Source organism: Tauraco erythrolophus, chromosome 20 (genome assembly GCF_009769465.1).
Source record: "Tauraco erythrolophus isolate bTauEry1 chromosome 20, bTauEry1.pri, whole genome shotgun sequence".
NCBI lineage: Eukaryota > Metazoa > Chordata > Aves > Musophagiformes > Musophagidae > Tauraco > Tauraco erythrolophus.
Genome location: NC_141484.1, coordinates 1,367,924 through 1,434,379, shown reverse-complemented (window position 1 = coordinate 1,434,379; position 66,456 = coordinate 1,367,924). Strand labels below are relative to the sequence as shown.

The 66,456-nt window shown below is 64.0% G+C and overlaps 6 protein-coding genes across 7 annotated transcripts; 5 read left to right on the top strand and 1 right to left on the bottom strand.

Annotated features, from left to right (window-relative positions):
- Positions 1-25,935: 25,935 nt before the first annotated feature.
- RPL38 (ribosomal protein L38) lies at positions 25,936-28,729 on the top strand. Its single transcript, XM_086623928.1, has 4 exons — positions 25,936-26,024; positions 26,777-26,837; positions 28,130-28,252; positions 28,647-28,729. The coding sequence occupies exons 1-4, from the start codon at positions 26,022-26,024 to the stop codon at positions 28,670-28,672; spliced, it is 213 nt and encodes a 70-aa protein (XP_086480054.1). The 5' UTR covers positions 25,936-26,021; the 3' UTR covers positions 28,673-28,729.
- A 1,393-nt stretch (positions 28,730-30,122) lies between these two features.
- On the top strand, positions 30,123-36,981 carry TTYH2 (tweety family member 2). Of its 2 annotated transcripts, XM_086623921.1 has the most exons (15): positions 30,123-30,251; positions 30,890-31,062; positions 32,499-32,610; positions 33,021-33,241; positions 33,339-33,434; positions 33,521-33,593; positions 33,712-33,781; positions 33,942-33,997; positions 34,088-34,180; positions 34,268-34,360; positions 34,451-34,593; positions 34,727-34,912; positions 35,054-35,132; positions 35,631-35,648; positions 36,901-36,981. In XM_086623921.1, exons 1-15 carry the CDS (start codon positions 30,123-30,125, stop codon positions 36,979-36,981), a joined length of 1,623 nt encoding a protein of 540 aa, XP_086480047.1. The 2 variants fall into 2 exon arrangements, with proteins under 2 accessions (XP_086480047.1, XP_086480046.1); XM_086623920.1 differs by lacking the exon at positions 35,631-35,648.
- A 3,043-nt stretch (positions 36,982-40,024) lies between these two features.
- DNAI2 (dynein axonemal intermediate chain 2) lies at positions 40,025-46,456 on the top strand. The gene is given in 14 exon segments (XM_086624315.1): positions 40,025-40,207; positions 40,300-40,461; positions 40,589-40,710; positions 41,279-41,421; positions 42,066-42,179; positions 43,666-43,805; positions 44,051-44,173; positions 44,570-44,714; positions 44,717-44,792; positions 45,050-45,185; positions 45,509-45,655; positions 45,822-46,046; positions 46,204-46,290; positions 46,448-46,456. Coding segments are annotated over 14 exon segments (1,812 nt in total).
- A 1,963-nt stretch (positions 46,457-48,419) lies between these two features.
- BTBD17 (BTB domain containing 17) lies at positions 48,420-51,675 on the bottom strand. The gene is made up of 3 exons (XM_086623923.1): positions 51,564-51,675; positions 50,047-50,323; positions 48,420-49,500 (listed from the first exon to the last, which is right to left on the bottom strand). The coding sequence occupies exons 1-3, from the start codon at positions 51,655-51,657 to the stop codon at positions 48,420-48,422; spliced, it is 1,452 nt and encodes a 483-aa protein (XP_086480049.1). The 5' UTR covers positions 51,658-51,675.
- A 3,013-nt stretch (positions 51,676-54,688) lies between these two features.
- Positions 54,689-57,726, top strand: GPR142 (G protein-coupled receptor 142). Its single transcript, XM_086623924.1, has 3 exons — positions 54,689-54,755; positions 56,208-56,357; positions 56,858-57,726. Exons 2-3 carry the CDS (start codon positions 56,228-56,230, stop codon positions 57,724-57,726), a joined length of 999 nt encoding a protein of 332 aa, XP_086480050.1. The 5' UTR covers positions 54,689-54,755; positions 56,208-56,227.
- Positions 57,727-61,433: 3,707 nt separating this feature from the next.
- Positions 61,434-65,465, top strand: GPRC5C (G protein-coupled receptor class C group 5 member C). The gene is made up of 5 exons (XM_086623919.1): positions 61,434-61,571; positions 63,067-64,126; positions 64,694-64,788; positions 65,014-65,160; positions 65,433-65,465. The coding sequence occupies exons 1-5, from the start codon at positions 61,434-61,436 to the stop codon at positions 65,463-65,465; spliced, it is 1,473 nt and encodes a 490-aa protein (XP_086480045.1).
- The last annotated feature ends 991 nt before the right edge of the window (positions 65,466-66,456 follow it).

The window sequence follows — 66,456 nt, the reverse complement described above, 5'->3', positions numbered from 1 at the left end:
CATCGATTTGGGATTTTGGCCAATGGTCAAGTGAGATCGAGTTGTTTAGGAGCCGGGGAGCACAAAAAGATGGCTCAGCAGGAGGGTTCTTGCCATGCGAGCTCCGTACAGGAGCATCGATTCATGGCGTTTGGAGGTGATGTCCGATTAGACCCACCCGTGCCATTCACCGGTGCCCCCCCAACCTGGCACCCTCAGGTAAAGGTTGGCTTTGCCAAGCTGCACCGAGCCACGGCGAGGTACCGGCTGAGCTCACAACCGCAGGGACCCACCAGCCCCATCCTGGGGAGCCGGCTGGTGGCAGGACTGCAAGTCTGTAAATACATTATTTATTATTTCTATTACCCTGCTCCATTATTCATCGTTTAATCCGCCGCTGTTCTATTATTAACTCTCCCCAGTGCTTTGGCGATGCTCTGACGTGGAAGAGGCACCGTGAAATTTCGCTTACGTACCGGGCGCTGGGCTGGTGGCCCCTGGCTCGGCTCCAGCCGTGCCCCGTCGGTGGCCAGGGTCCCTCTCCCCATGTGCCACAAGCAAACTGGACCCAAGTGTCCCCTAAAGCTGTGGTGGGGCAGCAGCTTTTCCGCCGAATTAAAGCGCAGCTCTGTGTGATGACGATGCCGCTGCCACCTTCCATCCCGGGGATTCGCATCCAGCCGCCTCCCTTGGGGGGTCCTGGGGGTTTTGCCCCCGTTGGGGCTGGTCACAGCCAGCTCTTTCCTCTCCTCTCTCCAGCAAGAGCCAAAACACTGCGGCACGGCTGCTAGTGCAGACTTGGGGAGATGTGTAAAAAGAGCCAAGAATCTTGTTTTCCTTTCAAAAGTTGCAATTTGCCAGAGAAACGTCCTGAGCTGGGCTGCGTGGGGTTCCTTTCAACCCATGGGCAGTGCCAGGGCAGGGGTGGTTGTGCCCACCGCCCCGGCAAGCTCCACGCTCCCGGCATTTACCTCTGCGCGGGCAGCACTGGGGCTGCCGGAGGGAGCTGTGGGTTCCACATCCTCGGTCCTGCAAATCCCCCGCTCCGTGGTCAGACCTCAGCGAAGGGTCTGAGCCTCCGTGGGACCCCCCACAGCACAGCGGCCCCTCTCATTCTTCGCATCGGCGACGCTTTTGCTGATGAGTTTTTCCACGGCCGAACGCCGCCAGCTCCCTCCGCCCCGATCCTGCTGCTGGCAAAGATCTGATCGGGAGGGGAAGGAGCGTGCCGGGCGCCTCGGCACAACGGCCGTGGTGGAAGGGATGGGGCACCCGCCGAAACAAACACTTACACATGGCTCTGGCATTCCCTAAATGTCACACCCGGCTGCTCGGCAAAGAGACGGGTCCCCGCTTCGCCGAGCTGGCGGAGGAGCCATGGCATTTTGGGGTGGTGGGAAGTGCTGCCCAGACCCCCGGAGCTGCGGGGACTCCTCGCCCACCCCAGCAGCCCTGATTCCAGCAGCTCCTTCCCATCCGATGGGTGTCAGCTGGCACAACCAGCCTGCCCTGGCACACGGGCACTGTGGTGCCCATTGGCACAGGCTCTCTGGCTCCGGTGGCTCCCTGCTCAGCTCGCTCTGGGATTAGCTTTTTGGGTGATTTTCATTGAGGGCAATGGGGGTGAGGTATGGTGGAAGCAGTGGGACCCCGAGCCCTGCCCGCTGCCTGCCCATCAGGATGCGCTCATACCGATGCCGCGGAAAGGAGATGCTCATTAATCTGCTGGTGTAGTGAGGGCAGGTGTAGAGGCAGGATCCGGCACTGGGAACCTCTCCAGGTCTCTGCGGAGGCGATGGGGAAGGGGAACAGCAGCCCCCAGCCCTCCCTGGGGACCAAGACCCGGTGCTCCAGGGATGCAGCCCCTCGCTGGCACCGCGCCGCAGCTCTGCTCCTCTGTCACACCTCCCGGTGTCACACGCTGCCACCAAACCTGTCCCCAGCCCCACGCCTTCCTCTTGCACCGGAGAACCGGGATGGAGAGGCGACACTTTAATCTCAATCAATTAGAAATAAAGCAATTCTAACAGCAGGGCAATAAAGGAACACTTTAATTTTGGAGCTAATTAAATATCAACAATTGGAATGCAGTAACAGACAGTTAACCTGGAGTAACCCAGTATTTATAAGGAATATAATGCATTGACTGGGGGGATGAAGTGAGTTGTAGTCATTTTAATATCAGCTGTCACAGTCTAACTGTTCTCTTTTGTCTCACTCCAGCACAATCATCTCGCCGGCTTCCTCCGGGACCATTACCACTTCTCTGCTCGACAGAAGATTAATTAAGCCCAGGTCCCAGCAGAGGACGGGCACGCGTGCTCCCGTCCCCGCTCGGTGAACCGGGCGACACTGGGGCGCAGCTCGGGCTTCGGGGCGCCGCCGGCGCAGCCGAGCGGGGCGACGTCTCCAGCCCGAGGGTTCCACCATCATTGCATCCCGCCGACTGCCTGATAACTCATTAGAAGTTGTAAATAATTAATGGGGAGCGCTCACGGCTCTGCTGGGTACCCCACGGGCTGCGGTGGCTTTGGAGATGGACAAAGCCACGGTCCCGGTGGGGGCCAGGCTGAAACGGCTCCCTTGGGGGGCAACACACCGGCACCCCAAAACCCACCACAAAGCCCTCTGCTCCCCGCACGGCCACAAGTCCACATTCCCCCCGTGCCAGGGAGCGAGGCACCAGGAGCTGGGGGAGTCCCAACCCTGCCAGTCCCAGCACAGCCCTCGGGGGTCTCGTGGGGTGCCCGTGCAGCGGGCAGGGCTCTGCACCCCGAGCCCAGCCGGTGCCAGGCAGGAGTGGGTGCTCAGCCCCAAAACGGTGGCTCAGCATCCTCCCCGCGGCCCCGAAAGCTCCGTCACTGCAGCCCAGGCACATTCATCGCTGCAGCCCAGGCACATTCATCAACGGGGCTTCGGCAGCCTCCCGGCCCGCTGCGGGGAAGCACATTTAATATGTGCAAAACCACTGTTTAATTTAGTGCTTTTGGGGGATTTTTAATAGCTCCAGTGGCAGAGGAGCAGCAGGGACCGGAGAGCGTGCCCAGCCATCACGGGCGGCAGCTGCTGGTGCCTGGGCTGCCAGGGCACCCCAGCCAGGCCCAAGGGAACACGGGGCCGACGTGGCATCACGAATCCCATGCACTGTCCTTCTGCCAGCCCAGTGCTTTGCAGTGGAACAAACCCCCTTGGCAGAAGCTGTGCCTCCGCAGCAGCAGCCATGGGTAAAAAGAAAAACTCCCGCGTTCCCAAAATTTTGCATTTTCCTCTGTAAAAGTTCCCTGAAACTTGTTTCAGTCTCATCAGGGCACGGTCCCAGAGCTTGCACTGAGCCGTTGCCTCCGTGCCACCCCTGTGCCACTGTCATGCCACCCTCGTGCCACTCATCCCAGCCCCTCCGACATGTCCTGGTGCTGGGGGCTGCCTCGCTGGCCCATGCCCACACCTATATATAAAATATATGTATGCCCACATCTATATATATATATATATATAAAAAATATCCCAAGCATATATTCTCTCTCCATGTATAATATCCCAAGTTGGAAAGGACTCCTAAGAAGCATCAAGTCCAAGTTCAACTGTTGGGGATCTGCCCCAACAGCGCCGAGCCCAGCGTGCCTGTGCCAGGCAGCGTGGCCAGCATCGTCCCATGACCACGAGCCACGAGGTCCACAAGCCATGGGGAGAAGGGAGGAGAAGGGGGTTTTGGGGGACACAGCAGCAGGAGCGAGGAGCGTCTCGGCACAAACCCAAGACGCTTCGCTCAGCGCAGAGAAAATGTTTTGACTCCGGGTCGCCGGGCTTGTGTTAGAGGTTTGATATATTGGTTTGAAAAGAAAAATGCCACCGTGTGACAAAAAGTCAGGAAATTTTCTTTGGGAAATGTCAAAATGAAACATTTCCAGAGTGAAATGTCTCACCAGCAATAGGCTGGTGGCAAATCCCCCCTGCCAAAGCTGGCACTGGCACCACAGCCCCGGGCATCATTGCTGCCGGCAGCGATTTGGCACCGAGCTGTTGGGGTCGCCAGTGGGAGCATCTGTGGGGGCCAGGGGAGGGCAGGGGGAGGGCAGGGGGAGGGCAAACCCCCCGGCCACCCCCTCATCTGCAGCGTTTCCATGGGAGCTCGTCACGGCCCTAATTACCGGAAAAAATCGCAGCCCTTTTCCACCGGCTGAAGCAGGAGAGGGGCTGCTCGGAGTGGGAAGTTACGTGGGATTTCATTAGGATTATTATTGTTATTATTTAATTCTCAAGGTCGTAGGATTTACGGTCTGAGCTTACTTATTATCAGACCCAGCCAAATAAAAATGATAGATTCCCACACCTGCTTTGCAGCAGCTCTGGGTGGCTAATACAGTTGCTAAAAAGGTTTTCTGTTCCCAAAAAAAAAAAAAGAAAAAGGAGAGGAAAGAAAGAAAGGGGAGAAGAAAAAGGAAAAATGCAATAGGAGCCAGGGAAATGATGGATTGCAGGAGATAATCCATCTTGTCAGCCCGGGACTACATAACCTTGATGTCAGCGGGTATTTTTCTCTGCCTGAGCTCTCTGGCTCGCCAGCACCGGGACGGAGCCGCGGTGTGCCGGAGCAGGCAGGTATGGCACGGGCATGGCTCCCACCACACCTCTGCAAAACTGCTGGGATTTGGGGGTTCCTCCCCATTCCTGTGTCCCAGGTGGGGAGGGGGGGATGCGAATTCCCAGCGCTTTCCTCCCCTCCATCTCTCGCTGTCGTCTGCCGCTCCCCCGCTCCCCCGCCGCCGCGCTCCCTTCCCGCCTCTCTGCCGTTTTTATCTGACGCTGGCCGTGAAAATTGGTGTGAAATAAAAAAAGGCATCTCTGCCCACAGATGAAATCAATTGCTTTGGCAGGTCGCCCGTGGACACCTCCGAGCAGCGCTTCCAATTCGCAGGATGGACACCGGCTCCAGGCAGCTCCTTCCCTTTCTTCTCCTCCGTCTCCCCCAGCCCCACTTCTCCGCCCCGAATTTTTCTTCTCTCTTTCCAATTTCCCTTTGATGTTCCTGTTATTTCTGCTTCCATTTAATGGAAACCAGCCCTGGGTGGGGGTGTTTAGGGAGTCTCTGCGCACACGTTCCTGTCTCCTTTCATCGGAGGTGGCTCAGGGACACAGCTGGTCCAGTGGGACAGGGACAGGGATGATTTTGGGGACCCCGTGGGGCTGGGAAGGAGCTGTAGCACCGTGGTGCCATGGGTCTCCAGTCTCCCACCTCCCATCCTGCCTGTGCCTGGTCTGGCTCCGTAGGTGGTCTCAGGGCTGGGGACAGTCCCCTGGGCTCGGAGCAGCCCCACACGTGGCAGGACACAAAGAGGACCGGGAGAGGCTGTACATGATGCTGGTCCTGCCATGGGCTCTGCTCCATCCCTCCTCCATCTCCATTCCCCCTCCATCCCCATGCCTCCTCCATCCCCATCCCTCCTCTGTCACCATCCTCCCTCCTTCTCAATCCTCCCTCAATCTCCATCCCCTCTCCTCTCCATCCCTCTGTCTCCATCCCGTCCCCCACAGGGACACACTGGAGAACGTCCTGGTGGGACACATCTGGGTGGCTTCGAGTGAGCAGAGCTGGGAGGGAAACACTTCTCTGAGCCAGCAGAGCCTGGGGACTAGGAAAGAGGCAGCCTGGGTCTGCCGTCCGTCCGTCCGTCTGTCTGTCGTCCCTGCAAAGGAGCTGCCTGGCAGGGAGGAAGTCACCTTTCTGGTGTTTTTATCAAGGAGTTCATTAAATATGAGTCTCCCTGGCTGCTGGCACCACCAGGCTGATGTGCCAGTGACCAGGGCAGCACCATCGGCTCCCACCCAGCTCCTCTGCTGCCATCCTGCCCACGTGGCAGGAGCTTGGCAGGGCTCACCACGGGAGCGGCTGCTCCGTCCCGGCTGCCACGAGCCCGGCTATTCCCCAGAAGTCAAATATTGCACAACTCCCCTTGATTAGAGCTTCAAGGCAAATGTGACGTTAATCGCCCAAATCTTGATTTCTGCAGGAGACTTCAGCCCTGCGAGGGAAAAAAAAAAAAAAACCACCACGCTTTCTTTCTACTGCTTTCATTTTACTTTGAGGTTAATAGAAGGCTAATTTGAAAGCACTCCGTTAATGAGAAAGCTAAAAATACTCCTCCCGTGCAGACCCTTCCTCCGCAGCGCCCGTCTCGGTGGCACCAGCTGCAGACCATGCTTCTTGCAACCTCGTGCCCCTCACCTGCACCCGGTCCCCACCCTCTCTCTGGGGGCAGGACATGGCAGCTTGGTGGTGTCCCCAGCAGGGACATGTCCCAGCTACAGCTGGGGTCATGCCATGGCCCCGGGTGGTGCGGGCAGGGATGGGGGGGGCAGGGGGCACCTGTGGAGGGGCTGCGGCTCCGAGGACCTTGGGCTGACCACATGTGGGACAGGGGATGGGCACAGCTGGGGCACCCCCACACCATCACCCCCCAAAAAGGGGCTGGGGGGACCAGGGCACCCAGGAAATGTCAGCCTGCATCGCGCCGGCCCCTCGCTGCCTTCCCATCGTCTGGAACGCGCCGCTGCCGAGGGAACACGTTGTTTTCCGGTACATCACTCTGCGATGGGAAGTTAATGTTGTGCGGCCGGTTCCGGCACGGCCCTGGCACCTTGGCAGGGACAAACTGTGATCTGCCCTGAAAACACCCTGGGGAACCCCGAGCTGCCATGGGGGGCTCATCACCCCCCGACACCCCCCTCCTCTGCTGCCTTTTGAACCCGCTGCAGCTCCCGAGGGACACCAGTGGGCACGGAGCCCCCACCGTGGGGACACAGCCCAGCAGAGCCCCCCACCCTCCGCTCCCCCCATGCCATGGGGCAGGGGGACACCAGCTCAGCTGCCCCGTGCATGGAAAGGGTCCATAAAGCTCCTCCGGGTGCATGCGTGGGCTCATCCATCTTTCTGCACATCCTGGTTTAATTTCCACAGCGGCTCCGTGTTGCCATCCCGGAGCAGCCAATGATGCTCCCAGCAGTGATGGGCGAGCGGAGGGGATTTTCCAGCTCCAGGAGGGCTCGGGGTCGGCTCGGCTCCATCCAGCCGCCTGCCTGCTCCTTGCTTGGGCACAGCTGCCGCATCCCAGTTTTCCAACACGGAGCCTGGCCCGGCTCCAGGCTTGGCGGGGGGCAGCGGGGGGCTGGCAGGGAGCCCCTGCCACTTCCCACCCCCCGGAGCCGGCGCCTTCGCCGGCACTCGCCGCTCTCTCGTAGCCGCTTGGGATGCGGTTTAATTAGGAAACGATCTGCATGGAAAATCGCGCGTTCCAGCGACTGAATCTCACGCTCGTGGCTCGGCTCCAAAATCACCCAAGTTTGAGGACAATTCCTGGAGACTTTCTGGAGCCGCCGGTTGGGATCAGCAGCCGGCGACCGCGTGGTGCCGCACGCACGTGGCACAGGGCCGAGGATGGCACCGACCACTCGGAGAGCTGCCGATGCCTGGGGAGGCCACCAGCCATCCGAAAAAATCCACCTCCCCTGCCCCCTGGATCTAAACTGCTTCAGGTCTGGAGGAGCCCTGGGGCCCTTCCCAGCATTGCTGGGCTGCGGGGAGTCACCTGGGCACCCCGGACATGATGGGGCATGCCAGGAGATGCTGAGAGATGCTGGGAGATACTGAGAGATGCTGGGAGATGCTGGGACAAGAGGGACATGCCAGGAGATGCCCAGGGCTAAATCTCTCCCCGGAATAAATGGGAAGACTTTAATTCCCTTTCTGCAGAGACACAGTAAAGGATTTCGTGTTCTCCTTGCTGGAGAAAGGCTGTCCCTCATCCCTCATCCGCGTCCCTCATCCCTCGTTCCTCTCCTGTCTCCCTTCTCTGCTTCTCCCAAGACCAACTCCCTCTTCTTTCCCACTGAGACGGGCTGGGTGTGTTTAATCTCCACTTCCCCGGACAATTAAGAAGCTTTACTGGGGGACGTGGCGAGCTGCAGGGGGAAGGCACTGGGGCACGCACCCTGGCACGCCGACGGCTCTGCCACTGCCACCATCGCTCCCTCCGGCTCCCTGCCTCCTATTGATGGTTTAATTTTCCTTGGGGTTGGGGGGAGAAGAAAAGCACCAGATAATTGTAGCGGAATGGGCTGATAAGTAATGTTTGGTATCCTTTTTACAACCATTCCCCTGGGGCCCATTATGGTAATTTTTCTTCTATAACTGGCAAATTGTATAACAAGTCAGATGATAAACTAGCAAGCCAGGCAGAAATTTGCATTTTAATACAACTGCCTGAATCATTTCTCCACGTAGGGCCGGACAGGGCACTTCTGCCCTTTCTGTTGCATGGGGCGTCCAGGGTGGGGTGAGGGTCGAGACCCCCCTCCTGGCCCTGGCAGGGGTCCACTGACCCACTGCACGCATGGCGAGGGCCACGCCACGGGCCACCAGCTGCCACGAGGCTGGTGGGAAGAGAAGCCCTTCACCTGCAACGGCACAGCTGGTTGCCAAAGTCTTTACTGGGATGTGAAGTCCCAGAGAGCCCTGTGCCACGATGACCCCAAGCCCTGTGCCATGGTGTGCCCAAGTCCTGCACCATCATATCCCAAGCCCTGTGCCATGATGTCCCTGAGACCTGCTCTGCGGTGTCCCCAAGCCCTGTGCCATGACATCCCCGAGACCTGCACTGTGATGTCCCCAAGCTCTGCACCACAACCTCCTAAAGCTCTGTGCTGTGACATCCCCAAACCCTGCACCGTGATGTCCCTGAGACCTGTGTCATGACATCCCTGAGACCTGCACCTCGATGTCCCCAAACCCTGTGCCGTATCGTCCCCAAGCCCTGCGCCAGCTCCACCTGCCTCCACCCACCCACTAGAAATCCGATAGTGAAACACAGGCTCCCCGACAGCTTTAGAAATAGCTGCGTTGGGTCCAATTGAAGTTTTGATTAAAAAGAAAAGAAGAAAAAAAAACAAGAAGAGGGAAAACTCCTTGGCTGGAGAAGCTGTCAGCCGTCCTCTGCGGCTGCAGCCCGACCCGTGTGACCACGGGGCTGCGAGGGCAGAGCCTCGTCCCCATCCCTGTCCCCGTTCCAAACGGGGAACCTAATTAAGATTTCGTAAACACCCGCCGCCGCAGAAAACTGCCACGGCGTGAGCAAGGGGAATGACACCCAAATTAAGTTATTGTATTGCCTCGTTTCAGGCCAGCCTTTAATTAGGTGGCTGCTGAGACGTGGCGTGGCCCCGTGTACTGTGTCACCGTGATTTATTAGGGCTCTTTGCTGGAGTCACCACCACCCTCCAACCTTTGCGTCTCCGTCGCAGAGTCCTACAGGAGGACAGCGGGGAGCCAGTGTGTCCCTGTCCCCGTCCCATCCCATTCCCATCCCATCCCATCCCCATCTCCATCCCATCCCATCCCATCCCATCCCATCCCATCCATCTCATCCCATCCCATCCCATCCCATCCCATCCCATCCCATCCCATCCCATCCCATCCCACCCATCCCACAGTGGTTTCAGGACCCCCTCCTGCTGCCTCCCTCCCCTTCCCGAGGAGGGGGAACCTGCGGGGCACTCATCACATCACCACAACCAGAGTTTTTTTCAAAAATAACACAAAAAACCCCGCACAGCTGAAAAGATCCCGCATCTAAACCAGGGGAAGTTTTGAACCCCACTGGCAGCACATCGCCACGGGGCGCAGGGGAAGGAGGGGGTCGCCCTGGCACGGGGTCGCAGCGATGCGCCAGGGCAGCAGCACCCGATTTTTGTGCGGGAAGGGGGAGGCAGGGCGTTAATGTCAAAGGACATTAAACCAGTCGCCACCGTCTTGCTGAATTAGCACAAGTGACACTCGCTTTGTACCCACGTGTTCCCGGCGCGGAGCAGATGGCGAGGCCGCGGACGCGATTCGGCACGCTCCACGGCGTTTCGCCGAGCCAGGCGCCGCGACAACAGAAGAGCATATTTTCCCTCGATCCGCCGGGATATTCGTTAGCTCGCAGCCGAGAGGCAGCGGGGCTCTGCCAGCTGCCAGCGCCCGGGCTCCGGGAAACCATCTGGCACGCTCCCGCGCTGCCCGCGCTTCAGCTGGAGTCGGCTCCGTTTGGGGGCTTAGGGGATGCGCAGGTAATTGCCAGCGACAACATTTGCTTTGCCAAATTGCCTCTAACGGAGGGAAAAACAAGCTGGTTGAAAGGAGGCATTTACCAAACGGCGAGGACGTTTCCTACGTGACGCGGCGGCTGGGTGACGGGCAGCAGGTGCCACCCTGGGTGACAGCCTGGCATTTTGGGAGAGGACGTGGCAACGCTGTTGGGATGCAGCACCAAAGCCCCTCTCAGGGCTGTCCGAGTTGGGGCTGGGATGCTCGGGCCCTTGAGAGGTTTTCGGGAGGTTTGCCCAGCACAGCACCGTACCAGCAGGATGCTGGGGCTGGATGCGTCCCCCCACTACAAGGCAGGTTTCCTCACCCCCCTCCTTGCAGCCCACCCGGCTCCTGCCAGCACCTGCCAACTCCATGCTGCCATGTGATTGATGAAATAATTCAAGCCCGAATGACCGGAGAGAGAAACACGAGCACGTTGTCCTTTTTCTTTTATGTACAGGGAAAAAAACCTCCAAGGGAGCTGTAAGGGCAGCGCCGGGGAGGGGAGCCGGGGCGAAGCGCCGGGGCGGGAGGGCGAGCTCTGCCTGCCGGCTCGGTGCCAGGTGCCAGGGTTCCACAGGTCGTCCCCTCGCCCCACCACTGTCTCTGCTGATGGAGCAAGATGGGCAATGCCGGGCAGAGGCACCCGGGATGTGCAGTCTGCAGTCCCAGCCCTCCAACACCCCCATCCTGCACCCTGCCCTCCTGCACCCCCCCAGTTTCACAGTGCTTTGAGGTCCCAGCTGATTCCGTGCCCATTGCAGGGCGGCGGCAGCGATCACGCCAGAGCGGTGAATTTGTTGCCCCATTGCCAACCCACAGCCTTCACTGTTGGTCACGCGGGCAGAGTCGGGCTGTGCCCTGCGGCCGGGCTGTGCCTGGGGGTCTCCTGAGCATCCTGCTCCAGGCAGGAGAGCACCGGAGGGACCGGGAGCCTTATCCTGGGCATGGCGGGGGGGCGGGAGCTATGAGTAATGGAAGAGGAACCTATAAGTAATTACATTCTAATTAATTAAGGATGATGGATAGAGGGAACTCGGTGACTCCACGGAGATCGCACAAACTGTAAAGAGCCTCACTCCTGCCACCATCAAAGTGATTTGCTGGTTCGGAGGAGGGGAGAAAAAAAAAGAAAAAGAAAGAAAAAGAGCTTCACAATTATAACATTTACAGCCCCGGAGGTACCACTGCACCGCGGCTCCCTGGCTGCCTGCCCAAGCCGGGCATCCAGGCTGGGCCAGCACCTGGGCTGGCGTGTCCCCGTGCCACGGCAGAGACGACGTGAGAGAGGTGCGTGGCACAGAGCTGGGCAGCCACGGAGCCGGGACAACTTCGGGGCAGAGGGATTTGGCTTTGCAAACCTCAGCCCCCGGCTCCATGTGCGAGCTCGCACACAAACTCCTAACGACCTGGCAGTGCCGCCGCGGCGTTCGGCGACAGCCGCGCTGGGCCGAGGGCTCTTCTGTCAGCCCGTGCTGCAATTAATTATGCCCTGTCTCATTAGCGCCTTTATCTACTCAGCCCTGCGCAACGCAAACGCGGCGCTGCTCCCCGGTCAATGACACCAATGCCAATCGCAAAGCGCCTGCACGGAGGTCCGTGTGCTGGTGGGGTCCCCCCCGCTGCGCCCCGTGCAAGCGCTGGAGCTGCCACCAACGCCGTGCCATTGCCGCAGCCGCGCCGTCACCGCAGCAGTGCCAGGCCAGAGCACCGGCGTCACCTCTCGGGGTCGGCAGCCTCGACCCTCCTCGTTTTGAGCTTTGCACATCGCTCTGCAGCTCTGCACACGCATGCACACGCATGCACACGCATGCACACGCACACACACCTGCTTTCGAGCAGCTCCGTCGCCGTGGCAGTGCTGGCAGCGCCGGCGCATCGTCCTCGGCAAGCGGCGGTTGCTGCATTCATTACCTTGGAGACTAATTAGGGTGCCGGTGAGAGCGGGACACGGTGACCGGGGAAGGTTAACGGGCTCGTGCCCGCCCGTGCGCGGCGGAGCTGGAGTCAGCTCCGTGACGGTAATTGCGGTATCGAGCGGCGGCGCGGGCGGCCCTGGAGCCGTTCCCCGCCGTTACGTTAACGGCGTGCCGTGTCCGTGTTCTTTCCGGAATCGGCAGCTTTCGCCAGGTCTCGCCCTCCGTTTGCTTTCACGGGGCGTTAGGATTGGGCGTGCACAACCGCTTCGCAAATCCCCGTTCCCACGTTAAGTGGGATCGTGCGGAAAAGCAGCCGGTAACGAGTGAGGGACAAGCGGAAGGAGCTGCGGTGCTGGCAGGGTTATTCTCCGGGAAGGGAAAAACTCACCGGCTGGACCACGGGGCTGCCGGGGGTCAGGGATGGACCCTTGGGTGGCCATGGGAGAGGGGCCCCCAAATCCCCGGCAGGCACGTGGAGCAACCGGAGAGGGGAGAGCAGCAGCTGCTCTGCTGCGGAGGAACCAGGCAGAGAGGTGAGGGGTGGGATGGGATGGGATAGATGGGATGGGATGGGAATGGGATGGGATGGGATGGGATGGGATGGGATGGGAATGGATGGGATGGGACGGGACAGGACGGGACGGGACGGGATGGGATGGGATGGATGGGACGGGACGGGATGAGATGGAAGAGGAGAGAATGGGAGAGGAGGGATGGGATGGAGGGATGGGATGGATGGGGTGAATGGGATGAGATGGATGGGATGGATGGGGTTGAATGGGATGAATGGGAAGAGATGGGATGGGATAGATGGGATGAGATGGAGAGAGATGGATGGGATGGATGGGATGATGGGATTGGGATAGATGGGATGGGATTAGGATGGGATGGGATGGGAGGGATGGGATGGGATGGGATATGGATGGGATGGATGGGATGGGATGGGATGGGATGGAGAAGTGCCAAGATTTTGGATGTCACCTGATCCACGCCTGGGAACTCACCTCTGTTGGGAGGTGATGGGCAGTTTGTCCCTGCCCAGCAGCGCCAGTGCGGCATGCCGTGCCCGCGAGCTGTGCTGGAGGGTGCTGGGCCAGGCTGCCCGGCGAGGAGGCTGCGCTGCTGGTTAGCATTCTCCCGAGGAGCCCAGCAGGTAATTACACACAGATTAAAAACGTAAGCAAAAGCAATTTTTCTTCCTCACAAGTCTAGGCAGAGACGTGCGACCTGGTGCTGACGGGGAGGAAGGAGCCGAGCTCGCTCCGCCGCAGCCGGTGCCCCGGCAGAAAAGCGTGGTGCTGCACCCCACAGCTGGCACCCCAGGGCCCACCGAGGGTCCCGGTGGGCCACACTCCTCCATCCTCCTCCTCCTCCTCTTCCTCCACACCTCAGAGCTGCTGGACCCTCCTTGAACCCGGGCTCTTCCCTCCACGGAGGCATCCGAGAGGCTTCAAGGAGCAGCTACGGGAGTGAGCTCCTGGTGCAGAGGGTGCGCTTCGATGCTCCGAGTTCATCTCCTTTCCATGATCACTGGCTTTTAGCAGCTCAGGGAAGGAAAAGTGCTTTTAAGAAAAAGCATATTTAAAAAAAAATTTGCCAGCATCCCTTTAATTAAGCGATAAAAATGAGTTAGAGCGTGAGGAGCTGCACGTTAATTCATCCTGAAGACTTTGGGCACCGGGCCAGGAGGATCCTCTTACTTGCCGCGATAAAATTTCATTTAAAATGTTTGATTTTAACTTTTCTTTTAAACACTTTGTTAATTTAACCGGAGGCTAAAAAGTTATGAGTGGGGAAAGTCGTCTTCTACCAACTTCCCACCACGTGAGCCTCGGTGCCGCTCGCTCCACACGCTCCCTCCAGCGTCCGGGAAACGCTTGAGCCACCGCTTCCCTTCCCATTCCTGTGTTTTAATCCAAAATTATTTTATGCCCACTAAAGAAAAAAACCGAAAGTGCCTAAGGAGTCATTTATTAACAGCTCTAAGTATCATTAGGCAGAGAGATGTGGTAAATATAGATTACACCAGGAAGAACCAAGTATCCAAGTGCCATTTTCCTGTTCAGCATGGTCATTACACATCCCGTCGTGGCATATCACAGCGATGATTAGTAGCATCAACGACTCCTGAAAATGATTATGTGCCATTAAAAACATTAGTCTGTCTGAAACCAGCAACAACAAATGGCCGTGCTGGGGATGATCATTAGCTCCGGGGCCAGGGGATGTGACAGGAATCCCGGAGACACGGTGGGTGCAACCGGTGGCTGCCGCGGTGGCACCTTGGGAATGGGGGTGCTGCAAACATTGGAAGGATGGAAGCTGACAGATGGAGTGCCGGGGTGTTTGGGTCCTGGGCTGGTGGCTGGAAGGACCCGTGGGCAGGGCGGTCGTAGGGTGGGTGAAGGAGGCACCTGCAAATAATTGCTGTCCTCGCAGGTCCCAGACGTGGGCATCCCCCTGCCCTGCTCTCAGCTGGCCCTGCTCTGTCTTGGCATTTCACCAGCTGCAACTCCAGAATGTGGCTCAGGCATCGCCTCGCCCCGGCACAGACCTGCCTGCATGTACCGTTGCACCTGCTCCGCCACCTCAACCCATCACCACAGCCCCATGCCCATCTCCATCACTCCAAGCCATTGCCCTGGCTCCATATAAACCATCACCTGGGCCCCCATCACTCCAACCCATTAACCCAAGTCATCACTCCAACTTGATTCCCTGGCCCCAGCCCATTACCATGACTCCATCATGCCAGCCTGTCATCCCAATCCATTGCCCTGGCTCCATCATCCCAGTGCAGCCAACCCATCGCTCTGGCCCCATCACTTCATCAACTTGATGCATCACCCCAACCCATTGCCCTGGTTCCATCACCCCAACTCATCAACCCAACCCATTACCCAGCTCCATCATCCCAACCCATTACCCAGCTCCATCTCCCAATCTATCACTCTGCTCCATCACCACAACTCATCACTTGGCTCCATCACCTCAACCCATCACCCCAACCCATCACTCGGCTCCATCACCACAACCCATCACCTCAACCCATCACTCAGCTCCATCACCACAGCCCATCGCCCGCCCTGCCCTCCCCACCCCACAGCCATGCCCACGCCGTGCCAGCCTGCTGCCAGCACTTTGCTGCCTGCTGTTTCCCGCTTTAAGAGGACATAAATCCAGTTAGTATGTCCAAAGGAGAAAAAATCAAAATGTCACATCTGTGGAGACGGTTCAATTGAAGGGGTATTGATTGTCACAGAGAATATTCTCACTTTATTCACCTACTTAGTCCCTTCCCCTCAGGCACACACGAACTCATCAAACATTGTCACACCACATAATAATACTTGTTCCCGGGTGTTGTGGCGGCAGCTCAGGCTTTGTCCTGCCTTCCTGGGCAAGCAGGAATTTAGGGAAGAAAGGCTTTGTGGCTTCGTGACGGTGGCCAGGGTACAAATTAACCCTCCTGCGGCCGAGGGACGATTCGACCCCCCCACCGCGACCACGCGCGGGACTGCTTGGGCTTTGTTTCCCGTTCCTTGGGATTTTGCGTGAGGGGTGGTGAAAATAAGTTGGGGAGAAAAGACATTTTCCCTTTGTTTGCAGCTTCCATTGTCGCATCTTCGCTGCCTCGCGTGGCCCCGGGAGCCCTTCGGAGCAGGAGCCGGCAGAGCGGGGACACGGCGGCTGCTTCCCTTCTCTGGAGGGGAGAAAATACAACGGGAAAGGAGAATTCGGATGAGAAGGGAATGCCACGGAGCTGGCAGCGATCACAGGAGGAAAGCGGGTGCCTCGTCCCAGCCAGCCCCGCTGCCGGGCTGGGGTCCCACGTCCTGGGGACACCCGGTGGAACAACACCGGGAGAGGCGGGGAGGGAGCATGGGGTGCACGGCTGTGCTCCACAAAGACCCTCACTGGGGCAGAGCCGGGGCCAGTGGCCGTGGCACGGAGCACCAGGGGCCAACGCTCAGGTGCTGCCACGTTACAATTCCCAATTAGGAAAGGCTGGATGAGGCGCTGTGGCTCAGGGACACCTCGAGGGCTGCGCGGGGGCATCCCGGCGACGGTGCCAGTGCTGCGGAGGGGTGAGCAGGATGCTCGCAGGGTGAGCCTGGCCTGAGCCCCAAATTAAGCGGCTGGGTCACACTGGCACGTCTCCCCGGGGACGGGGCAGGTCCCTGCAGGCTGGTGACCCACGGGGACACCCCGAGCGGTGCCGCTGTCCCAAACCATGGAGCTCCTCCACGTGTCCTCTGCTCTGCAGGGAGCTGAGCCGGGCGCTGCCACCGCGTCCTCGGGCCACGTGGGTGGTGGCAGCCACCAGCCCTCGTCCTCTGGCCGAAATAAATGGGAAGCAGGAGCTGGTGCCCCCGAGCCATGTTTATTATTTGTGGGTTGATCTGATTCTGTGTAACGATTTAATCTGTTAATGGCCCCGGATTCAACCTGCTCCTCTCCGCTTTAATCTCCCTTCGCCATTTGCAACTGATTTGCTGATTTATCTGACGGCCTTTTGGCAGCTCGGGGTCAGGTTCGCGGCTCCCGGCACACCGCCGCGGCGGGGCACCGACGGGCGATGGCAGCGCGCCGGCACGCCGCAGCTGCCATGAGTGAGGAGGAGGAGGAGGAGGAGGAGGAGGCAGCGCGCAGTGGGGTCCTCCCCAGGGAAAACCCTTGGGGCTGCCCGATCCTGGGGACCCAGAGCGGGGCTGGGGTGCAGGGAGCGCTGGGCAGGTCCCAGCTCCAGCCCCAGCCCTGGGCACTGCGGGACCCAGAGGTGCACCTGGGTGCTGGATGGGGCCATGCCGTGGGACAGAGGGCCTGGCACTGCAGCTCCCCACCCCTGGGCAGAGGCGGTTGCATCGTGTCTGATTTAAAATTCCCAACCAGGGTTCGGTGGGGCGCAGCTGGCAGCGGTGTTGTTCAATCCGAGGGAATATTTTTGGTGTTTTCAATTCCCCCGACATCTCGGGGAGGGGACAGACGCCTTCCCCCGTGCCAGCGGCGGAGGAGAGAGGGGCTGGGGACCCACTGCGATGTGGGCACCGGCAGCCAGTGCCATGTCCTTGGTGCACGGAAAGCCCTCTTGCCGCAGAGCCGAGACCCCCAGGGAAGGGGCAGCTCCTGCCCACTGGCATGCGGTGGCACGGTGATGCCCGTCCCGTGCCCGTCTGCTGCCTGCGCCCTGCTGTGACATTGCCATTCCTCACCACGCACTGCCAGACCTCCGGGGCTGATTTATGGCGGCGCGAGGAGGCAATCAAGGCCCCGGTCCCCGAGGCCACCGCGGCAGCTCCTGCGCTGCATTCCGACCAGGAGCACGCGGCGGGCGCAGCGGCTGCATGCCAATGGGAACCAGTGCCGACAGCGCTCGGCGACACGGCGAGTCGCCTCCCCAAGAAGACGGATCTTGGCACCGGTGCCCAGGGATGCTCACGGCGGGGCTGGAGGAGCAGGATGTTGTTCTGCTAATGGGAACGTGGTGTCAGGAGAACGTCAGGGGATGCACGGAGCCGCGCGTGACCGTGCCGGGGTGGTGACAAATGCCATCCCTCTGGGAAGGTGCCCCCCAAGGCAAAGCAAATGTCCTCCCAGCCAAAGACAACCGTGGCCATAAGAGGATTTGTCACCAGTTCCTGGGAGCGAGCCAGAGCCGAGGAGCCTTTGCCTTTGCCTCCCGGGGAGCCCCGGCCACCCTGTGCCCCCCTGCCTCATCCTGGCACCACCGAGCCCCGAATGGCCGTTCCCAGCATCGGGCAGTCTCTGTTCCGGCTCCTCTCGCCTGACGTGAGATGATTTTTGGAGGCAGTTGGGGGCGAGGGAGTACAGCTGCCGCTAAGTTATCCAAACGATTTATCTTAAGATTCATACAGAATTCATCGCGCGGGGAGCCTGGGCGACGTCGGCTTTAATATTCATGCGGCTTCGGAGGCAGCGTTAATCACAGGGTCTGACAATTTGCACTTCCCTTAATTGCCCGTGCAGCCGGCTCTGCCCGGCCACCACCCCACGTCCCGCCGCCCTTGGGGATGGGGGACGGGTCCCAGCACGTCCCTCATCGACTTTTTCTTCCCGGTGCAACGCTTGCCATGGCTTGGCTGGAGGTGGGCACGGGGCCAGCCGTGTGGGAGCATCCCCAGCATCCCGGGCTGAGCATCGCGGCGTCCCCCTTGCAGAGCACAGGGGCCTGGAGCATCCAGCCCCCGGGGGCTCTCCCCGTCCTCCCGTGGGGTGTCCCAGTGTGGGGACGCAGGTGGAGCTGTGCCCTCGCCACCGACCCGCCGGCTGCCATCGGCCCCGTGGCAGGCGTTACCTGTCACCGCTGTCACTCCGCTCCCATCCAGCCAGCTGCCGCGGCGCGGGGGACGGAATACCAATGAGGCTCCCAGAGCTGCAGGCTCACGGGTGGCCCCCTCCTCGCACGGTGCCATGGCGGGCACCTGCAGGGACGGGGGACAAGGTGTGCCAGGAGCAGGGGTGGCAGCTGTCCCCTGCACTGTGGCGGCAGGGTGCTGAGACCCCTCCAGCTCACTACAGCCAGCGCAGGGGGGGCAGCCCTGTCACTGGTGCACGCAGCCTCTGCGTCCCCCAGCTGAACCCCCAGTGACGTGCCCGTTGGGGACATACCCGAGGCCACTTCCACCCCCTCGGGGCTGGGCACCCCAAAACCAGTGTCCCCCTGGCACAAGCAGCACCACAAAGAACCCCTGGGCCAGCGTGGGGGGCTGGGACCCACCAACCCCATCCATCCCCCCTGCAGAGCCAAAAAAAAAAACCCAAACCCCCCAAAAGCCCCGGTCCCCCACTCTTGCCGGCGGCTCAGCCGAGGCGGCTGGCTGCGGCGCGGCTTTGGGTGGGTTTCAGCTGTCCTCGCGCGGTAATTGTCCTAATTAGATCTACATATTTTGATGAAGGTTTCAGAAGGAAAAAAAAAAAACCAGGCGGCAGGCAGGAGGAGATAATCGAATCGCAGATGACATTCCCATCACCCAGCCGCTCCGCACAGCCTCTGCTGCAGCCGAGTCGGAAAATTATGCGTAAGGGGGAGGAAAATTACCATAATCTTCCTCTGCAGGATGACACCAAATTCGGCTGGAGCTGCGCGGGGTGGTGGGGAGCCAGGCGGGCACCGCGGCTGCTCTGCCCTCGCCCTGACGGTGCCACTACCTAATGCCACTCCTCAGTGCCATTCACCTGCCCAGTCTGTGCCCCGTGGCCACCAGCACCCTTTGGGATCCCAGCTTGGGAGCTTTGGAGCTGCCCACCCATTGCTCACTCCATCCTTGCAGCACCCATGGGGGTGGTCCTGCCTGCACCCCTATCAGCCCCAGACGTGTCAGGTTGGTATTTGCACTGCTGGGCCACCAGCCGTGACTCCCCACCAAGGCAGGTGCAGGGGACGGGGAGGGACATGATGCAGCACCTCACACGCTGCCCTGTGCCCCTGCCCCGGGCAAACCCCCTTTGCAGGAGGAGGGGGGCAGGCAGCGGGGGGCATCAGGGCATCACTCTCAGCTCCCCCTGCTCAGGGACCGCACAGGATGAGGAACTGGGGTCCACGGCTGGGGCTCCCCGACTACCTGCTGTGGCCTGTCCTGCAGCCAGTGGGTCCCCGGGGAGCCAGGGGGTTGCCCACTGACAGGGAGGGGGGGCACAGGCTACAGGGCACAGCCCACCACCCCAAATCCTGCCCCATACCCTGCGCTGTGCCCAGTCCATCGCACCCTGGAGCGGATGCCCGTGGGAGCGGTGGGGCTGGGTGGGGGGACCCGGCTCCTTTTCATCTCTCCAGCCTCAGAGGGGGATCCCGGAGCCGGGCTGGGAGAGGGTGCCCAGGGGGGGCGAGTAGAGCGTGTTGTGGTGAAACGCAATTCAGACGGAGTTCTCCAACCTCCCTCTTCTCCACACATCTCCCGAGTGGCAGAAAAGCCCCTTTGGAGAAGCAGCAGAGAACCTGGTTCCACCTGTGCCAGTATCCCCAGCCACAACCTTGTGCCACGCCGTGCCATGGAGCACATTGGTGCCCCCTCTGCCCGGTAAATGGTACTTGGTGCTGTCTCATGGGGATCCGGCAGTGGGGACAACACCAGCACCACCAGCTTCTCCCAGTACTCGCGTGGGCACTGGGGAGTGAGGAGGAAGGAGGGGGGCAGACTCCAGCATCTCCGAAATGCCAAGCCCTTGGAGCCAACGTCTCCAAGGTCCCTCCCTCCGGGCATCGCCCACTCTCCCCCATCGTGCTGCCTTCCCGTGGGCTTGCACAGGGACCGCTCCCCGCGTCATCATCCCAGCCAAAGCTCACCGGGGTTGGAGACACCTCCTTGCCCCCAACCCCATCCCCATCCAGGGACCTCACCCCACAGCCCCCCCTCTGCCCCGCACAACCACTTGCTCCCACAGCCCCGCTGAGACCGGAGCAATCTGTGACACGGGTGGCCAGAGGCAGAGCGGGATGCGGATGGGGACCCCCAGCTCCTTCCACTCTGCAGCACTTGGCTTCTTTTTATCCCCTCGGTTTTCCTCCCCCCTACCCCGGTACACCCGGGGAGGGGTGCTGAGCGTGGCCGGTGACGAGGGACCCAGGTACGAAATGGCTTTTCTTTGGCAACACCACAACCCATTAACCCCCCCCGGCTCAGATACGGCTGACGGCGGCAAAGCAGGAGCTGGATGCTGATCCCGGCTGCCGTGTGGCTCCTCCACTGCGCAGGATCCGGCCCAGCCCAGCCCTAATTAAAAAAAAATATTTAAGAGCTTCAAACGGCTCCTGATGCCTGAGGGAAAACTTCCAGCCACGTTAATTCTCCTTTTCCCTGCTCCAGCCACACCACGATGCTGCTGCAGAATGTGATCCCCCCGCTCCGGCTTTTTCCCCAGCTCTGTGTCCCCCCTCGCTCCCCAAATTTGCTCCCCCCTTTTCAGGGCATTTCCATGAAAACAGACTCTTTTGTTCTCCAGATTTCATCTGCCTCCGCTGCCTGTTCCCCACCTCGAGCCCTGGCCTGCCTTTGTCCTCCGCAAATAAAGAACAAAAGGGGAAGAGACGGAGAAAATATGATCTCGCCTCCAAATGGGCTTTTTTTTTTCCCCCCCAGGTCGTCCATGAAGCCTGGGATGCTCTTTTAGAGCCCGGCTGATGGATGCGAGGGCACGGGAGCTGCCATCGGCAGGGAATTGATCGGCTCCCGGCAGCGCTGCCAGGGCCCTTCGCCTTAAAAGCCGAGACAGGAAGAAAGAACGAGAGCGAAGGGGGAAAAAAGGAAGAAAATGCCGAGTGATTGGAAAGAGTTTTCTGTCCTTGTTAATAATAAACGCATCCGGCACACGGCACTCGCGCTCCCGAGCAGGTAATCGCGACGCGAGGCCTTTCTTCTCTGCGCCGGGGGGGAGAAACTCGAGTAAACGGGGAAAAAATCAATTTCTGCTGCGGTTTGTTCCCTGAACAGGGGAATCTCCCGGCGAGCGTGTCCTTTCATGTCTCCTGTTAACTCCGCCAGCTCCCCGCCTCCGCCGCGCGGCGCCTTCCCGCACAGAGCCTTCGCGCGGTGAAGAAGGACCCAAGATTTGGGAGAACAAAACACGGGCTGGATCACGGACGTCTGCGCCAGCGCGGTGCCTCCATGCCAGGATGGGCACCGCGGAGCCAGGCTGTGCAGGGGCACTGGAGACCACGTGGCTCGGGGACACGCTGCTCGGCGTGCACGTCTGGAGCACACGTGGCGGGCACCGGTGGGCACAGCTCGGGCAGGCGTGTCTCAGGCGGGCAGCGCTCGAGCGGGCAGCACTCGAGCTGCGTGCGTGGCTCCGTCTCGCACGTTTCAGCCGTGCACGTCTCAAGCTTGCACACCTCCGCCACGCTCGTCTCACCCTTGCACATCCTGGGTGCCCACGTCTTGGCTGCCCTGGGGGGCAGCCGCGGGGTGCAGCGGCGAAGCAGGGCTCCCACTGGCAGCTCCCCGGGGTGCCCGAGGTGGGACCACACACCTCTGCGGACACATCCCCTGCACGGCTCCTGGCACGCAGCACAAGCGACGCCTCCCACGCTCTACCCACCCGTGGGACCCAGACACTGCTGGGTTTCCCAGTGTCCTCGCTGGGCAGGGGGCACGTCGGCAGCGCCGCTGCGTGAAGATGGGGGCAAAGGTCTGGGGGTGTCGCGTGGTGCCCACGAGCAGTCGCATCCCTGGGAAGAGCAAGAGGAGAAGGAAACCGCTGCGCAGTTCGATGTGCAAACACCGCTGTGCCAGAGCACCCTTCTGCACCCGGCCCTCCCAGCTGGCACGGCTGGTGGGCAAGCGGCCAAAGCCAGAGAGAGCCACCAGCCCAAGCCCCCGAGGTGGAGGCGAGTGGTGCTGAGCGCCGGAGCCCGCGGTCGACAATCTCCAGCGGCTGTTTAACGTTGAATCAGACCTTTGAGAGAGGAAAATCCTGTTGGCTTTTTCCTCTTTTTTCCCTTATTTCTCGCTGTGGCCCCCCCTCCCCGCAGCCCCCGGCGCTGCTGCCGCTGATAAGGTGATACCATCTAATCGCGGGGTGACAGCGGCAGCTCGCCGGCTGCCAACGCGCCGCCGAAAAACGCTGCGGCAAATAAAATCCTCGCTGGTTGCCACCCGCGCCGGCCGGGTCCCCTCTGTCCCCGAGGGCATGGGGGACATCGCCCTGCCAGGCTCGGCGAGGGGATTGTTTGGGGAGGGGGGCACGGGGTGTGTTGGATGTTGGCAAGGTGCTGGGGGCCAAATCCGGCATCCTGGGTTTCACCCATGTGGCTCCATCGACAGCCACCTTGCCGGAGTCTCCCGGAGCTGCCGGAGGAGGATGAGCAGGAGGAGGATAAGGAGGAGGAAGGCTCCTCGTCAAGCTGCTCACCAAACCCTGTACGGGGAGGGGTGCACGGTGCCCCCGAGCCGAGGGGTTAAACACAACCATGATCCCAGCACGGCACTTCCCAAGCAGAACCAGGAAGATTTTTTAATATGGAACTGGTAGCCAGCGGGCGAATTAGGGATGCTAATTGGATTTCATTAGGCAGAGGAGCCGGGCCGGTGGGAGGCAGGCAGGAAATGTATTTGATGTGTTTTAAAAGCTGCAGTTTCAGAATGCGGTGGGGTTTCCTTTTTTTTTTTTTTTTTTTCCTTTTTTAATTTAAAGCCGGTCGTAAAAAGATCCCGTCTTTGAGGAGCTAATGACTCTCATGAATTATTTTTGTTGATTTAGACACCCACTCGGCTTTTAAATCATATTAATAAAGTAAAAGTGAATCCGTTCCCAGGCAGGAGCGGGAGCGATGCTGCTGGGGGGGTGCAGGGGACGGGGAGGGGGGGGACGGCCACCACCTGACCCACGTGTCCCCCGACTCAGGCTCCGGCGGCGAAGCCACGCTGCACTTTGGGCCAAAATTTGGCGATTTGGGAGGCCACGGTGGCACGCCGGCGTTGGCAGCCCCTCGCCGGAGCCGGACGGTGCCACGCTCCCCTCAGCCCAGCATTAGCATTCAGCGTCAGTGCCATAACGGGCACTTTTCATGCCAGTTTGGTTTTATTATTATGCCAAGGAGCTTCCTTAATTCTCTGCTGTCTTTCTTCTGCGCTGCTGATTTACGCCGTTAGTGTTTTAATTATACAATTCAGCACTCCTTAAAACATGAAAAACTGCTCAACTTTTGAAGCAATTAAAAGGCAGCAGAGTAGATCAGCCGATCAGGGACGAGATCAGTAAATCAAACAATTAAAAAACTCGTTTGGTGGAGGGGGGGTGGGGTTGTCCCACCCAACAAGCCTCCCCTCGGTGGGAACCCCCCAGCTCCGGACCCGGCTGTGGGCTTTGTCCCAGCAACTTGTCTTAGTGTCATCCTGGGAGAAATTGGTGGGACTGGTGGGAGGGTGGTGGGATGCAGGGTGATGGGTGCAGGGTGATGGGCATGGGGTGATAGGCACAGGGTGGTGGGCACAGGATGGGCACATAGGAGCCGTGGTGGGGACACCGCCAGAGCCCAGGAACCTCTGCGAAATCCACTTCCCAGTGCAGTGAGACACCCCGAGCACCCCTTCAGTGGGAGCAGCAGGGCTGGAGAGGGGCGAGCCTGGGTGCAGGACATGGGGAGAGCTGTCCCTTCCCTGGTGGCACCTACCACTACCCTTCTTCCTCCTTCTTCTTCCTTATAACTTGATTCCATCGTTCAGGGGAGCTGCTGGCGCCAATGGACTCCCATCCCAGGGGTCTGGAGTCTTCAGGACGAGCTGGGATGTATCCACACTACCAACAAGAGACACGGCCCCACAACCTGCCAGTCCCCTCGAGGGCACACGAGCGCTGCCAACAGCATCCCCCCACCAGCAGCAATCAAAAGCAGGAGGTAATTAATTATCCATCTCCAAACCCACCATGGCTGCAAGATCAGGAAGCGGCAGGTAATTAATCTCCAGCAGCTTCGGCACCCGGCTCGGGCCACCCCAGAGTGGGTGCCCACGGGGGTTGGCCCCACACGGAGGGGGGACCCATCAGGGCACGGCCCTGGGGAAGGGTCTGCTTTGCGAGGCAGACGTGACGCACATGCCCAGCCACAGCCCCCCAACATCGCAGCCCCCGTGGCTGTGGGTGCCCCTAGTCCAACGGATGGGGCCATGGACGAGGGGTGGGAGCTCATCTTCCGGCTGCGGAGCGGAGGAGCCTCCATGGGGCCGTAACTCCTCACCTTCCGTTAAATATTGTGGTTTAATAGACCCCTGGCCATGTCGTGCCAGGGACCCCTCTGGACAGCCCTGGCCAGGGCAGGGACCCTCCTCCCTGGCATGGGAATGTGTGATTTACAGGCGTGAATTTCCCCCAATTCTCATTTCCATCCCCGCAGCTGCATCAAGCGTTCGCCTTCCCCGACAGTTTATTCCCTTTTAATTTGAACCATCCATCAGGCAGTGCCCGCGCCGGACCAGGGTGCCGGGTCAGGGTGCCGGGTCAAGGTGCCAGGTCGGGGTGCCACACAGGAGCCACTAGCTCCATCAATTCCCTCTCTCTGCCCCAGGACCACCGGACCCCAACAAACCACCCCGGTGCCCCCTCACCCCTCATCCAGGGGGTCCAGCCCTGCCGGGTGACTGCCCAGCTGGGGGACCCCTGTATGGAAAAGGGGTCCCTGGCACGGACCGAGGGGCTCCAGCACTCACAGCCAGCGCATGGCACACAGTGTCACATCCCAGGAGCTGGCACAGGGTGGGTGACCCCCCAAAAGCCCCTCCAGCACGAGACTTCGGGGCAGAGCTGGAAACTGTGGCCAAGGGGGGGGGGGGGGCATGCAGCCCCCTACCCCACCGCCCTCACTGCCCCCATCGCACCAGCTGACCCCACTGCCCCCCACTGAAACACCGCCAAAACTAGCCCAGCATCCCAACGATTCTTGCAGGGGGTTTGGGGTGGTTTGGGGGTTTTGAGCGTGGCTGAAGCTCTCTCTTGTGGCAAAGCTGCTCCATTACAGCCCTGCCCAGCCGCTGGGGCTCGGGAAGCTGCCGACAGCCGCGTTCTCAGCGTCTCTCCTCCGCGGCGGTACCCGGAGCGACCGGGGGTACCCGCTGCTCTCCGCGTACCCCGCGCAGCGGGGGCTGAGACCCCGCCAAACTCATCGCAACAGCCGCGCCCGCCACCGCGATCGCGATTTCGCTCTTTTTGTCCCTCCGCCCGAGCCGTAGCGGCGCTCGGAGGGGGCGGGGTTAAGGGCGCGGAAGTCAGAGTTTACTTCCGGTTTGAACGCTGTGGTGGTGAGTACGGGGTGATGGCGGGGGGGGGCTGTGCGGGATCCGCCGCCATCCGCGGCCGTACGGGGCCGAGCGGCGCCCGGGTGGGCTGAGGGGGCAGAGGAGACGCGGGGCGACTCGATGGCGGGCGGTGGGCACCGGGCGAGCGCGGGGAGGCCGACGATGGGCGGCCGTTGTTGGGCGGTGGGCCTGCGCTGACGCCATCTTGGGTTGTTTCTGCCGCAGGTTGGAGCGCTCCGAGCCCGGCCGGGAGCCATGGTGAGAGGGGGGCGCGGGCGGGGGGCGCGGTGGGGGTGCGGGCGGTGGCTTGTGGCCGGAGCGCGATCATGGAATCACAGAACGGTTTGGGTTGGATGGGATCTCCGGGATCATCCAGTTCCAACCCGCTGCCATGGGCAGGGACACCCTCCACTACACCAGGTTGCCCAAAGCCCCATCCAACCTGGCCTTGAACACTTCCAGGGATGGGGCAGCCACAGCTTCTCTGGGCAACCTGTGCCAGTGCCTCACTACCCTCAGAGGGAAGAATTTCTCCCGTAGATCCCGTCGAAATCTCCCCTGTTTCAGTTTAAAGCCATTGCCCCATGTCCTGTCACTACACACCCTTGTCCAAAGCCCCTCTCCAGCTTTCTTGTAGCCTCTTCAGGTACTGGAAGGCTGCTGGAAGATCTCCCCGGAGCCTTCTCTTCTCCAGGCTGAACAGCCCCAAGTTTCTCAGCCTATCTCCATAGCAGAGGTGCTCCAAGCCTCGGATCATCTCCGTGGTCTCCTCTGGACCTGCTCCAGCAGCTCCATGTCCTTCTTGGGTCCTGCCGTCAGAGGAGAGGCTCTGCCTGACCTGGGTGCAGGGAACAGATGCCATATGCCCTGGGGCAGCTGCTGCGGGGAGGTGGTCTGGCTGTGGGCGTGGGGGCTCCCAGTAATGCCAAGGCGCTCACAGGCGCCAGTGTGTGAGCTGGGCAGTGAGCTGGGCTGTTCTCTCTATGCTGAGTCTCTGCTTTGCTTTTCAGCCTCGCAAGATTGAGGAGATTAAAGATTTTCTGCTGACAGCCAGGAGGAAGGACGCCAAGTGTGAGTGATGAGGCTGCTGCTGCGACCTGGGGGACAAGGGGGGCAGGATGGTCTTGCAGGAGCTGCTCTTCCCTGCCGGAGCGGGGCTGTGGGGCTGCGTGTCTCAGAGGGGCTGAGGAGTCCCTCGGCTTGGGAGCACTGAGGGACACACAGCGCTGAGTCCTTGTCTGGGGCAGCGTCAGTGATACTTAGAGCAGCTTTTGCTGAGGGTTGGCTCGTGTCGCTGCCTCTGAGCAAAGCCCCGGTGGGCAGACGGACACTGGGATGGTCTCTGCAGACGGGGTCTGTTACTGGGGGCTCAGGTCCAGGGCTGGGGTACTCTGGGGGCTCAGGTCCGGGACTGGGGTTCACCGTGAAGTGTTCTGGCCAAGCCCTGGCTGCAGCTCACTGGAAGCTGTTCACAAGTATCACCCTCTTTGGAAAGCTGCAGGATGTCAGGCGCCGGGGAGCCCTGTCAGAATGACAAGTGAATCACACTCAAACTTGACTTTTCTTTTGTTGCAAATACAAATTCCATGATAATTGGAAACGCCTTGTTTGACTTTTTAACGACACCTGAAGGGTTTTCCCTCTCCTCTTGCTTGTTTGGATCTAGCTGTCATGCAGAAGACATGCTTTAAGCCTGGAAACATTCTGTGAGCTCACTGGTGTGGGCGAGGAGGGCCAGTTCAGCACTGGAATACTGCTGTGGCTGGTGACAGCCCCTGACAAAGCATCTCTGTGCCTTTCAAATCGCTCCCATTTCACCCAGCTCTCGTGGCGCTGAGCTCCAAGGGCTCTGCGGCAGGGAGGGAGAGGGACCGTCCGCGTTCCGAGTGAGCTCCACGGATAAAATGGCCTTAGAGGGTGTGGAGGAGGCTGGAAGTGTCGGCTGCGGAGTTGAGAGGCCACATTCCGAGCTCCAGTGCCACCGTTCAGCCGTGGCACGGGGGAATAACGAGCCCGGTGTGAGCTGTGACGCTTCCTTGGAAATTTGCAAGAAATTTTTCATGTTGCTTGTCGTGAACTGCTGCTGCGGAGCAAAACGGCCTCCAAAATGGAGCCATGTTGGCCAAAACAGAGGAGCTGTTGGCCCCTGTTGGCCGAAATGGAGCCGTTGGCCACGAGAAACGTGCGCAGCGTCTCTGCGTGATGGTGGGCTGAGTCCCTGCCCGGGGCAGGAGCTGTTGGTGACAACGGTGTAGGAAAAATATTCAGTTTGGATTTTCTTGCGTGCGGGTGGGCCAGGCAGGGCTGGGTGGAGGGCAGAGGTTGGCATGGGGTGGCCGCTGACCTGTTCCTCCGCCCCGCAGCGGTCAAGATCAAGAAGAACAAGGACAATGTGAAGTTCAAGGTGCGCTGCAGCCGGTACCTGTACACCCTGGTCATCACGGACAAGGAGAAGGCCGAGAAGCTGAAGCAGTCCCTGCCCCCAGGTATGCCCTGGCATCAGGAGGGAAACGTCCCGTGCTGGGGCACGGCTGGGCGGGGGCAGCGGGTGGACTGGGCTGAGGTGGGCAGCCAGAGCCCCCTCCCCGCCAAGGGGGCCCCTGTTTCGCTGTCCCTGTGCGTGGAACCAATGCCGCAGTCGGTTCCGTGCCCACATGAACACTGCTGTTGCCCCTCTGGTTCCCCAGCGTCGGAGTTCGTGGGGAGCTGGGGGGCTGTGCCCACCCCTTCCATGGCTGTGCCCCCCTGGCAGGCAGGGAGAGCTGCCCGGGCCCCTTGTAGGCCCGGCCTTGGCTGCCCATCTCTGGGAGGAGCCACTCTGGCGGGGTGGGCAGCAGCGGGCAGAGCCTTGCCAACCGTAAAGTCTCCTTCTCTCCCCAGGTCTGGCGGTGAAGGAGCTGAAATGAGCCGTTGGTGTGGGGGTTCCTCCATGTTTGTTACGATAAATAAAAACCCGAACCGTTCCCAGTGTCACGTTTGTCCTTTCCCGACAGCACCTGGCTAAAACCGTTGGTGTTCCACCTGGGAGGGTGGCTCCTGCTGGCACCAGCCCTGAGGGGTGTTCCACCCGGGAGGGTGGCTCCTGCTGGCACCAGCCCTAAGGGGCACCCCCTGGGCCCAGCTCCTGGCTCTGGGTGTCCCAGAAGCCACCAGTGGTCCTTTCCTCAGGGCTCAGCCCTGAGTGGTGGTCCTTGGTGGTGGTACCAGTGGGCTTGAGGGCATGACAGGATCTGCTCCTGAGTGGGCAGAGTTCCGTTGGGACTGGGGTGCACTGGGATGAGGCTCCCGGGGCACTGGGTGGAGGTGGGGCAGTGTCCCCGAGGGCAGGGTGAGGTGTTGCCCGCAGTTGGTGATCCTCAGCACCGGAGAACATCTCAGCTGTGTCCCTCAGGCCCACGGGGTGCTGCCAGAGCACCCACAGGCACCAGGAATGACAGCGAGAGGTGCCAGGGACACCCATGTGCACCTCGACTCAGAGCTGGGGTCTGTGCTGTGTCTGAACCAGCGCCCGGTTCTCTGTGCCAGGCGGAGGAGGAGGAGGAGGAGGATGAAGGGGTCTCAACTTCCTTTGGCTGAAAGATTTTTGCTGTGGAAACATGAGTCCTTGCCTAAAGTCACTGCCACCCCCAAGTTTGTGAGCAGGGTCCCGGCTCCTGGAGCAATGGGGGTGCCCACCACTGGAGCAGGGAGCTGCGAGGAGTCACTGCCTGGCAGGGGATGGTGCTTTGCCAGGGATTTATGGTGCCCGTACGAACCGGTGGGACGGTAGGTGTGTTCACCAGCGGAATGCCACGGGGCGATGTGTCAGTGTCCCGGGGTGCCGCGTGGTGGGGCCGAGTTTTAAAGCACCGTGCGGGCAGCGCCAGCTCCGGCTGCCAGGCCCTGGCTCCTCGCCTGTGGGCAGCCCTGGTGGGGTGATGCCAGGCGCTCGGGGACCCCGGCAGTGCCACACCTGATGGAGCTGGGTCTGGAACAGCCTTGTCCACCTTGCGTGGCCGCAAGTACGTCCCCTATAGCAGGTGGTGAAGGGGTGCAGTGGCCCTACAGCAGCGGACAGCATGGCATGGTGCCCTTGTAGGGGTGACAGCAGTGTGATCCCCTTATGGGGGTGCGGTGCCCCTATAGCAGGGGGGTGATGGGGTGCGGTGCCCATGTAGCAAGGGGGTGCCGGGGTGCGGTGCCCCTAGAGGGGCGCACTGAGCTGTGCCAGGGTGCGGGGCACCCCGGACACGGTGCCCGCTGCCGGGGGCGGGCCGGGGGGGCGGGCCCGGGGGCGGGGCGGGGCGGGCACAGCCCCGTGGCGGCGCGGCGCCCCCCGCCATCGCCGCCCTCAGCCCGGCCCGGCGCGGCCCCGCCATGCCGCCCGCCCGCGCCGACTACCTGGCACCCTGGTGGGCAGCCTGGCTGCACGGGCTGCCGCACCGCGGCCTGCGCCTGCAGCCCGTGCCCGCCGCCTTCCGACCGCGGGACCCCGACTACCAGCAGGTACCGACCCGGCACCGTGGCTCCGCGTCGCCCCCAGCCCCCCCCCCCACCCCGGGCGGGACCCCCGCAGCCCTCCCCGGGCGGGGGTCCCGTTTGCCGGCCGGGCTCCCCCCGCCTTGCCCGCGGCGCGATGGCTCCTTTCATCCGGCTTTGTCCGGTGCCAGCTCTGATCTCACCGCCGCACAAAGCGCCCTTCTTCCCCGGGCCCCCCCCACGCCGGGCCGGCCGGCACCGGCACCCCCGGGCTCCCGCTGCCGCGGGGCAGCGCCCACTCTGTCGGAGCCGCCCCCCTCCCGCCCCCTCGGGGGGTGCGAAGGGGGGTGCGGGGGTCACCTCTCGCCTCGGCGGTGCCAAGCACCTGGTTCCCGGCACCCACTGCAGCCCCCTGGCATCGCAGGGCACGGACCGCCGTGACGCCTAAACGAGGGAGGGGGCAGCGCGGGTGCCCCAGCACCCCTCGAAGGGGCTGCTGCACCCCGGCCTCTGCGACCCGCAGCCGGACGGCCCCGCACGGGGACAGGGGCGGGGACGGGGACGGGGATGCTTCCTCTTTCCCCGTGTGACCGTCCCGTGGGGCGCTGGATGCAGCCGCATCCTGCCAGCCACCGGGCACTGACTGTTCCCTCTCTCTGTCCCAGTCGCTGCTTTTCCTGGGCTTGGTGGCTGCCGTCTGCCTCGGCCTCAACCTCCTCTTCCTCACCGTCTACCTGATCTGCCTGTGCTGCTGCAAGAGGGACCAGGAACCTGAGACCAAGCGGCCCCACTCCTGCTGTGTCACCTGGATGGCCGTCACCGCCGGGCTCATCTGCTGGTGAGGATGGGGACGGGCACCCGGTGCCTCCCCTCATCGCCGAGGGGGCTCTGTGCTCCAGCCATGAGTCGCTTTAATTAGATCCATGCAATTAAATATGGTCCATCCCCGCTTTCCTCCCGAGCAGTGCCAGGCCAGCCACGGGGCAGCCCTGTGCCCACTGCGGCCATGCCGCTTTCCCAGCTAATCCTGGGTGGGAGCAGGGCCGGGTCGCTAATCCCAGCCCGGAGCAGATGACGGGTGGCAGCATAACCCAGCTGGCAGGTCCTGTGCGCATCCGGCCTTAATTATGACCGGAGCAATTAGGTGAGGGGAGGCTTCTTCACCCAGCAGCGCCCTGGTGGCTCTCCAAGCCCACCTCGGGTTTTGGCAACCCATGGCTGGGAGGACCCCTCACCAGTCGGCCCATGTGCCCCCCCCCAGGCCTGGCCCTGGGGGGACATGGGATGGGACACGGGGACCTTTCACTGCCCGTCCGCGACCCGCTCGCCAGACAAAGGGGCTGGTTTTGCCTGGGCGGAGCGAGATGGCTGCCTGGGAGCGTTGTACGGAGCAGGGAAACGGCACTAATGAGCTCACCGTGCTCCCCCCGGGATCCCCCCTGGGTCCTTCGGCTCCGCCAGCCTCAGGGCACCCCACAAAGTGCAGCAGGAGGGCTGGGGTGCCCGCTGGCAGATGGCAGAGGATCCTTCTGCGGCTCCCTGGGGGCTTTGAAGCCCCCCCCGGCAGCCACACCAAGCCTGTTTGCGGTTAAAGACCTCACCACGGCGAACGGGCTGGTGTCTGTTGGTTTTATTGGCATCTGCCGCGGGGAGGAAGGGAGCACCGCGTGCACCAGCTGCGTGCGGGCACGTGCATGGCCAGGGCAGGGGCACGTCCATCCTCAGAGCCAGCTCCGACCTCCAGCCCAGCTTCGCCTGACGGCACACCAGTGCCACAGAGCACCAAAGCAGCCGTGGTGAGCCCACCACGGGGCCTGGAGGGGCCACGGCACGGCCCGCAGCTGCCCGCCCACCTCCCCTCCTGGGGCTGAGCCGGAGTGGGTTTAATCAGGAGCGGCGTCACTTCCAGCGGATTCCCCTAATCTGCTTTGCCCGGCCCCTCCGCCCTCAATCTCTCGGGATTTGGCAGGAGGAGCTTCAAACCCGCCGTGTCCGTCCCGTGGAGCAGCTCCGGGCTCGGGTGTACCCGGGCACTGCGGGCACCGGCGGGGAACGCATCCCTGTCACAGCGCTGTCCCTGTCCCGTCTGCTTTGGCTCTGCCCTGCTGGGCGTGGGGGTCCCCCGAAACCAGGATGCTCCGGGGAGTGTCCCCTGTCCAGCGGTGTCCCCACATCCTCCCTGGCCCCGAAGCGAAGCGCCCATGTTGGGGTGAGCATTCCCCTCCCCTCTAATTGGGGGTCCCCTCTAATTGGGGGTCCCGTCTCTGCCCGCAGTGCGGCCATCGGCATCGGCTTCTACGGGAACAGCGAGACCAACGACGGGGTGTACCAGCTGCTCTACGCCCTGGACCACGCCAACCACACCCTGACTGGCATCGACTCGCTGGTAGGGCCGCGGGCGAGGTCTCCCCATCCGCCCCCCTCCATGTCCCCCAGGGTCACATCGATCCTCCCCGCTGGGTTTGGTTAAAGTGCTGGGGAGGGAGGCACCAGCCAGAGGGACCCCAGCATCCTGCGCTGCCAGCCGAGCCCCCGGGGCGGCCGTGCCACGCCGAGCGCAGGACAGTGGCGTCACGGCACAGAATGGGGCCTTTGTGGCCGGGAAGGGCTGGGGGGGCCGTGACAGGACTGTCCTGGAGAATGGATCCAGGTTGGGCGCGGGGGTTTGATGTGGGGCTGCCCTCCCGGAGGGAGATCATCCCATGGATGGGACCAACGGCTCCACGGGGTGCAGGGCTGACGGCGGGGAAGCCCCCGGTGCCGTCCCGGCAGAGTTGATGGTGCCGCTGTCCCCAGGTGGCGGGCACCACGCTGCAGATGCGGGTGGGCTTGGAGCAGCACCTGGCACGGCTGAACGAGCTCCTGGCCGCGCGGGGGGACTACCTGCAGACCCTCAAATTCATGCAGCAGTTGTCCGGCAGCATCGTCCTGCAGCTCTCGGCGCTGCCCGTCTGGCAGGACGCCAGTGCCAACCTCACCGCGCTGGCCAGCGACGTCGCCTACGTCGAGTATTACCGGTGAGCGGCAGGGGGGTCACGGCGCTGGGCTGCTGGAGCAGCTCCCGGCGGGGCTGGGGAGGTGGGCGTGCGTGACAGAGCCTTCCTCTGCACCCAGGTGGTTGGCTTATCTCCTCTTCTTCATCCTCGTCCTCACCGTTTGCCTCCTGGCCTGCCTGGGGCTGGCCAAGCGCTCCCGCTGCCTCCTCACCACGTGAGTACCCCACGGCTGGGCTCGGCAGTGGCGGTGCTGCCAAGGGGGGCAGAGCCGGACCCCCCTTCTCACCCCTCTCCCCGCAGGATGCTGTGCTGTGGGCTGCTCACCCTCATCCTCAGCTGGGCCTCCATGGCAGTGGACACAGCGGCGGCAGTGGTGAGTGGGGCCGGGAGGGGAGGGGTGGTACCAGCTGTGCCAGGGCAGAGCCGAGGGCTGAGGACACCCGTCCCGTCCTTCCCTGCCCGGACAATGTCCCTCCCGTCCGTCCCTGCAGGGCACCAGCGACTTCTGCGTGGCCCCGGACAAGTTCATCATGAACCAGACAGAGAGTGACATCAGTGCGGGTGAGAGCGGCCGCAGGGCGGAGGCATGCTCGGGGCAGGACCCCAGTGCTCCCCCAAAACCTGCCTGGGGGTCCGGTGCCCCCCATTGCCATTCTGCCACCCCCACGCTGCTCTGTGCCCCCTGAGACGCTCGTACCAACGTCTCCCCTTCGCTTTGCAGAGGTGGTTCACTATTACCTGTACTGCGACCAGAGCCTGAGCAACCCCTTCCAGCAGGTACGGGGGAGCTGGGCACCCCACTTCGGGGCGGGGGCTGTCCCCGGGTGCTGGGCTGCTCAGTGACCGCTCCCTGCTCCCCCCTCGCAGGCTCTCACCGTCTTCCAGCGCTCACTCACCACCATGCAGATCCAGATCCAGGGCCTGATCCAGTTTGCGCTGCCCCTCTTCCCCACGGCCGAGGTACGGGGTGGGGGGAGCCGGGGCCCCATGCCCACCCTCTGCTCCCCGTCCTGCCCAGTGCTGCTCTGACCCCCTCATCTCCTGCAGAAAGACCTGCTGGGGGTCCAGCAGCTCCTCAACTCCTCAGAGACCAGCCTGCACCAGCTCACGGCCATGCTGGACTGTCGGGGGCTGCACAAGGTGAGGGGGGGGCCAGGACAGGGGTGTGCAGCTCCTGGGGTCACCCCCCACCCCACCACCAGCCCTGCCCCATCCCATCTCCCGCTGCAGGACTACCTGGACGCCCTTATCGGCATCTGCTACGATGGGGTGGAGGGTTTGCTCTACCTGGTCCTCTTCTCCCTGCTGGTGGCCGCCTCCTTCTCCACCATCATCTGCGCCACGCCGCGTGCCTGGAAGCACTTGGCTGGCAGGTGGGACTGCCCGCGCGCCCACCCTGCCCTCACCAGCAGCACGGGGCTGTGTGCGTGGCACGAGCTGGGCACGGCGGGGGGGAAATGCCTTTGGGGCCGGGGTGGGGTGAGCACCTGCACCTTGTCCCCGCAGGGACCGGGACTATGATGACATGGATGAGGAAGACCCCTTCAACCCGCAGGCACGTCGCATCGCCACCCACAACCCGGCCCGGGGGCAGCTCCGCAGCTTCTGCAGCTACAGCAGCAGCCTGGGCAGCCAGAGCAGCCTGCACCCCCCGGCACAGACCATCTCCAACGCCCCCGTCTCCGAGTACATGTGAGACCCCCTTCCTCGGAGCACCGACCCTGGGGTCCCCCCTCCTCGGGGACAGAGAGTCACCCCACGCCAGGGGCATGGGAGAACAGTGGGGGTCTTGCTGTGTGTCCCCCCCCACTCTGACGAGCCCTCCCCCTCCAGGAACCAAGCCGTGCTCTTCGGTGGAAACCCTCGCTACGAGAACGTCCCCCTGATCGGCAGAGGCTCTCCTCCTCCCACGGTACGCTGGACGGCTGAGGCCAAATCCTTCTTGTGACACTCCACGGGCTGGGGTGGGGGGGGGGTGTTAGCCGGGTGGCAACGAGCCCCTCTGCTTCACTGGGAAGCCACTTGCCCGGGACGCCGGGGTGGGGATGGGGGTGGTGCACTTGGCCCCCTCCTCCTGCCCTTGCCAAGGACGTGCCCGATGTGCGAGCGCGTCCCTGCTGCCCGTCGTGCTGACCCAGTTCCCGGCCGGCCCGCGGAGGCTGCGGGGAGAGGTCAGTAGCCACGTGCTCGCGGGAGACCCAGGTAGCCTTCCCCTCGGCTGCTTTTCTCTGCTTTATTTCTTATTTATTCTGACTTTCAAGGGACGCTTGTCAGTCACCCGTGCACGTTCACGTTTCCCCACTGTTCATTTAAACCCACCCTGTCTGTTAATGCCTGCTTTATTTTTTTTTTATTTCTTCTTCTTTTTTTTTTTTCTTTTTTTTTTTTCTTTGCATCAATTATTTTGGAGCTAAGTTGCCCATCAAGAGTAAGTTCAGCCACTTCCTTCTCCCTCCTTGTCCTGGGGCAGCAGCTGGGTTCCCATCCTCCTTCCCCTCCTTGGTGCCTCCCTCCATCCCCTTTCCCGTGGAGCTGGTGTGATTTTGGGGAGGGACAGGGCTGTGGTTTGTCCCCAGCACAGGCACGAGAGGGGGTTGATTTGCAGCCCCCGTGTGTCGGGACAGCTGGAAATGGTCCCCACCTCCATCCCCTTCTCGGTGCAGTTTTTCCCCTTCCCTTTCTGACAGTATTTAATCTGCTCCAATGCCTCCATCGGAAGCAGTAACCCCCTCCTCGCCCCAGCTCGCTCCTCGCGGGCACCACGGTGGCACCGCGGTGGGGCCGGGGACACCACGCTCGCCTCTTCCAGGGAAGATTTTTGCCATCAAGTGAAAGCGTGGAGCCATGCCAGCGCGGGAGGCCGTAATCCGATTGCGCAGACCTGGCAGCTGGCAAGCCTCTTCCTGGGGGGGGGGATTAATTTGAGCACTTCTCCCCGCCCTGAATGGTCTAATTTAACCGGGATTCAGATCCCTGAGGAAGGACTTTCACGGTCCAAAATAACAGACTCGGAATAATCTTCCCTAATGCCCAGCCGGGGTGTCCCTCCCTCTCGCAAAACGCTGGAGAAATTTAATTCTGCCACTGTTGGTGGAGGCGGGGGGGGCTGGGGAGCCCTGGGGGGTTCAGGCTGCAGCAGTTGCCGGCGCAGGCACCCGGTGAGCCCTGGCACATGTAGGGCACTAAACTCCATCCTGCTCCACTGCTGTGCCAGCCCAGCCGGAGCCTGCAGTGCCACTGTCCCCGTGCTGGCACAGGGAGGAGAGCCCGAGCCCATGACTGGCATCCCAGTGCCAGCCCCCTGGGATCGGGCACATCCAGGCTCCGTGATCGGGGCTGAATCTGCTGCCAGGCTGGAGATGGGGAGGTGGAGGATGAACTTGGCCGACATCCCAGCAGTGTGGGAAGGGGCAAAGCAGAGCGTGAGGCCCTTAGAGTGTCTTGGCTGGGGGGTCTCTTGTCTTCCAGGCCTCGGAGGGGCCGTGACCAGGATCTGGTCCCCTTCCCCGTTTGGGGTTTGGTACCACTGGGAAGCACTCTTCCCTCTCCATCCTTGGGCTTTCTCTGGCGGCTCAGCGGCACGTGGCAGTGCAGGGTTGGGCTGGACGTGGCTGGTGGGGGCTCGGGGGGGCACGCCGTGGGTTGGGGGGTGCGCTGACCCCCGTGTGCTCTCCCCGCAGTACTCCCCGAGCATGCGAGCCACCTACCTGGCCGTCACCGATGAGCACGTCGGGCACCACAGCACCGAGTTCCCTGCCTAACGCGCTCGCCCCGAGCGGCTCGCGGGAGGAGAAAATGCCACCGGCGTTTCTGTAACGGGAAACCAAAGACACCTGGAAAAGACGCGGTGGGGAGCCCCGTGCCCCCGCGTGCTCTGCACACCCCCTCTCCCCCTTGGCAGCTTCTACTCGGGCTCGAGTCTTCCTGCCTTACGGCCGACAGCAGCTCCGGGGCCGAACACCAGCCGGCAGCGGCGCAGCCGGGCTCCTGGAGCGCTGGGAAGAGCGGGGATGCTTCACATCCCCGCGTTGGCTTCTCCTTTCCCTTCCTGTCTGCACCAGCTTGGGACGTTTTACACCACGGAGAGGAGCCTTCTCCAGCTCCCTCTGCCTGGAGCGCCAAGCCTGGCACCACGGGCTGCCCCCCAGCACCCCACCTCGGGGAGGGGTCCGGGGCAGCGGCTCCTTCGCTCCCATAGCAATGCAGTACCAACCACTAGTGATCCCAGCCCCTTCCCCATGCCCACAGGCGGCTTTGCCACCTCCCAACGGTGACACTGGCTGCTCCCCTCTGCCACGCTCCCGCTCCGCACGGGCAGAGCCGGCTCCCCGTGCCCCCGCTCAGCCAGAGCTGCCCCCACCCTGGGTTCAGAGGCTGTAGTATTAGGGGTGGTTTGCCCTTGCTGGTTTTCCTTTGCTTTGCTCCTGGGTTTTCCGAGTTCTCTGCAGGGCAGAAGCGCGGTTTGACTCGCTGCCTCTGTCCCAGCATGGTTCTACGGCAGTGCATGTTGGCAGCAGGATTTTAGCTGGTTTGTAAGCTCTTTTGGTGATTCGGCTCCCCGGGGCAGATAGGCTGGCAGCGTGGGCTAGGGCAGGCTCCCCTCCTTCTGCAGGACAGCCCTGGCATCCCCTGGGAGAGGGTTAGTGACTATTCAGGGATCCCCTGGGAGAGAGTTAGGGACTATTCAGGCATCCCTGGGGCACAGGATGTGGTCCCAGGAAGGGGAGGGCATGGCCAAGCCTGCCAGGGCTTCAGGCTCAGCAGGTCTGGGGACCAAGGAGCCAGGGGGAACCAGCAGGAGCTGAACCAGATCCTTTACGTCTGCCCGTTTTGGCACAGGCTGCCCTGGGAACCTCAGGAGGATGCAAGCAAAGGCCCCTTCCCTGCGGCAGCCCCTCGCTCACCGTGGGCAGGGAGAGCCCCTGCTCCATCCCACTGACTGAGGATGGACCCGCATCTCCCAGCCCAAAGGGTGCCGACGGGGTGATGATGTCTTCCTGCCCACTCACCCTTCTGGTCCGTCTCCCCTCACCCAGGGCGAGTTCAGCGCTCGTAACCACGTTTGGCACCGTGGCGATGGCTTAGCCGGGGCTGGCTTCTCTCCAAGGCTCTTCCTCACTGCGAAGGCTGTACCCATGCCATGGGAGGGCAAAGGCTTTCCCTGTCTGATTGCAATTAGCAGCTGCCCCCTGTGCTGCTGCTGGTGGTTATCCAGCCCTTCCTCCCTGCTTCGGCTAACAGTGCTGCAGCCAGGCAGACCCCTGGGGTGGCCAGGCTGTCCCCCTTGGATGAGCTGGGGGGGCCTTACTTGATAGCAGTGACTCACTGTGTCTTTTAAAGATAACTTGTACATACCCTTCGGTCCCCTAACACCGTCTGTCCGTGGTACATGTGACTAGCATCCCTTGCTGTTGGAAACTTCCAGGGGATTTTTTTATTTTATTTTATTTTTTCAGCTTTTAATGTTTTGATGTAACGGTACTGGTAGAAGAGCTGTTTTTAAACGCATGTGAACTAACCTCATTAGGACTCCCTCTAGAAGCTGGAGTCCGGCCTGATTTGTATGTGCCCTCTGGGGAAAAGACAATAAAGACTTGTACTAAACTTATCTCCTCCTGGCGGGTTTCTCCAGGTTGTCCTGCATCTGCCGCCCTGCTCAGGTCGTTCTGCCCGTCCCGGTGTGCCAGCTCTGCCAGGCCAGGACTCGTCATGGCCAGTGCAAACACCTCGCTGCAAGCACTGCTCCCAGCATTTCTTTGCAGTCGAAGCGGTTTTAAATTGGGTTCAAATCCCGTGGCTGCAGCTTGGACTGGTTTTGGCAGCAGTGGGGTCGGCTGGAACCATTTCAGGTGTGTTGGTGCTGGGGAGCTGGGGGCACGTGAGCTTTGGGGGTGCAGCGCGTGAGGACGTGCATCCTCGGTGCGAAGGGAGGGCTGGGGGCTGCTGGGAGGCGACCGCAGAGCCCATGGGGTGCGCTGCGCCCCGGGAAGGGTGTCGAGGGCTGCGTCTCACGCTCCTTTCCCAGCCCTTCTCATGCCGGAGCGAGCTCGAGCACGCGCTGGGAGTGAGCACGGGTGTGCGGGGAGCCGCGCTGTCCCTGGGTGCCAGTCCCTGGGCTGCTGGCGGTGCTGGGCGAGGCGCCGGACCCCACAGCACCCAGCCTGGAGCGATGGCCGAGCCGGACCCCGCATCCCCCCGCCCGGAGCGATGGCCGAGCCGGACCCTGCATCCCCCGGCCCGGGGCGATGGCCGAGCCGGACCCCGCAGCCCCCGGTCCAGAGCAATGGCTGAGCTGGACCCCGCATCCCCCGGCCCGGGGCGATGGCTGAGCTGGACCCCGCATCCCCCGGCCCGGAGCGATGGCCGAGCCGGACCCCGCAGCCCCCGGCCCGGAGCGATGGCCGAGCCGGACCCCGCATCCCCCGGCCCGGGGCGATGGCTGAGCCGGACCCCGCAGCCCCCGGCCCGGGGCGATGGCTGAGCCGGACCCCGCAGCCCCCGGCCCGGAGCGATGGCCGAGCCGGACCCCGCAGCCCCCGGCCCGGGGCGATGCCCGCAGCCCCCCCCCCCGCCCTCCCCAACACGGCGGTGACAGTCACGTGGTCTCCCTGCGGCGTTGCCAGGCAACGCCAGACGCGGCCCCGCCGGCGGCTCCCAGTACGGCCGCGCTGGGGGAGGCCGGGCCTGACCCGCACACCGGGGCCTCGGGAGGAGCGCGGGGGCGTCTCCGGTCGCGGGGGTCCCCCCTGAGGCCCCCGATCCCTTTGGGCCCCCCCGGGCCGGGGCCGAGGCGGCGGGGCCGCCATGGAGATCGTCTACGTGTACACGCGGAGGCGCAGCGAGTTCGGCCGCCCCTGCGCCTTCTCCGACCGGCCGGCCCGGGTCACCGTGGACATCCCCCCGGACCCCGCCGCGGCCGGCGGCTTCGTTCTCAGGAACCCCGTGGACAGCTGCGTCCAGCACAGCAGCGACATGTCGGAGCACGAGGTGCAGGGCAGCGCTGAGCCAAGGGAAGAAGGTGTGATTTGCACCCAGCTGGCTCAGCCTCTCGCTCCGCTTTCTCCTCGCCACCCCCCCAGGTCAACACCGAGCGGGTGGAGGTGGAATCCCGCGGCCTCAACCACGTGGAGGGCGGCTGGCCCAAAGAAGTCAACCCGCAGGAGGTGGAACAAACCATCCGCTTCCGGAAGAAAGTGGAGAAAGATGAAAACTACATCAACACCATCGTGCATCTCGGCGCCGTAAGGCCCTGCCCGTCCCCCACCCCTGACCACCCGTTCCCAGAGCCCCCCCTTGCCCACCCGCTGCCGGTTCCCGCGCCGAGGCAGCTCCCCAGAGGCATGGCCTCCTCCTGTGCTTTCCCTGCAGCTGATGGAGCACTGTGTCAAGCAGAACAATGCCATCAACATCTACGAGGAGTACTTTGGAGAGGAGGAGGAGGCAGAGATGGAAGATGAGCCCCCCTCGGCAAAAACCATCAATGTCTTCAGGTAGCGCAACTGGCTGGGCTCGCCAGGCTCTCCCCATGCGGGGCTGGTTACTGGGTATTGTTTGGAGACAATCCAGTGGTTTTAGGATAGTGCTGGATCAGTTTCTGGACGGAGAGACCTGCTGCAGCCCCCACTGCTCCATAACTCCATCTGTTCCTCCCCTCCCTGCCCTCCACCCTGCCCCGGCACTTTGGAGATAAGTACCATGGTCCAGGGACAGATGCAGCTCTGAGCATCTTCTAACAGTGCTTTAGACAGGATTTTTTTTTTTTTTTGGTGCATCAAAGATTATTTTCAAATGTCAGGGGCTGTTAGGTCATTTCTAGAAGTCAGATCCGGTAAGATAATTGGATTCTTAGAAACGTATAACTGGAAAGACTTTATTAAATCATCAACTCTTCTCCCCCCACCCAACCCCCAAGAGAATCATTTCCTGCACTCGATGCTCAAGGGCTGCAGCTCGTTTTAATTGCGATTCCCACAGTTTCCTTTGGGAGACAGTCATCCCAGGGGATGACAAAGCTGTTAGCAAACTAACGTCTTTCTTTGATGTCTTCTTATCAAAAAGGGATCCAAATGTAACCAAGAGGACGGCCACGCGTCTCTCCTGGCATCCCGACATGTGCAAGAAACTGGCAGTGGCTTATTCCAGCCTGGAGTTCCAGCAAAACATGAAAGACATGAGCTTTGACTCCTACATCTGGGATCTTGGTAAGGGAAGGGAGGACTCACCACTCAGTAATGCTGCTGCTGCGGAAGCACTTTGTGTCTTCAAAGAGCGTAATGAAGCCTCGCGGTGCTCCGGGGAGGGCTGGAGGGGGGCTCGGTGTCTGCTTTGCCCACAGATCAATGCGGAAGAGGGGAGAAATGGGGCCTGAAAGCTGGCTAACAGGTGGAAAATAACCACTAAAACCCTACTCCATGAGCCTGAGCACCTGTGACCGCAACGGGCAGCTGAGCCACACGCCTCCTGTGCGGTTCGTGTCTGTGTGTGGTTCACTTGTGCTCGATTCCGAAAGAGGCAGCACAAGCCCGGGCTGAGAATCGCCCTATTCCGTCAAAGACTCTCAGACCTGTTGTATTTTTGAGCAAAAAACACAAAGAAGAGGGGTCGAGGTACTGGGAGTCGGGGTGCCAGGGGTCTGTCCCCAGGCTGGCAGGTGAGGACAGGTCAGCTTTCTTGCCTGGCTAAGGTGAGGCATCCCGGTGACATGGCCAGCTGATCCGGCATGGCTGGGCGAGCTCCGGCGCAGCGGGGAGGAGCGGGGTGCGGTATTGGGAGGCTGGTTCAGAGCAGGGGTGCTCGCCCTCCAGCTGCTTTCGTGTTTCGCTCTTCACTCATCCCTTCTTGGCAGAAAACCCCAACAAGCCAGAGCTCGTTCTCAAGCCGTCATCCCCTCTCGTTTGCCTGGAGTACAACCCCAAAGACTCGCACGTCCTGGTGGGAGGATGCTACAATGGGCAGATGGGTAAGGAAGATCATAGAATCACGGAACGGTTTGGGTTGGAAGGGACCTCAGAGATCATCCAGTTCCACCCCCCCTGCCATGGGCAGGGACACCCTCCACTGCACCAGGTTGCCCAAAGCCCCATCCAACCTGGCCTTGAACACTTCCAGGGATGGGGCAGCCACAGCTTCTCTGGACAACCTGTTCCAAGATGGATTGGGCACGCGGCCGTACTAACGAGGCCTCATTTTAATTCAGCGGGAGCTGGTTCCAGCCCAGCTTCAGTCGCAAAGGACATCAGTGCCGTGGCTGGGAATATCCTGAGCATGGCCTGAAGCCCTGGGGCTTGGCGTGGGGAGGGCAGGCACATGCTCACCTGGGCAGGTACCCAGGGAGGGGAGGACGTGGTGCCAGGGAGCCCTTGGCAGGCTCTCGGGGCGGTGAGGAGGCTGCAGCCGCAGTCGGAGCCCGGTGGGGATTGCGGGATCAGACGGCGGAGCAGCGCGCGTGCCATGCGCCCGCCTCGCCTGTGCCACTGGAGCTTTGCGTGGCAAGAGCCCAGGAGAGCTGCTGTTGTTTCATGAACTGAATTGTTCTTGAGCTGTTGTTTCAGGTGCTTGGCAAAGGGCCTCGCTTTGCCAGCCTCGTTTATGGCTCTGCTATTTGCTCGGCCCCGCGAGCCCTGGGATGTAATTGCTCTCATTCCGATGTCTTCCTGGCCGCTTGCAGCAGCGATCGGATCTGACAGGGCACGCGTTACGGGGCTGCTACCGCGTGTCCCGCAGGTGACGAAGAGGAGGGCTGTCGCCCCGTCCTTCGCATCGCCCCCCGGGGCGCGTGGCGCGGGCCCAGCGGAGCACGCTCGCTCCGTCACATCCCATCGCCTCATCAGAAGTGAGCGAGAGGGAATGCGTGCGGCTCCCTCCGTGCCACGGCGGCCCCGCTGCCCGACCTCTGCGGAACCGCGGCCGGTCCGGCGCTGCCACCTGGCAGGGGCAGAGACAGGGAAGGATGGCAGCGGCTGCCTGCGGATACCTTGCCTTCGTTAGCCAGCGCCCTGCGGGCACGCAGGAGGGGAGCGCAGCAGGGTCAGGTCACACAGACTGGTTTTTAGTGGAGTCGAGTGTCTGGTCCTGCTGCAACCCCTCGTGCAGACCAAGGGGCAGCTGGGGGCATCTGTTGCCTCCAGGGATTGTCGTGCATCTGCCACAGATGGTCGTTGACGAAATGCTGCAGCTATTTTGTGTGTTCCCACCCTCCAGCTCCATGTTTGAGGAAGGTGCAAATCGCCAGGGTGGGCATCCCCGCGGACAACCGCACCAGCCAGCTCCCAGCCGTGGGGCGCTCGCGTGGTTCTCCTGGGGCTGGGAAGTGTGTGGGGGGGAGCACCCACTGAGGTTTGCTCCCCATTCCAGCTTGGGCAGCATCTCCTCGGGAAACGCGCGGCAAGGAAAGGAGCCGGGCAAGGGAGAGGGTGCAGATCTTGACAGCAACTTTACCTTCCCAGCTTACTGGGACACCAGGAAAGGGGGATTGCCCGTGGAGGTGTCCACCGTGGAGGTCAGCCACAGGGACCCCGTGTACGGAGCCGTCTGGCTGCAGTCCAAAACGGGCACCGAGTGCTTCTCGGCCTCCACTGATGGGCAGGTAAAGGGCAGGGGCAGGGAAGGGTGCTGGGCACTCACGGGGGGGCCACGCTGGCAGGCACCAACAGCCCAGAAGAGCTTCCCCTCGCCAGCCACATCAGCATGGGAACCAGGCTCCCGGGCTGGCAGCACGGGCTGGCACAAGGCAGCTGCCTGGCTCCGGGACACTCGGCTCCCCAGTGCCCACGGATGAGCCGGGAGCAGCCCCTGCCCTGCAGCCCCCTCCTGCTGCCCATCCCCTTGCAGGTCCTGTGGTGGGACATCCGCAAGCTGTCCGAGCCCACTGAGACGCTGGTCTTGGACATCACCAGGAAAGGGCTACTGGAGAACGCACTGGGTGCTGTCACACTGGAGTTCGAGCCCACCATGGTGAGCCTCCGTGTGCTCCCAAGCAGTACCCTGACCCGGGCAGGAGCGAGAGCCACACCAAACCGAGTGGGCAGTGCCCGGTCCCCACCGCGGGCAGGGCTCCAGGGCACAGCACAAGCATCTGATGCCCAGAGTGACCCAGAGCACCATGCTGCAGCTTGCAGCATGTTCTCACCCATCTTTAAGAACCAGGAGTTGTTGTGCTCCCAAAACACAGGGTCTTGCTGGCATTTCGGTCTCTAAATCCCCCGGACCGCAGTGGGTGCCAGGGCTCCGTTTTCCCCAGGGCTGCCTGCACCAGGCTGCCCCCTGCTCGGGCAGCAAAGCCCTTCACTGCCCCCTGCACCGCGGGGTCCCCAGCCTGCTGACGGCTGCTTCTGCTGCTCCCACCCTTAGCCCACCAAGTTCATGGTGGGCACAGAGCAGGGCATCGTCATCGCCTGCAACCGCAAGGCCAAGACACCCCCCGAAAAGATCACCAGCACCTACAGTGGCCACTATGGACCTGTCTACGCGCTGGCCAGGAACCCTTTCTACCCCAAATCTTCCTGACAGTCGGCGACTGGACTGCTCGGATCTGGTCGGAGGAGATCAAGGAATCATCAATTATGTGGACCAAGTAGGTGTCAGTGTGCGTGAAGTTCACCCTGGAAAAATTCTTCCTGTTGGTGGAAGAGCGTGTTCGGGGCAGGCAGCCAGCGGGGTCTGGTCTGCTCAGGTCAGGCAGATGGGACGGTCACGAAGGCAGAGCTGTGCCAGCTTGGCCGAGGGCTGGAACAGAGTGCCCAGGCCTGGGCTCTCGGCTGAAGGTGCTGTGCAGGCAGTGGCCATGGGGTCAGGGGGATGGAGGGCATGAGACCACCGGTCTGCCGGCAGGTACCACCTCTCCTACCTGACGGATGGGTGCTGGAGCACCGTGAGGCCGGCTGTCTTCTTCACCACCAGGTCGGACGGGACCCTGGATGTCTGGGACTTTCTCTTCAAGCAGAACGACCCGTCCCTCAGCCTGAAGGTTGGGTCCCCAGTGGCTCCGGGTCCCTCACCTTGGGTGGGGAGCAGGGGCTGCCTCTGGGCAGTGCCAGCAGCGGGACACCTGGCAGATCTGCTGCCTTTCCCTGCGAGGGGTACGGAGTGCCATCCTGCCTGCGCAGAGCTTGGGATGAGCCCCACCAAGCAGCCGCTCTCCCCTCAGCCCTGAGCTGTGCCACGTGCCCCAAACTTTGCACATGGGCTCCTGTTATTGGATTTGCCTCTGCCAGCTTGTCCTGCCTGGGCATCCCCATGGGGCATCACGTCGGGGCTAACCGCTGCTGCCCACCTGTCCTCCCTGCCCAGGTCTGCGACGAGCCCCTCTCCAGCCTGCGGCTGCAGGACAACGGCTGCGTCGTGGGCTGCGGCTCGAAGCTGGGCACCGTCACCCTGCTGGAGATCTCCTCGGGGCTCTGCACCCTCCAGAGGAACGAGAAGACCCTGGCCACCGCTGTACGTGCACTTTGAGCCACGAGCCACTGGGCCAGCTCACGGCGGAGCCCTGGGCACTGCTGGCACGTCGCTGGCATCGTCCGCCGCAGCTGCTGTCGCAGTGCAGAGCACACTGTCCCACGGGGTCCCTGCTCCACCCTGCACCCCTCACACCCCCCTGCTCTAGATGTTCGAGCGGGAGACGAAGCGGGAGAAGATCCTGGAGGCCCGGCACCGGGAGATGCGGCTGAAGGAGCGGGCCAGGTCGGCGGGCCAGGGCACAGAGGCGGAGGAGCGGCCGGCAGAGAGTCCGCAGGAGGTGTTTGAGCGTGCCCGCAGGGAGTTCTTCGAGGTCATCAAAGCAGAGCTGCAGAGGAGGGTGCAGGCAGAGACCCAGCACCTGCGTGCCCAGGTACCAGGGATGACAGGGACTGCATGCCAAGGTACCAGGGACGGCAGGGACTGCGTGCCAAGTACTGGGAGTGGCAGGAACTGCGTGCCAAGGTAGCGGGGACGGCAGGGACTGCATGCCACGGGGCATGGGACAGGGATCAGCCTCTGCCTTTCAGGTTAAAGATGGTGGGGAACAGGAGGTGGCTGCGCCAGGGGAAGCAAGCTGGCAGCCCGAGGACACAGAGGAGGAGGAGGATGCCAAGGTGAGCACGCTCCAGCTTCGTGTCACCTTCCCCCCTCACCAGCTTGCTGCTCCATGGCTCCTGTGGTGGCGAGGCTGCTCTCTGGGTCTGTGCCCTGGTGGGGGGGCAAGTGGGGGCCCTGCATGGCTCCCTGACCCTGTGCCCACTCCCTCTGCAGGAGCCGTAGACCGGTCCCACAGAAACCCTCGCCTTGGTCACAGATGCTGCCCGGCCCTTTGCCCTCCTGATTTGTTTTTTTTTTTTCCTCTGGGTGAATAAAGGCTTTCCGAGCTTTCCACAGCACGTTTCCTGGTTTGTCACAGCAGGGTCGAGCAGAGGGGGGGAAAGTCCCGTCCTCCCGCTCTCCATCTCCCCTCCTCGGGCCAGCCCACAGGTCGGAGCCAGCTGCCAACTGCACCAGAGTGCCCGTGGCAGCAGGGTGTCCCATGGCATGTCCCTAGCCCAGGAGCAGCTGGTGGTGGCAGCGGGGTCCCGGTGCAGCACCCTGTGCCCCTTCCTGGCTGGGAGGGTGGTGCTGAACAAAGCCCCTCACCCTCAACCTGCTCCTGTCTCTGCGGTGCCAGGGCTGGGGTTGTCGGCACCAGTAGGCACGGCCCAGCCGGTATCATCACACAGATGGCATCCCGAGTGCTGCAGTGGGGGGTGAGCCAGTGCCGCATCCCAGAGAACACCCGCACGCATGCCGTGCCAGTGGGGGTGAGGGCAGCCAGCACACAGAGACCCCTCAAAACCCTGCCTGGAGCAAAGTCCCTGCCCAGCCAGCTGCCAGGTGAGCACCCAGCCGGGGATGGGGCGCAGAGGCCATCTCTCCCCACTCATGTCCCATCCCAGCACTGGAGCTGCTGCTGAAGTGCCCCTTCCCCAGGTGCCAGGGTCCTGTCCCTGCCTCTCCCCGTGCAGCTCCCCACCACCCCTGGGAAGAGGCAGCGCCTGCGGCTCAGCTGCATCACCGGGAACGGTGCCACAGCCTCCGGCAAGGATGGATGGATTCACTGGTACTGAGCTGAGTGCCCCACCAGAGAGGGGCTGAACACTGTGCCAAGCCAGCGGGCAGAGCGCCCATCCTGCCAGCCCCAGCACTGTGCGGCACACCCTGTGCCAAGGGCTGCCCACGGCACCCCGTGCCCATGCAGCCCCCTGGTGCCAACCCTGCTGAGGGCATGGCTGGGGGCGAGGGGCAGGGAGCCGGGTGGGCGGTCAGCATGCCTGTGCCAAACCCACCCCGAGGCAAAGACCCAAGTCCCTGGGGAGTGACACAGTGACCCCCGCCAAAGCCGTGTGGCTGCGCTGGGAAGGGCCCTTGTGGTTGCTCAGCACCTGGGGACACTGTCACCACCCAGCACCACTGGGCACCGCTGGGGCCACTCGGGCACAGGGCATCCGGACGGGTGTTTGTCCTCCCCAGGGGTACATTAAAAGGAGACATGATGTGACTGCTGTGCCCCTGCCCGTGCCCGGGGAACCCCCCAAAGACGCCCCTGCATGCCCCACGCTCGTTTTCTGCTTTTATTTGGAAGCGGGGTGGTGGGTGCCCGGGCAGGGATGGGGCAGCTGCTGGCTGGGAGTGGGGACAGTGCCCCCCAAGCCTCCTCCACTGGGGAAGGCAGCCGGGCCACCCGTCCAGCCTGGGCACACACCCAGCTCACCACCAGCCAGGGGTGCTGCTGCCAGGGTACCCATGCCAGTAGCTGGACCCAGTGCCGCAGCCTGGCTGCCCGGCACAGAGGGACCCCGGTGCCACAGGGGTGGCAGCGCAGGAGGGTCGGGCTGTCCCTGTCCCCATCCTCTCACCGCTGGGGTGCGCGAGCCCGGGATGTGCCGTGGCCATGGGCTGCACGTTTCGCCTCCTGCACCACCCGCACGGGGCTGGGGGGGTCCCAGTGTCCCCGTCCCAGTGTTCCCCCGTCCCAGCGCCCACCATCCCAGTGCGCCGCAGGCACCCAGTGATGGCAATGGGGATGGGACGTGGCAGGGGAGCAATCGGAGAGGGGTGGGTGGCGGAGAACAGCCCCAAGACCCCCCGGCACAGAGACGTCCGTCTACCTATGAGCAGGAGGGTCAAGAGTGAGCCCCCCCAGCCCCACCACAGGGCTGGGACCAGTCTGGCTGCGGGACCCAGCTCCGCCTCGTTACTTCTTCGCCTTGATGAGGGAGTGGTAGACGGGCTTGATGATGATGTGGAGGTGCAGGGAGTTGTCGATGAGGTACTCGGAGGTTCGCCTCTGCAGGTCGGCGTGGGCGAGGAAGTCGGCCGCCTCGTCCGAGCTCTGGTGGAAGCTGTAGGCGTGTTTCACCAGCACGCGGCCCTGCTGCCGCACGCCCACCAGCACCGTCTTCTGGAAGCTGACACCAGCAAAGTCGGGGCTGCTCATGGCCGGGGTGATGACGAGCCGGGGGCGGCCGTCCTCGATGCGCACCGGCTGGACGGCGCCCGAGACCGAGTCCGAGTAGACGGGGCGCAGGCTGACGGGCAGCCAGCGCGGCGAGAAGAGGACGTTCCAGGTCACCCGCTTGCCGGCGTCGTGGCTGCTGGGACCCAGCTGGGTCTGGAAGCTGGTGCTGCGGTCGTCCCGCGCCGGGTTGTTGATGACCCACTGGGAGCCCCAGCTGGGCGCGAGGTAGTTGCGGGGCAGGAACATGCTGCAGTTGACGTCGAAATACTTGGCGAAATGGAGGGGGGAGGCGGCGTGGAACTGGAAAGCCTGGAAGAGCAGGTCCTGCACCGCGCCGTAGTGCCGCGCCAGCACCGCCGACTGCGCCTGCAGCCGGAACAGCTGGCTGGGTGCGATCATGGGGTAGCGGATGGCACGCAGCACCCGCTTGGCCACGGGACCCTCGGGCTGCCGGCGGCTCAGCCAGCCCTCCACGGCGGTGTAGAGCTCCAGCTCGCTGTGCAGCACCAGGTCGGAGCGCTCCAGCAGCAGCAGCAGCAGCTCCACGCTCACCGAGCCCCACTCGGCGCTGCCCAGAACAGCCGAGAGGTTCCAGGCCAGGAACTGGAGGCAGCTCTCCTGCAGCGCCGCGTCCCCGATGCGCACGGCGTAGTGGTACCAGCCCACCACGTGGCCCTGGCTCGACTCGCTGGCCAGGTGGGTCTTCATGTAGTCAGCCACGCCGCGCTGCAGCCCCCACACCCGGTACTTGCTGGCCAGCTGGTGCATGGGGATGGCTTGGTGCAGCAGGATGGAGATGCCCCCGCAGTACAGGTACCTGGGGCAGAGCACGGGGCGGTGATGCTGCTGTCCCCCCATCCCCTTCCCAGCTGCGGGCTCTGGCAGCACAGTCCCCAGGGGAGCATCCTCCCTCCTGGGCTGCATCCCTCTGGGTATCCCCATCCCATGGGTCCCCATGGTCCCCAGGGGAGCATCCTCCCTCCTGGGCTGCATCCCTCCGGGTATCCCCATCCCATGGGTCCCCATGGTCCCCAGGGAAGCATCCTCCCTCCTGGGCTGCATCCCTCCGGGTATCCCCATCCCGTGAGGTCTCCATGATCCCCAAGGAAGCATCTTCTTTCTTTGGCTGCATCCCTCCGGGTATCCCCATCCTGCGGAGTCCCCGTGGTCCACAGAGGATCATCTTCCCTCCTTGGCCACATCCCTCCCAACACACCCATCCCACGGGGTCCCTGTGGTCCCTAACGGAACATCTCCCGTCCTTGGCTGCATCCCTTTGGGCATCCCCATCCCATGAGGTTCCCGTGGTCCCAGGGGGGCTGCATCCCTCCCGATGTCCCCATCCCATGGGGTCCCCACATACCTGATAAACTTCTCGAAGAGCGCGGCGGTCTCGGGCGGCTCGTGCAGGGTGACCACGCTCTGGTTGCGCAGGAGGCTCTCAAAGACCTCGCTCTGGAGGCTGAGCAGCAGCTGGTGGGTGTGGAAGACCTTGGCCTCGTCGGAGGTGGCCGTGCGCACCCGCAGCACCGAGTCGCTGCCGTTGCCGTTCTGCAGCAGCTCCTGCAGCCGCTGCAGCAGCGTCAGCGAGTGGTTGATGGTGGCAGCCGTGGTATCGCCGCTAAGGTCGGCTTTCTGGGCTGTGGGGAGATGGGACCGTCCCGGTGCTGCACCCCAAGAACCAGGGACAAGGTGCTGGGGCACAGCAGAGTGGGGCCCAGCTGTGGGACCATGCGTGGCTAATGTGGGGCTGGAGGAGTTGGCTCTGTGCACAGCCTCACTCTGCTCCCCCCAGTGCCCAAGGGCTGGCTGGTGCCAAGGGGGTGTGGGGAGGACGAGGGGACATGGGGACGTTCATGTCCTTGGGAGCGAAAAAAATGCTTTTCTGCAGCACAAGGGGTGAGACCACCATGTCCCGGGCTGGGACGTGCTGGGAAATGGCCCTGTGCCGGGCAGTGCTGGCTTGCAGCCCGGTCTGCCAGCCCCGGTCCCATCCCCGCTGCGGGCAGAGCAAGCGCTGGCATTGCCCTGGTCCTGCACCGACACATGGGGCACACAAGAGCTGGTGGGTGTGGGGCCAGGCACGCTCTGCCCCCGCACCCAGGGATGAGGTCGGTGCTTGTCGGTGGGACCGGTGCTGCCATGCAGGCAGCTGCCATGCCGTGCCATGCCTGTACCAGTGCGATCCTCGCCTCCTCGCCAACACCACGAACCAGCACCTCCTGCCCGGCCAACTTTCACTCCCCTCAGGCTGTGCATGCCAGCAGCCCAGCCTGGCCCCGGCGTGGGCACCCACCAGGGCAACCGTCCCCCTGTGTCCGTGTCCCTGCAGTGCTGGGCTCCCAGAGGGGACCGGAGAGAGACCCAGGAACATGAGACAGAGGTCTCCATGCTCCTGCAGATGTAAGAAGCCTTCTTCCCTCTCCTCTCCCTCATGCCTGGCACAACTCCCACCCCATCCCCAGAGCATCCTTCCCCCAGGGTGAACTTGGCTCCGTCTCTCTCAAATCCCATCTTGCCGGTGATCCAGCGGATTACCCTTCCCAGCGGCAGCTTAAGCCCGGCTGAGCGGGGATGGGAAAGGGGATCAGGAGCCCCTCGCCCCATGGTGCCAGACATCGCTGCCCACAGCACCGAGCCTTCCCTGGGCACAGCCCTCCCGAGTGCCGTGAGGCACAACCGTGGGGCACGGCACACCCAGGAGCCGCATCCATCCCTCCCCAGGAGCCCCGACGGCTGCTGGAGAGCCGTGCTCAGCCTCCCGTGGGCATCACCAGACACCCGTGCCACGGCTGAGCCCCACCCCAGCACCCGGCGAGGGCAGCGGGACCCACGGCACATAGACCCCTCCATGCCTCCCCCCACCACAGCCACCCTTACCGGCTTGTGCGGTGAGGAGGAGGAGGAGGAAGGCAGCAGCGGCGCAGCCCCAGCGGCGGATGGCCACGGGCCGGGTGCCCGTCAGCCTGGTCATGGCTTCGCAAGCGCATCTGCCGGGTCTCGGCGCGGCACGGGCGCACGGTGCCCGCCTGGGGCTTATGTAGGCCACGAGCCCTCCCAGCCCACGCGCCCGCGCCGCCACATCGATTGGTGGAAACTGGGACCAGCCGTTACCAAGGGAACCACTTCCAGCCCCCGTCCATCCCACCCTGACCCCGGACCCCAGCCCTGCACCCCAGGGTGGCGTGACAGGGTGCCCCGGAGAGCCCTGGCATGGCATGAGGGCACATCCATTTGTTGCCTGGTCCTGCCAGGCAGTGCTGTGCCGTGCCACAGCCCTACACCGTGCTGGAGCCCCATGCATGGCCACAGTCCTTTGTGTCGCGGGGCCGCCAGGACGCAGCAGCGGGGTCTTTGCATTCAGGGCACAGCTCGGCGTGGCCTCCCTGCTCCCCCCGGCTCATGGGTATTCATGCCGGCAGCAGCCCATCACCATGGCATCCGGGCTGCCGGCAGGAACTGCCTGCCCTTTTCCCAGCCTTTGCAGCCAAGAGGCTGCCTGCACGGTGCGAGTGCCCTGTGCCGGCCTCCGCTGGCACCTCGCCCGCCCTGATGGCTCTTGGGGGGCTTCACAATGGGACCGGGGTGGTATTTGCCCCCCCAGTGCCACATGCTGGAGTCGGTGTGGCTCCGCCATGGGGCTGGGGGTGGCACTGGGTGACCAGTGACCCTACAGACAGCCACAGCCTGGCTCGCACAGGCACGGCAGCCCCTTACTCACCACCCGGGTGGTGGGGGGCTGCCATGCCGGGCAGGTGTCCCCTCTACCCCGCAGCTTGGTGCTCCCTGGGCAGGAGCTGCGCTCAGCCCCAGGACCGCTGCACAAGGTCACCTCGGGGTGCAGCAGGACCCCGCCTGCCGCAGGGGCAGCGCCTGAACCCCCCCTCCTGGGGACACCACCGGGGAGATGCTGTGACCTTCAGCGGGTGGCAGTGCCAGAGCCGTGCAGCGGGATATTAGCCGGTTCCCAGCTATCGAGTATCTGTCCGGGCTGATGGGATTAGTGCCAGTGCCCGCGGTATCACAGCTTTGTGTTCAGCTGCCGAGCGAGGTGACATCGCAGCACGGCTGGCACCCATTTCACACCCGGCTTCATCCCTGGGACTCGTGGAGGGATGCTGTGCCACGGCCGGCACTGCCAGCACCAGCACCCCGCAGCGGGAGGAACGCCCTGCCACAGCTGGCAAGACGGGGAGCACACGGCTCGTGGGGCGAAGGCAGCCGGCGGTGTGTGCGGTGGGGGTAGGATAGTGGTGGCTGGGGCTTCGTGCCAGGCAGGGGGGCTCCAGCTGAGCAGGGGGTGCTCAGCCCATCTGCCCCTTTGCGTCAGCTTGCCTGGGCCTGGCACGGTGCCAGTCGGTGCTGTCACCGTGGCCGGGGCTGCTTTTGTGTCGGTGAGGGCTTCTGAGGACAGGTTTGCCCGGGGCTCGCGTGGGAGCCGGAGCCAGAGTGCCTGCAGCCTCGAGGAGGGGAGACACGGCGCCGAGGAGCCCCATCCTGGGCTTGGGGGGGTGAGCAAGAGGCCCGGGCTTAGATGGGGTCTCCAGATGTTGAGCGTGGGCAGATGTTGCTGCAGCTCTTGAGGGAAGGATCACCCATCTGGCGCTGCCCTGTGGGCAGAGAGGCTGGGGACAAGCCACCTGCCCATCTCTGTGCCTGGGGCTCCCCAAACCCTCGTGGGGACAGGCAGGTGGGCAGGTCGGTGCCATGCCCGGCGTGGGGCCGGGGCTCGAGCTCAGTGGTCCCCATGGGTCATGGCAGCCCCAAGAGCGCAGTGCAAATGGAGTGCACAGCGTGGGCATGGCGGCGAGGCGCAGGCTGGCTGGGGGATGAGGGGCCCCCACCGTGGCACAGCCGGTTAATGGCTCACCGCATCCACCGATGCCTCATTTAACCACCTGTCTGCAAAACAACAGCTTGCCGGGAGCGTGCGCCCGGTGAGCCGCCGGCGTGGTGCCAGCCAGGCTGCACCCCGCAGCCCACGCACCCTCGTGTCCCCCATGAGGACATCGGCTGGCCACGGAGCAGGGTGGCACAGGGCAGTGGGCCGTGGGGAGTCATGCAGGACCATGGCACTGGTGCTGGGGGTCACCAGGGGACAGGGCATCCATCCCCCAGCCTCTGGTGAGACGGAGAGAGCAGCTGTGCTGGCCCCGGTAATTGTGGCTGAGGTGGCAGAGGGTTGGCTCACCATAGCGACCCATGCCAGGCAGCTCTTGTCGGCCCTGTGGGTGTGTGCAGGGCATCACCCCCACAGGCTGGGGGCACTGGGGGAGGTGGGAGTCAGGGGGCTAGGTGGCCCCCAGGGAAAGGCAGGGGATATCAGTCTTCTGACCCCTCCCTGTGCTGCTGGGGAAACTGAGGCATGGGCAGGCTTCCCCTCTGGCTTGGGCCATCAGGGGCTATGCCAGGGGGCACCCAGAGCAAAGCCCAGCAGGGACACGCAGGCGGGCACACAGAGATGCGCACGGGCACACTCACACATGCAGACCCACTCCCCCGAGTCCCTGGCAATGGCCGCAGACCCTGACTGCCCACTGGCAGAGAGCAGAGGCTGGGCAACCTCTGCCAGCCCCCACCACCTAACCAGCCTTGGGCAGCTCCACTCGCCTGCACCCACCTCTGCCCAGCCCTGGCCCCCACCCCAGCTCACCTCGGGGTGTGCAGCAAACCCAGAAGAATTTGGGGGCTCCAGCACCCAAAGCTGGGGGTCTGGGTGCCAAAACGATGCACCCCAGCTTGATGACACAGATCTTCGGGTACAACGGGGGGCCCGAGCTGTCCCCGAGCACCGGGACCACCACCCCTGTCGCTCTGTGGTGGGGACGAGCTTTGCCCCGGTCACTTGGGGCTGGCACAGCGTCCCTGGTGACCCCATCCCTGGCCCCGGTGGGAGCGGCGAGGCCCGGGGGCGTCCTCCTGCCCCGCTAGCCCAGCCCGCGGCTCTGCCCATGCCGCTCTCCCTCCGCCCCGCGCCCCTCCCGCTGCCGGTGCCGGCGGGGACACGAACACCGACGGGGACACGGCCACCGGCGGCTCTCCGGGCCCAGGGAAGGTGGCACCGCACGCCCGGCGAGTGACACGGGGGCCACCGAGGTGAGAGCCCACCTCCCGCAGGGCTTGGGGAGCAGGACCCCGGGCGGGGGCGGAGGGCAAGAGGGGACCAGACCGGACCCAGACATCCGCCCCTTCCCCCCCAGAGCAAACGGGATCAGGGCTGGGAAAGGGTTAACGCGTTCCCGCTGCGGCTGCAGCCGATCGGTGCCCCAGTTCCCTCGGGGAAGTGGAGGGCCCGGACTTGCCCCTGCTGATTAGCCGGATCGGATTTGCAGTTAATTGGCATCCCCCTGGGCATGTCCCCACCCCCCGCTCCCGCCCGGCCCGGGGCTCCGCTCAGGATCCCGCCTTCCGCAGCGGCCCAAGACCCCCTCGGGCTCCCAGGAGCCGGGAGGTGGCACCCCGCCGCCCCCCCCCCGCGGGCACTGCTGCTGGGAGCAGATCCATCGCTGGGGGACCCGACGGGTACCCCCCGCCGGCCCCGGAGCCGTCGGAGCGCTGCGGCGACTGGGACTGGGCCAGTTTGGGGTCCCCGTGGGGCCAGGGTCGGGCTGGGACCAGAACGGTGCCCTGTACCCCCCAGTCCGGGCTCAGGACCCCCCTCCCGCACCCCGCACCCTCCTCCGGCGCTAGGGCCCGGGGGGTCGCGGTCCTCCGCGGGAGATGCTGACCAATCAGAACGCAGCGCTCGGGTTTGGGGTCCCCGTTCCTGGAGAGCGCCTCTCTCATTGGGTGAAGCCTTGTCCCCTCTAGCCAATAGAAGCGCAAGGCTCGGGATAGGGGCGGTGCCACCCGCTTTTATGAATGGTCGGGCGCAGCGTGGGCTCGATCCGGGCGCGGGGCACGACCGGGACCGGGACCGGGACCGGGACCGGGACCGCGACCGGGACCGCGACCGGGACCGCGACCGGAACCGCGACCGGAACCGCGACCGCTGCCGCTGCCTCATGCCTCATGCGGTCCTGCCTGAGGAGCTGGCAAAGGAGCTGGCTGCCAGCATGGAGATGGCCAACCTCCCACCTTGGCACCGCTGGGACCCCCCTCCAGCACTTCTGGGTCCTCCTTGCCACTGCTGGATCCCAGTGGGTGACAACCAGCCCGGGCCGGGAGCCAGGGCCTCACCCCCCTGGAAGCCACCCAATAATATGGTGTTTGGATCTGGTTTTCTTCAAGGTGATAAATGGGGCCAAGGGGATAAACAAGGAGCATCTCCAGTAATGGGGCCACCCTCTGCTGCAGGGATGGGGACCATCACCCTGGTGTCCCCGAGGGGGCTGGATCCTGGGTCCCTTGTCCTGCAGCGGCTCCAGAACATGCCATCGCAGGCAGACACAGCAGCAGACCTGGGGCAACTGCACCTGAGGGAGCCAACTCACCCTGAGTCCCAGTGCCGTGTCCTGGCTGAGCCTTTCACCCGGATGCCACTGGGGCCCTTGGCACCCTGACGCTCCCTGTCTCCCCTTGCAGCCAGTCTGTGGCAGAAGGCGATGGTCCCAGTGCCCAACAGCACGGCGGTGGTGTGGGCCAGCGAGGCGGCGCTGCCGGAGCGGTCACCCTGCATGGTCGGTGTCTTCCCCATCGTGTATTACAGCATCCTGCTGGGGCTGGGGCTGCCAGGTGAGGGTTCTGGGGCAAGGGGGGTGCTGCCCAGGAGTGTGAGGGGTGGCACCCATCCTTCCTTATCTGAGCTGTGCACCGTTAGCTCAGCCTGTGCCCTCTGCTGCCCGAAGAGTCTCAGCTCCTGCCCCAGCCCCAGGGCTTTTGGGGATGGGGAGGAGAGTCCTCAGGGGTGGGGGAAACCAGCCTGCTCCCCACGGCCTCAGAGCCAGCCCCAGCTGCAGTGCCCGGCTGTAAAGCCCAGCCCCACGTGGCAGGTGCCGCAGCAGCACGGACAGATGGTATTTGCGTTGCTTGGGCTGACACATAGAAGAGATTAATCAGCTCAGCAAATCCCCACCATACCATGATATTTATAGCTCCCCACCCCAGCCGGGGCCTGGGGCCGCTCGCCCTGCAGCCCTGGGAGAGCCTGGGCACTCCTGGGGTCCTGGATGCTGCGGGGGGCAGGGCTGTGAGCCTCAGGGTCTCACCACCACGCATCGCTCCCCTCCCTCCAGTGAACATCCTGACCGCTGTGGCCCTGTCCCGCCTGGCCACGAGGACCAAGAAGTCATCGTACTGGTACCTGCTGGCCCTGACCACCTCCGACATCCTCACGCAGGTCTTCATCATCTTTGTGGGCTTCATCCTGCAGACGGCCATCCTGTCCCGGGCAGTGCCCAGCGCCTTCATCCACACTGTCAACGTGCTGGAGTTCACAGCCAACCATGCCTCCATCTGGGTCACCGTCCTGCTCACCGTGGACCGCTACGTGGCCCTCTGCCACCCACTGCGGTACCGCACCGTCTCCTACCCCCAGCGCACCCGCAAGATCATCGCAGCAGTCTTTGCCGTGGCTTTGGCCACGGGCATCCCCTTCTACTGGTGGCTGGACCTGTGGCATGATGCCGACCCCCCCACCGCCCTGGACATGGTGCTCAAGTGGGTGCACTGCATCACTGTCTACTTCTTGCCCTGCAGCATCTTCCTAGCCACCAACTCCATCATCATCTGCAAGCTGAAGCAGCGGAGGCGCTGGGCGAGTGGCCGGTCACGCCTGAGCAAGACCACGGCCCTCCTCCTGGCCGTCACCACCGTCTTCATCGTGCTCTGGGCTCCCCGGACCGTTGTCATGATCTGCCACCTCTACGTGGCCTCGGTCAAGAGGGACTGGCGCATGCACCTGGCCTTGGACATTGCCAACATGGTGGCCATGCTCAACACCACCCTGAACTTCTTCCTCTACTGCTTTGTCAGCCAAACCTTCCGGCGCACGGTGGCCGAGGTGCTCCGGACCCACCTCTGGCACAGCCCTCGGCCTGGCAGCACCCGCTTCCCATCCCCAGCCCTCAAACCACTGGAGCTGCTGGCTGGCTCGGCCCTCTGAGCTGGGGCTGCTGCCAGCCGGGGCGGCACTCAGCTGGGAGTCCTGGTGCTCACCCAGCCCCATGCATCACCCGGGGACCTGGCAAGACCCTGCCCTGGGGACGCTGCTGCCGCGGTGCTCAGCCCCTCAGGATGCACAGCGTTCAGCTCCCTGGGAAACTCAGCCATGGGGCAGCAAGGACATGCCCGAGCTGGGCAGCAGGACCCACTGCCTGCTCTGTGTGTGCCCCCCCAGGCTGGGCTCCTCTCCACCCCTGTGGCCATGGGGCTCGTGGGGCTTCCCTGGCTGGCCAGGGAGCGTGGCCGTGCTCTCAGCTGCTCTCCTGCATCAGCTCCAGCCCGTGCTGAACCGAAGCACCGAAGGTCCCAGGGAAGCCGGTGGGCACGGCTGCCCTGCGGTGAGGAGCTGGATGCAGGTGAGCTCCTGCTGCCCTGGCCAGGACACAGTGTCCTCCGGGTGCCGGTGGGACCGTCCTTCCTCCATAAACTGCTTTGCTGAGACCAAAACTCTGCCTGGATCCAGCTCCCTGTGAGAAGCTGGGACGGAGGCACCCTGCACCAGCATCCCCAGGCACGGGGTCCCTCTGCCCGGCCCCGGGCTCTCAGTCCTGCCCACCCCAGTACTCCTTCTCTAGTGCCTGGGCACCGTCCACAGAGCCCACCAGCTGCGGCGCCTGGGCACACGGTAAGACCCCAGCCCCGGGCTCTGCAGGAGCCGGCCCCCACCCGTTAGCCCCCCACGGACACCCAGGAGAGCTGTCCCGGGTGTACCCGGTGCAAGGGCGAAGCATTTCCCACGGGCGGCACGGGAGGGGGCCCGTGACGCCCCTCTGCATGGAGCGCACCCAGCACCAGCGCCGCCCTCCCAGTTAGACCGGGGCCATGCCGTGCCGAGCCGGGCTGGGCCAGCCCGCCTGTCCCCAGCTGCCACCAGAGGGCAGGGACGGGACGCCGGGTGGAGCTGGCACCCCCTCAGCCCCCCGCACCAGCCCTGCCCACCCCGCTCCCTGCCCTAATTCCCCCGTAAGGTCCTTAGCGTAATCCCCCCAAACGGACCAGCCTTTCCGCTCTAATTCCCGAGGGACCGGGCAGGACATCACCCCAGCACCCTGGGGGGCAGGGGCTCAGCTCGTGAGCCTCGGGGGATTTAGGGTGCCCATGGTGGGGCACGGAGACCCTCGTGCCCACTGGGCTTCCCCCCTGCCCACCCCACTGAGCCGTGCCCGGTGCCGGAGTGGGATGGGGTGATATGGGGTGCTGCGTTTGCCCCCGGTGGGACGAGCCCTGACCTCCCAGGACATGGGGCTCACTGGCACCGGCACCCACCTGCCCACGATGCACCAGATGAGGCCCTTGCACGGGCAGACCCCACCAGCTGTGCTGCTTTACACCGGGCAGGATATGGCTCTGCCCGTACTCCTGGTGACAGGGTTAAACCTGGACCTGGTGGCGCGGGTGGTACCTGGGAGGTGCTCGCTCCATTAATTCTGGCATGTGAGGAGAGCAGGACCGGGAAGAGATTAGATATTAACCCGGCCAGTGCCTCCCGCCCCGCGGGCACCCGTCCCTGGGGGTTTCCAGGGCCGGATCCCACCCTGGGGCCCTTCGCCAGGGCTGGAGGGGCCACGGGGCAGGGGGGCTCTGCCAGCGAGGGCAGCGTTTGGCAGGAGCTATGGCCTCGCTTGCGGCAGGCTGGGATCACCGCCGGCCCCCCCTCGCCAACCGGTGCTTATTTACTTGGAGAGGGAGGTGGAAATGTGCTGACCGCGTCCGCCGGCGGCGAGGGGCTCCGGTCTGGACAGAACCGGCTCGGGTGGAAAACAGCTCCCCAGCCCCGGCCCGAGCCGTGGCGGCGGTGGGGAGGCAGCTGGGAGGGCGAGCGGGGCTCCCCCGGCCCCAGGTACGGCTCTCGCCTTCCCGAGGTGAGCCGCCGCGGCTGGGCGAGCGGGAGCCGCCGCGGAGCCGAGGCCCAGTCCGTCGTGCCGCCGTGCCAGCCGTGCCAGCCACGCCAGCCGCCCGGTCCTGCGGCTCCGTAGGAAAGGTAAGCCTGGAAAAAATGCGCCCGGCGTGCCGATGTTTTCGGAGTGAGCCGGCGGGGAAGCCTGGCCCAGGTCCCGGTGCTGTGCTGAGATGCGTCCCAGCCCCTCACCGTGCCTGCCATGCTGGAGGGACCGGCTGTGCCCTGTCCTGCCATGGGAGCCGTGGTCCCTGGGCCACCTGGACAGCGGGACCTGGCTCTGCCCTCGCCAAAAGGGCTGTGCCAGGAGCCAACCGCCCCGGCACACGGCTGCAGGAGAAGACCAAGAGCAGCCCGTCCCTCGCAGCCCATGGTTGGTCCCTGCAAGGCAGCCGGCACATGGTGGCATCACACTCGACCTACCCCACAGCCACCTCCCTTGCAGGGTGTTTCTGTAGGACCTACAAAAACTCCAGGGGTGTGCAGCGAGGGCTGGAAAGCCGAGAGGGTCCCCGCAGGAAGCGGGGAGGAAATCACCCACCGTTGGGGGGGACACAAGGGCGAAAGCCGTGCGGCCATGGGGCATCCTTGGTGGGTTGGATGCCTGCCGGCGGCCCCACGGGGGGTGTGGGGGGCTCATGCTGAGTCAGCAGCTGGGAAACCCGCTGGCCCAGTGTGGCGGAAGGAAGCAGCCGGCAGGAAGCTGCATGCAGCGAGGCCTCTCCATGGCCCAGGCCCGGGTCGGCGCCGGCGCGGGGGCGGCTGGGCAGCCGGCCTGCACTCCTGGCACGGGTTATCCAAGGCTGAGCCTTTCGAAGAGAGCGAGAGCTGCCGCTGGGCCCTGCAAGGCTGCATTCTGACCCGCTGGGGAAACTGAGGCACAAGTGGCCACTGCAGAGCCCCTCCATCCGCACCGCCCTGCTCCAGCTCCCATGTGAGGGCACACACGCTTGCACGTGCCCAGCAGGGAGGGATGATCCTGCCCCAAACACCATCCTGAAGCCAGACGCTCCTTAGGAAGAAGAAGGGCAGGAGAATGGGCGGCCCCAGCACCGGAGGGATGGCGGCAGCGGGTGCAGCACCCAGCCCAGACACGCCATCTGCTCCCTGTGGGCTCTGAAGGGTGCCAGTCCTCGTGCCGAGGGTGCTGCCAGCTCCGGCTCTGCCTCCCTTTCTCCTGGGATTGTTCTCATCCCGGCCCGGGCTGGGGGAGGACCCGCCAGAGGCGTGTTGAACTTTCGGCTGCATCCTTCACCCTCTTGCTTCACCCTCCCAAAATAGCAGCGCCCGCCTGCAAACCTCCCCCCGGGGCTGGCAGGGCCCCGGGTCCCCCAGGGCACCCCGATTCTCCCGGGGCTTTTCCCCATCCCCAGGCCCCAGGGATGGGGTGACAGTGGGGTGCCCCTGCCTGGCCCCGGGCTGCATGACCACCCTCGCTGGCACAGGGACCACCGAGCCCTGTCCGCTGCCCCCAGCCTGGGGCTGCCCTGGCCCCCCGGCCCCTCGCAGAAAGGGCTTTTCTGGGGCCCAGCCACCCTGCCAAGGGCTCCGGCTTTAGCCGTCAGCTGACATTCCTCCGGGAGGCCCCTCCGGGCCTTCGCCTCGGGGCTTCCCGCGGGAACCGGTGTATCCTTGCACGGCGGGGGCGCCCGCGGGGCTCCGCTCCCGGCCTCCACCCGGGAGCCCACCCACCAGCTGGGTGCCACCGTCCCAGCACTAAAAGGAGGTCGGTGCGAGGCCCCGTGTGGGTGATGCTGCCCTGGCACAGCCCCCCCGCTCCATCCCTTGTCCCCGAGAGTTTCTCCCGGTGGCCCGAGCTCAGCAGGGCCAGGCTGATCCAGCTCCTCTGGGCTGAGACCCCCCAGACTCATTGCACTGATGGCCAGGGGGCTCCCGCGCCGATCCGTCCCCCGGTCCAACCCCCTCTCCCCCCCCCGCCCCCAGCCCGGGCTCTGCCCGGGCTCTGCCCTCGCTCCCGGCCACCCCGCGCCGCCAGCCCCCTCCGTGCCGCCGGGGCAGGTACCCCCGCCCGCTGCGGGACCCCGGCCCGGCTCGGTCCCCCCGCCCGCGGTGGCGGGGCAGGTCCCGGCCGGCCCCGAGCGCGCTCCCGGGGCTGAGCCGCACCTCGGGGAGGGGCCGGGCCGGGCAGGCGCGCACGGTGCCGCGGGACCGGGGCTCGCCCGCCGGCACGGCACGGCGCGGCGCGGCGGCGCGAGCGGAGCGGCAGGGCACCGGGCGCCGGAGCCGGTGAGCGGGACCGGGGGGGGCGAGAGGGAACCGTAACAGGAACGTGTCGGGAGCCGCGAGCCGTCCGCCCTCGCGGGCTCGCCTGACCGGAGAGTTGGAGGCGGCTTTGGCCAAGTTTGGGGGCTGGTACCGGTCGGGAGCACCGGGGAAGCGCGCCGGTGCTGGCCGGGAGGTGCGTGGGAACCGGGCCGGAGGTGCGGGGGACCGGGTCGGAGCCGCCAGGGAGGGGCGGGGTGACCGGCCGGGCCGGGTGCGGTGGAGCCGGTACGACCCGCGGGCGCGGGGGCTCGGTCCCTACCCCGGACCGGCAGCCCCGGGGGCGGGGCGGGGGCTGCCCGGGCTCCGGGTGCCGCTCGGGGGAGCGGAGGGGTCCCGGCCCCGGGCACTGCTCCCACTCCCGCCCGGGGTCACCTTGCCCGAGGTCTCCCGCCGGGTTCCCCCCACCCCCAAGCAGTGGGGCTGCAGCTTCCTCGCTGCCTCCTCTTCTCCGTGCCCAGCCCGGGGCCGCAGGGCTGGGGACAGGGACCCCCATGTCGTGCCCTGCCCGTGCCGTGCCATGCCGTGCCGTGCCGTGCCAGCCTGCGGCTGCCTGTGTGCCAGCGGCCAGCAGTGCCGGACACGGGACCTGCGCTGGGTTGGTGCCAGAGGAGGGAAGTGGGAAAGGAGAAGTGGAAAGGGGAACACGCTGGCACGCAGCGCCAAGCCAAGGGGACAGCCTTGTCCCCGAGCGTTACCTCCGCCGTCCAGCCCAGGCCTGTGTTCGGTGTTGCCAGGGAAGCCAGCGGGCACGGCGCTGCCTGCTCCCGGCACCGGAGAAAGGGATCAGCATGGCCCCAGTGCCAGCTGCGCTCTGGGAAATCCCGTCAGGAGGGAGCATGGGGGGCCCAGCGGAGGCTGAGCCCCACTCCGGCGAGGAGCTGATGGGGGACACGTGTCTGCCCGGTCAGTCTGGGGCTGCTTCGGGCCGCAGTGGGGTGGGCTGGGCTGTGCCAGCTCACCAGGACCCGATCGCTCGCCATGGCCTGGTAAGAGGGATGCCCAGCAGGGCCTGCGGGCAGGGATGCTCAGCACAGGCAGCACCAGGATGCTGAGCCGCAGCCCCAGTCCCCACTCCCTAATGCCCTCTGTGTCCCACAGGGTCCCTGGACGCCCCGCTCAGCGCCCGCACCGCCGTGCAGGATGGGCGCTGCGGCAGTGCTGCCGGCAGCCGCCTGCATGCTGCTGGCCCTGCTGCCCGCGGCCGGCGGGCAGACCAGCCCTCCCTCCGGCTGCGGCAAGGACCTCTCCTCCCTCTACTACAACCTCTGCGACCTCTCGGCGGCCTGGGGCATCGTGCTGGAGGCCGTGGCCAGCCTCGGCGTGGTGACCAGCTTCGTGCTCACCATCGTCCTGGTGGCCAGCCTGCCTTTCGTGCAAGACCCCCAGAAGAAGAGCCTGGTGGCCACGCAGGTCTTCTTTCTTCTGGGCACCTTTGGGCTCTTCTGCCTGACGTTCGACTTCATCGTGGGGTCGGATTTCTCCACCTGCACCTCCCGCCGCTTCCTCTTCGGAGTCCTCTTCGGCATCTGCTTCTCCTGCCTGCTGGCGCACGCCGTGGCCCTCAACTTCTTGGCACGGAGGAACCGGGGCCCGCGGGGCTGGGTGACGCTGGTGGTGGCCCTGCTCCTCGCCTTGGTGGAGGTCATCATCAACGCCGAGTGGCTCATCATCACGGTGGTTCGGCAGGAGGGCGGCTCCTCGAACCCTTGCCAGCTGGCAGACGCTGACTTCGTCATGGCGCTCATCTACGTCATGTTCCTGCTGGTGGCCGCCTTTGGCACCGCCTGGCCAGCCCTCTGTGGCCACTATGGCCGCTGGCGCAAGCACGGCGCCTTCATCCTGGCCACCACCGGCCTCTCCATGGCCATCTGGGTGGCGTGGACGGTCATGTACCTCTACGGGAACCAGCGCGCGGGCAAGAAGCCCGGCTGGGACGACCCCACTCTGGCCATCGCGCTGGTCTCCAACGCCTGCACCTTCCTCCTCCTCTACGTCATCCCCGAGGTGACGCACGTGACGCGGCAGGGCCCTGAGCCGCCCTTCGAGGACGACGTCTACCCCACACGTGGGGTGGGCTATGAGACCATCCTCAAGGAGCAGAAGTCGCAGAGCATGTTTGTGGAGAACAAAGCCTTCTCCATGGACGAGCCCTCCTTCGGTAGGCACCACGGCTGGCAGGGGGACCCTCGTGCCCCACGGCGGGCACCAGGGCTGGCAGCGGCAGGCAGGCGGCGAGACGTCTGGCCATGACCCACCTGGGATTGACGCTGCCGAAAACCCGCCGGGCTGGGTCTACCAGTTTGGGCTGAGCTCAGCGGCGGCAGGGGTGCTCCCTCCCTGGCGCGGGGTGCCCGTGGCTCCTGGCTCGCCGCCGCAGGCACCCGCTCTGCTTGCAAGACCCTACAATAACACGGGGCAAGCGCCAGCCCTGCCCCAGCAAAGGTGTCTGCAGCCCCCGGGGCAGGGTGGGTGCTCCCCAGCAGCACCCACGCCCCCCCGCCTCCCCAGCGACCCTACAATAACAAACCCCGGCCGGGCATGGGCTGTGCCGGGAGCGCGGTGATGCAAACCCTTGGGACATCCCTCCTGTCGCCCGGGAAAGGCGAAGAGCAGCCGGTGGCTGAGTCAGCTCATTAAACCTGCTAACGAGGAGCGGCTCCCCAGTGGGGTGGGGGTGGCTGTGTGGGCCCCCCCCTGCCCCTTCACTGTCCCCGTCTCTTTGCAGCCAAGAAGCCGGTGTCCCCGTACAGCGGCTACAATGGGCAGCTGCTGACCAGCGTCTACCAGCCCACCGAGATGGCTCTGATGCACAAGGGGCCGGTAAGTGTGGCACCACGCGGCACTGCCAGCCAGCCGGGCACTCCAGGAATGGCCGCATTGTGCCTGATGGACGGGCTTTCAACCGGAGCGGGCGGGATGGGGAGCAGGGTGTGGGGGGGGTCCCCTGGCCCCCATGCCCCAAAGGCTGCTGTAACCTCCCCTGGGACCCCGCGGGGCTGGGGGTGCTCCCGGTGCCGCTACAGCCCCCCTGCCTCTGCCCCTCAGACCGAAGGTCCCTACGACGTGATCCTGCCCCGCGCCTCCACCGCCAGCCCGGCAGCTGGCAGCGCCAGCTCCACGCTGCGAGCTGAGGATGCCTTCGCGGCACAGGCCCGGCACGCCAGCGCCCAGCGGGACGGCAGGAGCTGCCAGGTGAGTTAATGTGCAATGCGGCGGGTGGGGGAGCGGGCACGGAGGTCCAGCCTGTGGCTGAGGGCAAAGTCTGTCCCCAGCGCAGCATCTCCCATGGGTGGGCAGGGATGGGGCAGCGATGGCTCTGCCCGGCACCCTGGAGCCCTAGGAGGAGCCAGTGCAGGGGCAAGCGTGGCTGCACCTCCATGCCAGTGCCAGAGCCAGGTCTGCCAGCCCATGCCATGGTCCCGCCATCACCGTGCCACCCCAGTGCTGTCCCACTCTGCCCACAGGTGCAGTCCCCATACAGCAGGAACCGGTGGTGAAGCCCCCGCGGCACAGGTCCCACAGTGCTGGCGCAGCCGCAACCCCACCAAGCCTCATCCCACCCCGCCGTGTACATCCCACCCCATCCAGCGGCCGGAGTCAGTTCCTGTGCTGGGGATGCCCGGATACACTCCCGGAGCCAGCACTCCTGCCTGCCCATCCTGCCTGGCCATGGCACCGCAAGCTGCCAGCTCTGCCCGGACCCCTGCGTCCCTGTCGCTGTCCCTGCCACAAGGACTGGCACCCACGGGGCCACCCCGGCTCGTCCCCTTGCTGCCTTCATGACACACAGACACTCCGTCCCCTCCAGGCCAGGGACCATCCGTCGCTGGGGAGCTGGTGGGACCCTGGCACCGAGCCCCCAGCTCCACGCTGACCCTTGCCAGGCCCTGAGCCAAGTTGGCACCGTCCCACTGCAGAGTGCAAGGTGACACGGAGCTCTCCCCAGCCCTCTCTCCTGCTGTGCCTCAGTTTCCCTCTTGCCGGGGAAGGGGGGGCTGCTCGGGGAAAGGGGATGAGTGCCTTGCTGGGGCTGGGGACCCGGTCCCCCGCGGCTCCGGCTGCCTTCTTGGTGCCTTTGCCCCGTGGGGCTCAGGGATCCCTCCCGGGGAGCAGGGAGGGAGCTGGGGCCCTCGCCCTCCTCATGGCTTTCTCTCTCGTTTTTCCTCTTCCCCCTTTTTTTCAGGTCAGACCCAATAAAGGTGATTTTTCCTATGCGGTGCTGGAGGGATGCGGAGGGGGTACCCAGCCGTGCCGCCGGCTGCTCCTCCATCCCTGTCCCTGCCATGACCAAGGGCTTCTGCCATGATGCCGCCGGGCTCAGCCCCACATCCCACTCTTGGGGGGAGGCAGGTACCAAGGGGCGGCTCGGAGCAGGGCCCTTGGCATCCCCCAGCCCCACTCCTGGCTCCCTGTCCCCCGCCGTGACAGCGTGTGCCAGGGCCAGGCGCACAGATGGGGCCGCTGGGCCGGGAGCCGGCGGCCTCGGCA

What these genes read in the sequence shown, in the direction of transcription:
- TTYH2 (XM_086623921.1), top strand. Translation starts at nt 30,123, where the DNA reads ATGCCGCCCGCCCGCGCCGACTACCTGGCACCCTGGTGGGCAGCCTGG. An exon ending in ACCGCCGGGCTCATCTGCTG is followed by an intron (nt 31,063 to 32,498) that starts GTGAGGATGGGG and finishes CTCTGCCCGCAG; the next exon opens with TGCGGCCATCGGCATCGGCT. An exon ending in TGACTGGCATCGACTCGCTG is followed by an intron (nt 32,611 to 33,020) that starts GTAGGGCCGCGG and finishes CGCTGTCCCCAG; the next exon opens with GTGGCGGGCACCACGCTGCA.
- GPRC5C (XM_086623919.1), top strand. Translation starts at nt 61,434, where the DNA reads ATGCTGCCCTGGCACAGCCCCCCCGCTCCATCCCTTGTCCCCGAGAGT. An exon ending in ATTGCACTGATGGCCAGGGG is followed by an intron (nt 61,572 to 63,066) that starts GCTCCCGCGCCG and finishes TGTGTCCCACAG; the next exon opens with GGTCCCTGGACGCCCCGCTC. An exon ending in CATGGACGAGCCCTCCTTCG is followed by an intron (nt 64,127 to 64,693) that starts GTAGGCACCACG and finishes GTCTCTTTGCAG; the next exon opens with CCAAGAAGCCGGTGTCCCCG.
- RPL38 (XM_086623928.1), top strand. An exon ending in CAGGAGGAAGGACGCCAAGT is followed by an intron (nt 26,838 to 28,129) that starts GTGAGTGATGAG and finishes TCCGCCCCGCAG; the next exon opens with CGGTCAAGATCAAGAAGAAC. An exon ending in GAAGCAGTCCCTGCCCCCAG is followed by an intron (nt 28,253 to 28,646) that starts GTATGCCCTGGC and finishes TTCTCTCCCCAG; the next exon opens with GTCTGGCGGTGAAGGAGCTG.
- GPR142 (XM_086623924.1), top strand. Translation starts at nt 56,228, where the DNA reads ATGGTCCCAGTGCCCAACAGCACGGCGGTGGTGTGGGCCAGCGAGGCG. An exon ending in GCTGGGGCTGGGGCTGCCAG is followed by an intron (nt 56,358 to 56,857) that starts GTGAGGGTTCTG and finishes CCCTCCCTCCAG; the next exon opens with TGAACATCCTGACCGCTGTG.
- BTBD17 (XM_086623923.1), bottom strand. Translation starts at nt 51,657, where the DNA reads ATGACCAGGCTGACGGGCACCCGGCCCGTGGCCATCCGCCGCTGGGGC. An exon ending in CCTCCTCACCGCACAAGCCG is followed by an intron (nt 50,324 to 51,563) that starts GTAAGGGTGGCT and finishes ATCTCCCCACAG; the next exon opens with CCCAGAAAGCCGACCTTAGC. An exon ending in CTCTTCGAGAAGTTTATCAG is followed by an intron (nt 49,501 to 50,046) that starts GTATGTGGGGAC and finishes GCTCTGCCCCAG; the next exon opens with GTACCTGTACTGCGGGGGCA.